The 71361-nt window shown below is 35.1% G+C and overlaps 7 protein-coding genes and 1 non-coding gene across 11 annotated transcripts in view; 4 read left to right on the forward strand and 4 right to left on the reverse strand.

Annotated features, from left to right (window-relative positions):
• Positions 1–5893, reverse strand: part of LOC148912528 (uncharacterized) — a 12888-nt gene extending 6995 nt beyond the window's left edge. The window contains exons 1-9 of the mRNA XM_089027793.1: positions 5802–5893; positions 5322–5477; positions 4303–4426; positions 4046–4137; positions 3131–3214; positions 2196–2335; positions 2009–2084; positions 1577–1618; positions 956–1090 (exon numbers count right to left, since the gene is read on the reverse strand). Of these exons, the coding sequence (XP_088883919.1) occupies positions 956–1090; positions 1577–1618; positions 2009–2084; positions 2196–2335; positions 3131–3214; positions 4046–4137; positions 4303–4426; positions 5322–5477; positions 5802–5856 (904 nt within the window). The 5' untranslated portion in view covers positions 5857–5893. The remainder of the gene's footprint in view (positions 1–955; positions 1091–1576; positions 1619–2008; positions 2085–2195; positions 2336–3130; positions 3215–4045; positions 4138–4302; positions 4427–5321; positions 5478–5801) is intronic.
• A 13923-nt stretch (positions 5894–19816) lies between these two features.
• On the forward strand, positions 19817–27438 carry LOC116298796 (uncharacterized). Of its 2 annotated transcripts, XM_089027816.1 has the most exons (12): positions 19817–19936; positions 20250–20383; positions 21243–21353; positions 21761–21871; positions 22284–22391; positions 22807–22914; positions 23320–23427; positions 23833–23958; positions 24569–24676; positions 25082–25207; positions 25817–25927; positions 26926–27438. In XM_089027816.1, exons 2-12 carry the CDS (start codon positions 20278–20280, stop codon positions 26961–26963), a joined length of 1161 nt encoding a protein of 386 aa, XP_088883942.1. In that variant the 5' UTR covers positions 19817–19936; positions 20250–20277; the 3' UTR covers positions 26964–27438. The 2 variants fall into 2 exon arrangements, with proteins under 2 accessions (XP_088883942.1, XP_088883943.1); XM_089027817.1 differs by lacking the exon at positions 21243–21353.
• A 2195-nt stretch (positions 27439–29633) lies between these two features.
• LOC148912529 (brevican core protein-like) lies at positions 29634–39548 on the reverse strand. The gene is made up of 6 exons (XM_089027827.1): positions 39507–39548; positions 38671–38732; positions 35713–35771; positions 32298–32675; positions 31486–31893; positions 29634–29765 (listed from the first exon to the last, which is right to left on the reverse strand). Exons 2-6 carry the CDS (start codon positions 38724–38726, stop codon positions 29746–29748), a joined length of 921 nt encoding a protein of 306 aa, XP_088883953.1. The 5' UTR covers positions 38727–38732; positions 39507–39548; the 3' UTR covers positions 29634–29745.
• A 2050-nt stretch (positions 39549–41598) lies between these two features.
• LOC116298774 (C-type mannose receptor 2) lies at positions 41599–50689 on the reverse strand. Of its 3 annotated transcripts, none has more exons than XM_089027824.1 (8): positions 50555–50689; positions 50387–50438; positions 49131–49160; positions 48217–48319; positions 47406–47491; positions 46205–46477; positions 43320–43739; positions 41599–41739 (listed from the first exon to the last, which is right to left on the reverse strand). In XM_089027824.1, exons 4-8 carry the CDS (start codon positions 48267–48269, stop codon positions 41720–41722), a joined length of 852 nt encoding a protein of 283 aa, XP_088883950.1. In that variant the 5' UTR covers positions 48270–48319; positions 49131–49160; positions 50387–50438; positions 50555–50689; the 3' UTR covers positions 41599–41719. The 3 variants fall into 3 exon arrangements, with proteins under 3 accessions (XP_088883950.1, XP_031563187.1, XP_088883949.1); XM_031707327.2 differs by having other exon boundaries at positions 46205–46600; positions 50555–50688; XM_089027823.1 differs by lacking the exon at positions 49131–49160 and having other exon boundaries at positions 46205–46600.
• A 375-nt stretch (positions 50690–51064) lies between these two features.
• On the forward strand, positions 51065–53194 carry LOC116298782 (octopamine receptor beta-1R-like). Its single transcript, XM_031707336.2, has one exon. The coding sequence runs from the start codon at positions 51554–51556 to the stop codon at positions 52475–52477; it is 924 nt and encodes a 307-aa protein (XP_031563196.1). The 5' UTR covers positions 51065–51553; the 3' UTR covers positions 52478–53194.
• A 2199-nt stretch (positions 53195–55393) lies between these two features.
• On the forward strand, positions 55394–63235 carry LOC116298803 (uncharacterized). Its single transcript, XM_089027837.1, has 6 exons — positions 55394–55586; positions 57203–57277; positions 57978–58142; positions 58599–58757; positions 59538–59696; positions 62978–63235. Exons 2-6 carry the CDS (start codon positions 57223–57225, stop codon positions 62992–62994), a joined length of 555 nt encoding a protein of 184 aa, XP_088883963.1. The 5' UTR covers positions 55394–55586; positions 57203–57222; the 3' UTR covers positions 62995–63235.
• Positions 63236–68662: 5427 nt separating this feature from the next.
• LOC116298752 (trefoil factor 3-like) overlaps positions 68663–71361 on the forward strand; it is a 4632-nt gene continuing 1933 nt past the window's right edge. Inside the window, exons 1-2 of the mRNA XM_089027839.1 lie at positions 68663–68873; positions 70617–70688. Of these exons, the coding sequence (XP_088883965.1) occupies positions 70634–70688 (55 nt within the window). The 5' untranslated portion in view covers positions 68663–68873; positions 70617–70633. The remainder of the gene's footprint in view (positions 68874–70616; positions 70689–71361) is intronic.
• Positions 69988–70062, reverse strand: Trnac-aca (transfer RNA cysteine (anticodon ACA)). Its single transcript has one exon. It is a non-coding gene; the product is annotated as a tRNA-Cys (tRNA).

Here is a 71361-nt window from a genome sequence, read left to right on the forward strand (position 1 = left end):
ATTAAGCTGACAGGAGAATACAATATTGTGAAACCCACTGTTAGAAAGTAAGCCCGATACTGCAAACGCGAGTAAAAACGTTGCGGATACACTATTAAATATTTAATTATACAGTTTCTCATTAATCCCATATAGGTAACTGTTCAATTATTTTCTTAATTGGACAGGTCTTGTTGATATGGGATTAATTAGGCAGCTATATAATTAATAGGTAATGGGATTTCATGCTCCCGGCCAATCATGAAATAATTAGAATCGAAAAATTCCTCTGACTGCCAAATAGAACTCGGCCTACGAACTCATCCAATTTTGTCAGTCCTCGGAATTTTCCTCGTCCAATTATTTCTCAATTGGACAGCATGGATTCCTTTTACATATACTAAGTTACTGCATATGTTAATTAAATTTAAAAACATCCGAGTGTGACGTGGTTGACATCGTTACGACCGAGTTATTTAAAAAAAAAATACGTTGGAGTCATTTTCAAAAAGACACCTACCAAATGCAAATATTCAAACACACTGTTTTCTAAGATAAAAGATTGGTTAAAAAAAGCGTATATAACATTACCTGAATTTAATTTAAAAAACGTAATATTAGGAGGAAGTATAAATGTAATGGAGGAATTTCTTTTTCTATTATATAAATATGTATTATATAATGCTAGAATTAGAGGCTCTAGGCCAAATATTATTATATTTCAAATGAAACTTTTAGAATATGAAAAAATAGAAAAAACAATTTCCAGAAAAAAAGGCAAGTTACACTCTCATGTAAATAAATATCAAAATCTTCAAGAACTATTATCTGAATTAAGACAAGTAAGCCCGTAGCACCGTCTGTAACCACTATTTGTAATTATTTGTATTGTTTGTTATGTGTAATCATGGTTTATGTTTGTTTATAAATAAGATAATATTTAAAAGAAATTAATTAATTTTTTTAAAAAACCTACCATTTCCGGTGGTGTGGTCTCCACTCGGTCCAGTCCCACTTGACGGAGTGGATCCCCTGCGCCTCGTCCAATCAAACTTGTCACTGGTGCTCTGAGTAAATCCACAGGTATCCCGTTCAAAATCACAGACGAAACCTGAATATTAAAAAAAATGTAAAATAAGTATTGCTGGGTTGAATCAGTTGGACCAAAAGGAACAATGGCTAGAAATCCCAGAAGGGATTAATTAATATCTTTGAATTATTTGTTCATGCTTAATGACATGCTTACTATGATGCCGAGCATTAACCAATCATATGTATTTCTTCAAGGCTCTATTCTACGCGAAATGAATACAAAGGTCGTTATGAATCGTATTCAGTCAAAGACGTTCCCAAATTATGAAAAGAAAAAAAAAAAATTCATGTAAAGTCATGTCAAGTTACCTCCGAAATGTAATCGCGGAAAAAAAAGTTGATAGCAGATCTAGAGTCTATTTTTTTTACATAATCAAATATGCAGTTCACCTTATGTGATTTCAACCTTTACTCCCTTTCGGTCTAGTCGCGTAAGCTTAAGGCTGGTCGTTCAACAACAACGTTCAACGTTTTTTGACATTGATTGTATTTTACACATACTAACCTCCTGATGGGGCTGACGTGACTGGTGGAGGTGGCGTGACAACTGCAAGTATAAATTATTTTCAATATTTTAATGAAGTGTTTTCTTGGTAATATACGCACACACTTGATTGCAGAAAGGTTGTAGTATACATTTATACAGATACCTAATGAGATGCAAGATATCAAATGAGATGCAGAACTTAAAACATGCATAAATACATTGCTTAGCCACTACCTTTTGTGGAAAATACTTTTTTAACTTGACTTTGTGGAAATATACTTGTCTCTGATACAACTCTGTTACAGCTCAAGCTGTATTATGGGCATGGGCACGTGATGGTGCACAACGGCAGGGATCGAACCCGAACCCGGGTCACATTGGTGGTTGCGGAGTAGCAGCCCACGCTAACCGTGCATTTATCCATTCACCAAGCTCGCCCCATATACTCACCATTTCCGCATTTGTACAATCTGTTCAGTTGGATGGTGTCAATAGAACTTAAACCAATTCTTTGTCCAAGAGTTACCTTTTACAATTAAAACAAACATATGAGTTCAGTTTTGCAATGATAATTGGGTACCACTGAATAACTGGTTATAAATCTCTAATAATTAATAATAATGATCTTCGTACATACCCCTGTTTTCTTGGATACTATTGTAGGCTTTCCATTCTTGGAGAAAGCTCTTGACCCATAATGCATCACGCTACCATAATCGTATGTTGTGCCCTGGGAGTTAATACCTGAAGAGTGCTTCTTGAAGTTTCCTTCTCTGCCTTCAGTATGCAAAAAGAAAATAAATATATGTATGTACTGATAAGTAAATTTTAGTTTATACTAGCTACATCGTTTTAAAGTGCACATGAACCCTTTGACAATACATTCAGTACTGATTCTGCATAAAGTAAATAGTTGATTGGTAAAATATTTCTTGATTTGAGTGATGCGTCTCTAACTTATGAAAGTTTATACTTCCAATATGTTAATGATGATGACGTCAGGTAAGGTATTTGAGTGTTTTTGTTGTAACTAGTAATACTAAATTCTGGCCATTTTGAAAATAAAAAAATTAAATAGCTTTCTTGTAAACCATGAGTAAAATAATGATGCTTTTTAAATACTGTATCTATGAACCAGTTCGATTTTGTATATTTAAGTAAGCCTTAATAGACGTCACACTCATTAGCATATTGGAAGTATAAACCTTCATAACTTAGAAACGCATCACTCAAATCAAGAAATATTTTACCATTCAACTATTTACTTCATGTAGAATCAGTACTGAAAGTATTGTCCAAGGGTTCATTTGCACTTTAACGTAGGCGCTTATCACTAATATGGCAACAAGAGATCGATTTGCTGTTAAAACAACTTAGCAAAAACTATTGTGAAAATGATTGGCAAAAGAATAACACCTCGCTATGCTAAGTTTGTAAATATCAAATAGCGTACTATAATGTTGGCTCTTAGTAGCATACCAATGAGGTAGCTGCTTCTGGTAGATATAGAGTCTTTGCACCATCACGTGATGGTAGTCATGACAGGAGGCACAACAAAAGAATAGGTCTTACCTGCTCGGATGTTTTCAAATTTGATTTCCACGTAGTTATCTCGATCTGGACGAGACTGTTCATGGAAGAAACCAAGAGCATGACCTGCGCAAAAATGATGGAGAAAAAAAATTAACAAATAAACCAAGTCAGTAATTCGACACTAGAGAAAACTAGTCTTTAATATGTGTGTGCATCAACTCTTTTAGAAACGAACTGAAAATAGGTTTGTTTCGCAAAGACGCCTGGGATGGTTACGCTTTTCCATCGCTTCATACGAAAGGAAATAATCCAAGACTATCGCTCAAACAAATTAAACGGATCGAAGAATTAGTGTAATATATATATGTTTATACAGATGTATATATATATATATATAGAGAGAGAGAGAGAGATAGATATAGATATAGATTCCACCACGCATAGCCTCAAATTCAAACGCTTGAGAATTAATTTATGCTGGGGAAGCAAAGGTTTTTATTCTATTGAGAATAAACATGGCCGCCGTGTGATATATGCCCATCTAAATTTATGATCTGCCAACAGTCTTGTCGACTAACCCATGGAACTACACACCTTGATATTACAACGGATATATACACACTGTGGTTTGCAAAAAAATTCGCAAAACTCATTTGTATCGATATATCGATATAAAAGCTATTTTGCATATTGCTAATATGTATATATATATATACATTGTTTTTATTATTGCAAATAAATAAAATAAATTATTTGAGTCATGAGTCATGGCTGCAAGCTAAGAATAGACCTTCATAATTCATGTGTATGATTTTGGTAAATATTGTACTAAAAATCCATAAATGCGCGCAAGGCTAAACTTGCAAAAACAAGTTTCAATTACAGCATTGCTACCACCTGACCTAAAAAAAGTATCTTATGAAGAAAAATTTACTCCAAAAACAAGATACTTGCCAAATTCGTGTATTACAATTCCTTTGTACCAACATCCACTAGCCAGAGATAACTGCTGCATTCTTCCAGTGCGCCCGACATATGACCAGCATCTGTTGGCAGTCAAAGCAGAGGTAAATGCTATAATCACTGACTCTGACTATATAACCAATGACTGCAGTATTTAGTATGGATCGATTTAGAGAGAAATGAGAAAACTCTGGCAAGGTCATGGAACATTCGTTGCGTTGCATCAAGTCCAATATTTAATTCCTTACCCGCTTCCTTTGAACACGGAGACGTATGCTGTCTCTGTTGTTCTCTTCTTGAAGCGAATGCATGTCTTCTGGTGGTACTCAGCAATGGCTTCGTTCAGCCTGGCCATAGCTCGAGGCTCGCTAGCTGCGAAAAGGTAAAAAGAAAACGTTTGATAAAATAAGCTAGGAAACCCTGAAACAACCTCTGGGCTGATCTAAGTCAGGGCATTGCTAACTCTGAACCCTGAAGCAACCTCTGGGCTGATCTAAGTCAGGGTAGGGCTAACTCACAGATCAAACCCTGAAACAGCCTCTGGGCTGATCTAAGTTACATGGTGTGGCTAACTCACAGATTGAACCCTGAAACAAGCTCTGGGCTGATCTAAGTCAGGGAATGGCTAACTCACAGATCAAACCCTGAAACAACCTCTGGGCTGATCTAAGTTACATGGTGTGGCTAACTCACAGATTGAACCCTCAAACAATCTCTAGACTAATCTAAGTCAGGGCATGGCTAACTCACAGATTGAACCCTGAAACAAGCTCTGGGTTGATCAAAGTCAGGAAATGGCTTAATCACAGATCGAATTGGAATTTATGAGAGATGAGGCGGTATGCCGTGTGGGATGGGCTCGGAAATCATATAACAACATGCGTAATAGGTAAATTACGAGCCTTGTATGAAACAACTGAAGAAAAGGGCGAATGGGCCTTTCACAACTTCAATTCGCATAAAATAAGCCAGTTCAACTAGAAACCGTGGACAGCAGTTTCGGCCTGTATTGGGCCTCGTCAGCACGGTCTATCTAGTGAGCTGGTAGAATCCCATAAATTGGAATTTAGTTTATTAAGTTTCCGGATGGAGAAAAACTGCTGAACACGGAGTGAAACCCTTGGAATCAAGGGAGAGACCTAACAAACTCTCCTTTCATGTGATACCGAGTGCAGGATATCAAACCCAAACCCCAGAGCAAATCCAATTCTCTTTATAGTTCGATAGCATTAATTGTAATAATTATTTACGATCCAGTACAACTCACAAATAGAGGCTTCAACATCGTAGACAATCTCTGCATTAGGCCATAGTCTGTAGTTGATGGATGCTCTTTCTCCTCTCGTCTCCAGTTCTGCTCTTTGTCCTTCCGTTAGTTTGATGTCTCCCTCAAACAGGTCCGGATCTTCGATTTCTCGATTTACTATTGTAGATATTAATTTCGATCGTAAATATGTTAAATCATCCAAAAAAAGAGCAAGTTAGTAAAATAATAAATAATATTCTATTTATGAAATGTGATTTTGTCACTCGGTAAAGATCTATTAATATGTTAAGTGTATGCTACATCGAGTGTATAAGCAGATTAAAAAATCTGCCTCAGTTGGGTTCTATTTATTTTATTCTGTTCAATACTCAGCAGTTGATTTTTTCGAAGGAAAAAAAATTAAAACCCATGAAAATAAAAAATAATAATTAAAAATATATACAAGATAAAAAACGATGCACAAAAGACGGAGATTGTTACCTTCAAATCCAGCAAGGGCTGAAGCCACGAGGAGAGCTAACACAGCTATCTTCATGGTGTCCGAAAAGAATGTACCTAGAACCGTGAGATATGATCCTTTTTATATTCAATATCATCCTCATATCAGGGGGGTGGTTGTTTAATGTTTGGCTTATCACCAGAGTATCGACAGGGTCTCGTAATTGGAATCTGTTTTTCAAAAATTAGGTGTAAGTTTAAAACAATGGTTTAAAGTAGGGACTTGATTTTATTGATTTAGGTGTGGAGTGCTGGTAAATACGCTCTACCTCTCAAGCCCCGTTTACACTAGCGATTTTTGCTGCGATTTTTGCTGCGATTTTTGCTGCGATTTTTGCTGCGATTTTTGCTGCGATTTTTGCTGCGATTTTTGCTGCGATTTTTGCTGCGATTTTTGCTGCGATTTTTGCTGCGATTTTTGTGGCAATTTTAGGAAATATGGAATCTTTTGTCTCATCCTTCAAGAGACATTCGTCTAGGAAAATCTTGGTATCCTGAAAAAAACTTTACAAGTAAATTCTTTACCATTATTTATTATGGACCAAATTGTAAAAAAAAATCGCAGCAAAAATCGCAGCAAAAATCGCTAGTGTAAACGGGGCTTCAGAGGCTCCGACCTGAAATACTCAAATGCATGGTGTATCATCTGTAGTGGCTATTACTATTCACCAATACGTGTTTAGAATACATATAAAAAATATAGTTTTGGAAATATTGTAGGACACGAGTAAAAGCTAATTCAGTCGTTTTTGAAGATATTTGGAAAATTATTTTTGATTAAGGAATGGATGAAGTGACGTTGTTTGAATAAGAGGAGTTTAATTAACCTTAGTGTATTTGAAAACAGAAATGTGTACACCTTATTGCAGAAACATCATTTCTAATAACAAAACTAGCAAATAAGATTAGTTAATTGCTTTTTTTTTTCATGAGGCCTCTTTGATTGATGAGAATGACTGTTTTTGCATATTTCATTAAAGATATAGCGAAAAATGCTGATGTCTGCAAAACAATGAAAAAAATATTCCTGTTTTGTTTAAATTTTGTCTAAATTTTTAATCAGTTTCCCGCTATTTCGTTATTTTGGTTATTTTTTATTTTACATGTCAGAACGTTCCAGCAATTATGTGTATGAACTTAATACCCCGTTTTACTGATACGGTGGAAATCTTGAATCATAATATGCAGTGGAGAAAAATAATAAAATTTATTAAACATAGAATAGCGGGAGTAGGTTTTCAAATAAATTGGAGTCTTGGTGTATGACATATTGTTTCAACTACCAGCAAGTTCCATTGCTTTTTAGATGTGTTTCTTATTGAAAAGCGTAAATTTATATCAAAAGATACCCCGAAAGCTGTGCTTATAAGATTAATCTCCAATAATTGCCCTATCGCCATCTCATAATGTATTTATTAAAACAATATAATTCAAGATGGCCGACGTTCCGATAAAAACTTCGATTGCAAAATCATTGTCAGGTCCAAAACTTATAACCTAGAAAGTGGGACCGAAAGGTATTCTGGGCAATGACATAATTATCATCTGTTGTATTTGAGATACATAGTCGATAAAAAAAACATGTGATGAACGCCTCTATGCTTTATTTAAGGTATTTCTTATGTACCATTTCGGTATCATCTTTTTTTTTTTTTTTTTTTTCTTTTAATTTTTTGTAACACGAAAATGATTTTGCAGTTGATTGTAATTGTTTAAATTGAACACCAGCTTGTCCCCCCCTTTCACTGTTTCTTTATCTTCAATCAAGTGTTACAATAGTCAATCAATCTCATGTACTTCTGAAATCTGATCAAACAAAGAATATAAAAGACACAACCATATTTGTTCATTCTTTATAGTCACTATAAATGAGTGCCATGTTGTCAATCAGAACTGTTGACGCTTGTGTAGCTTTGTGTAACTTGCTTCAAAAAGGTGGGCTTTTGCATAAGTGGAAGAATAACAGTACTTTACACAGAGTCAAGTACAAAATCTCTTGACGATGAAAGCCCCAACTGTAAACATGGGTTATTTAACCAGCTGACAAGACTGGTCATTTAGCAATTGAGCCAAAGACTAAAAATTGCAAAAAGCCTGCTTTCGACGTTTAAAAAGTGTGATAAAATTATATGTAAGTCTATTTCAAGGTAAGAGTATAGAAACGCAATTATACGAAAATTTCACATTAGGATATTTCTCAGTGCACCTATTGGCCATCATTGGATTTTGATCAGTGTTTGATCAGTTATCAAAACTCGACCCATTCATCTGACCAAATACAATGTTTTTATCAATCGCTAAGCTTATTGATTATTAATGAGTTTGAGAAAGTTTAATGACTGCAAATTGTAAATACAGCTGAAATGTTGAACTAGTTTTACAACCTCATCAAGAAAAGAATATTTGATGACAAGCAAATTAATCTGTCTTTCGTAATGCTTTTTTTCAATCTCTCCTTGTTTTTAACAAACTTGCAATCTTTATTTCGTGATCATATCTAAATTTACAGAATATATCAATAAACTCTTGAAAATCAAAAAAAAAGCTCCTACATGAAAGCTTGATAAATAATATCAAGAATTTATAGTGTGTACACTAGCTCGTACCGAATAGTCCCCCCCCCCCCCCCCCCCCCCCCTGAGCTAATCGATTGGAAATGAGATGTTAGTTTTGATCGCTCGGTGTATTTGAATTCATTAGTTCATTTTATAGGGTTTAAAACTGTAGAAAGCTCAAAAAATAATAACCTGGGACAAACTAAAGGTGTCCACGAATGTTTTTAACCGCAACCCGATTAGCTCAGTTGGTAAGAGCGTCGGTCTGTTATGCGGGAGGTCGTGGTTCAAGCCAAGACCGGACCAACACTCAGGATATTAAAATAGGAGGAGAAGCTGCTGCCTTTGTAACTGCCTTTGCAAATGGTTAGACCTTCAAGTCTTCTCGGACAAGGACTTAAAACCGTAGGCCCCGTCTGTCTTTACTATATAACCCTGTATAAGGTGGACGTAAAAGATCCACTGAAGACGCTGGTGACGACCATCTTCAGTGCCCGTGCTAAAAACTCTACAGTTCCACTGTGATAAGTATAAAAGCTGTTGTGGTGTCCCTGCCCTAATGGGGAAAAGATAATAAATAATAAATAAATAAATGTAGCTATATCTCATTAGTTGTATTAATGAAAAACTATGGTAATCATTCTTGTTTTTTACTAATTAAAAAAATATCTGACAAACCAAAAATCACTTTCTACATAGTGGGATACAAATTCAGTTTGTGTAAATTGGTTTCTAAATTGTCCCACTGTAACTCACACACCCTACCACTACATTATATATTCTATATATTCGACTCTCGATTCTCGTGCTGCTTTTTAAGGAAAAGCAGAGCACGTCGGGCTAGAAGGGCTAAAAAACGTCTCATTTTGACTATCATATAGTTACTATTTTTAGAAACAAAATGGCGGCTTAGGAATATTCAAAAAAACATATCTTCTGGTTCCCATATCAGAAAGGAACAAGTTTTGCATTTTTGAACTACTCATGCGCAGTTCTTTCAAATGCGCTAGTTAGAATTTTCCATTGAGGTGTGTTTCAATTTTCAGCAAAAATTGATGACGCCATTTTCCCGCCAAAAATGCCAAATTGTTAATGATTATGTATTTCCTCTTATTCCTCGTTTGTTTACAGTTTTACGATTACATCAAAAACGGGTGTATGAAGAGCAATATTACATTAATTATTTGTGATCGCTGTCTTCACCCAGTTAAGAAGGAACTTGATCTTAGCATTGACACCAAATTCACCAGGATCCGCGCACCCAGCTGGTAGCCCCATGAAGATGAACCAATACCACCCTGGTCAATACCAGCACAAATAATAGAATCGTGGATCCTATTTGGGTAAGCTTTGTCACAACGAGCACGGCTAGCAATTGGGACAGAAACTTGATGAAGGTAATCTGGTGATGCCCCCGCTCCTGATGAAAGACGTCCCCATCCTGTGATCCAGCAGTGTTTGCCATCAGTAGGAGCCGAGTCAGTAGAAAAAAAAGAATACCAGTAGTGAATAACGGATTTCGAAAACAAAAACAAAAAACAAAAAAACATCAACCATTAGGACATTTTAATAGTCTACTTTTCACACACAAAGGTTTTAGTACGAGGCTATGTGCTTAAGTAATTTTCTTTTCTTTTTACCTTTCATAAATAGCTTTGCATTATGCAAGAAGCCTCGCATGGAAACCTTTGTGCGTGAAAACGGCAAAGCATATTTCGGAAGTGGGCTATTTCAACTGGATATGATTTACTTTTCTAGAAAAATTGCACATTTTGGTCCGATGTCAGAACTTCTTCAGTATAAAGACGTTAGGGTTGCACTGCACACATTTTGCAGTTGAAACTAATTTTAGCTCGCGCCTTTCTAGAATTCACAGGCGTTCAAAATGTACGTCTAAATTGAATGTTTTTACGCTGAAAAAGTTTGACATTTGACCGCACAGTATGTGCGATTTGTCAAATAATCGAATTTAAATTAACATGAATTCTGGTTGCAACATTTTAAACAATAAGGAAACAAATGTGTAGTATCGACGTGTGAAGTTGCCACGCAATACTATTTTATTAACACGATGGGCGCACCTCTGAAAGCATGTGAGTGATGCTAACTATAACAAGAAGGGAAAAAAAAAAAAAAAAAGGAGAAAAAATGAAATCGCTCTAGCTTATTCTCGATTGGGCGCATATGCTGAACTTTTTCAGACTCCGGCCATTTAGGGATTTGTGGGTTTTTTGTCCTTACACGGAGATCGGAGATGAACGGTATTTTCCCTATAACTGAAACACCTTTGCGTTCTGAAGTAAGAATCTGAGTTAGATCCCGAGTTAGTTTTTAGACAAAGTTAATAAAGTTAATGTATTTTACCAATGAATCATTTCTTTATAAGATATTAACTTATAAGCCGCATGCATGAATTTTTCTTCATTCGCGGTGTCTTCAAGCGACGAGGAGACACTCCTTGTCGTAATTGAACTGATTCCTAATCACAAGTACTTGTTTAAGCTCATATTTCATGTTATCACAACACCGAGAGAGCATAAATAAGAGAGGGAATTGTTTTAGTAATATCGCGCGCGCCATGTGATATTCCCGATTGGCGGCTATTTTTAGTAACCGATGCAGTTTAATTTCCGTTTCACCCTACTCCTGCGAGTCAAAAATGTTGTGCTTCATCCGAATTAGTGAAAGTATGCAACGGGAAATCATAAATTTCACCTAATGCTTTTGATTTCTATATTCAGTAGTTTTTTGGTGTTCCACAGTCGGTACTGTCTAATCCCATCCTGATCTCTTTGCTTTGTATAATAAATTTTGTCTAAAAAAAAAAACAATAAAGATCGACGAAAAGTCTGGCTTTTGAGAACGCGTGCGCGCGCGCTCAAACACACAGACGCGGTCCACGCCATCAAAATATCCAAATTCATTTCAAACGACTGCTTTCGCTGCATGATTTTTATTTCACGAAACATTAAGCTTTTCTTTTACTTTTGACAGTCCTTTCTCTCACCTTTATATTCTATAAATTGATGCCAATTTCAATAAAATGTCTAGCTAAGACTTGGCATCTTTGATTTTAACGAATGTTTGATCCGTTTTGGCGCACGGGAGAAGGGTGAGACGATAGTTAAACGGCGTCAGGTTACTGAAAAAATAGCCTTATTGGGAATCCACATGCAGCGCGATATTAAGAAGTTTACCTCTCTTATTTATGCTCTCTTGACAATACACAATATCCACTGAAAATAATATATACTTAATATTTTGCTTGACATGAATACTGCATTATTCCTGACGCAGAATTAGCCGATTCCGATCCAGGAGTACGTCCTCGTCGCTTGGAGACTTATAAGTTAATATTTTATAAAGAAATGATGTATTATCAAAATGCATTAAAATTATTAACTTTATCAAAAAACTAACTCGGATTTTAACTCTAACTCGGGCTTGGATGAACGTAGTGCAGCCCAATTTTGAATTCCTTGCAATTGACTACCAAAACTTTGGCTTAAAATATCCATGATGGATTACTCTCCAATTAGAAAATTTAAAAAATTTGACCTTCATTAGCTAGTCGACCAATTTGATGAAATTGGAGAAATAAGGGCTTTTCGAATTTTGCTAATGTTATTTCTCTACCTCGTATTCGGGGTAGAGATTAAGATTTTCTCTGTGTATATTCACTCAGGCATTCGGGGAATCACCGAGGTAGTCCCCGAGTTAGATTCCGAGATTTTTGATAAAGTTAATAAAGTTAATGCATTTTAAATAGGAATCATTTCTTTATAAAATATTAGCAGACTAAAAATTCACAAAGCAATAGTTCCCGGGAGGGGTGGGGGGACTCTCTTGAAAAGTGGGTAGGGGGCTCGACGGACGCTTTTGAAAATGACCCTAAAACGTACGCATAAATTAACTGAGATGCTGATTTCAGACCCTAAAAGATACGACCACATTTAAAATGACAACGTTTACAACAATCATATTCTTGTATGACGTCTGATATTTTTCAAAACGAACAAATCTGACCCTAAGAGGTACGGAGTCAGCCGGAGACCCTAAAAGGTATATGAGGTCTCATTTTCCACCCTAAAAGGCTCGTCGAGTCCCCCTACTCACATTTCAAGTGAGTCCTCCCCCCCACCCCCAATCCGGGCAATAGTTATGTACAAGACACTAAACGCGTCAGCACCTCAATCTTTGAGAGAGCTCTTTGGGTTTCAGAAAACTACATATTATTTACGAGGCAGGGATAAGTGCTTAAAGTTGGCAAAACCTAGCACTGACTTCCTAAAAAGAGGTCTTAGTTATGATGGTGCAAAAGTGTGGAACTCCCTTCCTTTCGATATCGGACTATCCAATAGTTTAAACACTTGAGAATCTTCCGTCTGTTGGACCCTAATCATTTTTATTTGGTATTTATTTCATTAGAAGGTATATATAAACATTTAAACATTTAAACAGAAACTGAAAACACACCTATTTAATTACTGAACATCGTTCATTACATCATTATATTTTTTTGTTTCCGTAAAGCGCTTCGAATCAAGGGAAGCGCTACATAAAAACATATTTATTATTATCTTTATTATTAGAAGGCATGCTGAGATCTTGTTATTATATATTTCTAATGTTTATTATGATTTTAACGTATTAGTATTATATTTTTATTCGGCTTTCATGAAAAACAATTTGTAAATTGATGAAACTGTTTTTTGAGGTTAAATAAAGTATTCACTCACTCACTCACTTATTCTACAAGCTTGAAGCCGAAAGCATGCATTCGTTCTTTTTCGTGATGTCTTTAAGCGACTAGGACGCACTCCCGGTCGTAATTTAACTGAGTTACAATCAAAGCTATGCACTTGTTTAAGCTCTAGGTCATCGTCGGGGTTCGAAGCCCGGGTCCACAGCATGATGCGCCCCCGTCAAAATTCACCAGACTAAAAGATCTGAACCGCAATATACCTATAATTACACTCCACCCGCGATTTTGGATCTGGATTCGCCCTGAGCCGCATGTGGGCCCTTTTCGACCATCTTGTCGCCATGGTGGGAAAAACCGCTGGTTTGAACCCCAGGACCACAGCATGGTGCACCACCGACAAAAATCACCAAACTAAAAGATCCGGACCTCGTAGGCTAGTTAATTAATGCATAGGCCGAGATCGCTCTGCCCTTCGAACGGCTGCCGTTTTCTGATATTTACGGTTTTGAGATGGCAGCCTTTTTGATTCGATTGTGTTTCAGTATAAAATGCTGAAAAATTAATATGCTTATGAAAAAAAAAATCAAACTACTTATATAAAATATTTTTCCGACCTCCGAAAGTAATCTGATTGGCTGAATTGTGCCATTGCTCCTGCGTGTCTGCTTTTCGTATTGACCAATGAGAAAATTCTTTTTATAACTCGTTATCATCATGACACGTGTAAAACAGAAAATGGAAAACAAAATGGATCGCACCTAAATCAGGAAATAGCGATTCGATAATCAAACCGACAACTCTATACCGCGATTTCACTATAATAGTGATGAATCATTTCACTCTTTTAAAATACCTATCACTACCGTACTTACTGTTCTAACTCCGGGACGAATAAATCTTCAAAGTCTGAAATGGGAGATTGATATTTGGTCTACCTTTCCAAAATCATATCAGGCTTTACTCTATATGTTAGTGTCGAAGTTGGAGGAGTAAAAGCTCACTCCATATATGATATGACCAATTCCATATTTGGATTGTAAAGGACAAAAGAAAAGAAAAAAAAGACAAGTAAAAAAAGAAAAACTTTGGAAAATCGAGAAAGTTTTGGAGGAAAGAGAAGGAAAGGTTCTCGTCAAAGTCCTAGTCTTTTTTCGTAAAGAGCGACACAGGGACTCTCAATGTTTGATATGTCTAACTCGAGCTCTGGTTGTAACTCCACAATATGTGATTCCCCGAATGCCTGGGTGAATATACACGGGGGAAATTTTAGTCTCTACTCCGAATACGAAGTAGAGATATCACAATTAAGAAATTCGAAAAACCCTCATTTCCTTCAAATTGGTCGTCTAGTTAAAGAGGGTCAATTTTTTATTTATTTTCTAATTGAAAGTAAACCATTATCGATATTTTAAGCCAAGGTTTTGGTAGTCAAGGAAATCAAAATTGAGCTGCACTATGTTCATCCGAGCCACAGTTAGAGTTAGATTCGAGCATAGTTAATGGGGAGTTCTATGTTTTTGTTTGTCTTTATCCATTGTTATAGGACGTTGACAGTGCACAGTGAAGGAAAAGTTTCTCCATTTGTTCGCAGTATTAGGGGATATAAAAGTTTTTTACCCTTAAAAATCGTTTTAAAATATGTATTATTTGTCAATTAATCCTATCTGATCAATATGAATTGTATTGAAAATGAAATTGCCCTTTTTAATACTTTCTTATTTATCATCTAGTAACTTAGCTGTATCTGCGCGGAAATATTTATTCGCATGGTTTTTGGTCATGGAATGAAAGTTTTTACTTTCAAAGTTTTCATACGTGAAAATAATAAGGAAATGAGCATTTTCAGCCATACTTGCTTTGGTTCATTGTCACACCCTCAGTAACACATGATGGTACGATTCAACATCAAACGCAAAACAATAGCTTTGTTCTATGGAGTTTCCAAACCATTCCACTCCATATTAACTATGATTCGAGTTAGAATCCAAGTTAGTTTTTAGATAAAGTTAGTGCATTTTAATAATAAATATCTTTCTTCTATATTTCATAAATTGATGTCAAATTTTAATAAAACGTCTAAGACTTGACATCTTTGTTTTGAACAAATGTTTGAAACGTTTTGGCGCACGGGAGTAGGGTGAGGCATAAATTAAACTGCATCCGGTTACTAAAAATAGCCCAATCGGGAATATGAACATGGCGCGCGCGATATTACTAAAACGTTAAGAGGCTATGTCTGTAAAAATCAAACATCTAGCGGCCAAGTTGAAAAAATCGATTTTTTTCATATTTGGTCCAAAGATGTAGAATACCATCCCAATAAACGTACTGATGTTCATTTTGAATAATTTCACTTTTATTTTGAGAAAATCGTGAAAATCGATTTTGGAAGTCGGTGCCCTCATTTCAGCCTAAATCCGAGGTGAAAATGGTAGGTCTGAGAAAGGCGCTCGCGTTTAAAAATGAAGCAAACTAGAGAAGATCTGTTTTTGGAATATGGTAAAGAAAAGATTAATGATTATTTTAATCTAAAATATGAATGGGGAAACGCGTTCTAATAAGCGAACAGGAACGTTTTGTAAACTACATTTTTCGGGTTCTCAAATATTTGAATTTCACCCTTAGTTTGCAAAGCGCATTTTCATGTGCACCGGGTGTTCGGATTTATCTGAAATTCCAGCCATAATACCTTCGAATGTTCAGCAAAATCATATGTAAAATTCAGTTTGGGTTATTCAATGAGCGCTTTATACGAAACTCTCGAATTCAGAGAAATTTGCGTTGTTTGAGATCGGCATCCGACGAAACCTTTTCGAGGCAGACATAAATATATCCTTAATATATTTTCTTGGTGTTCAGTTCTGACATTTGTTTTGATATTATTATTTGTCGATTGAATATTGAGCAATAAATTGTATTATGCCAGTTGGATTAAAGGTAAATTACGCATTACTGTCTAAGTATTATACGACGAGCAAAAACTATAGAAGCCGAAATTCAGTACTAGGTATGAACAATAATCAAGCAATTTATCTTTTAGGTAGGATCTCCCGGTGTTTTTTAGTCTAAATGTCCTAAATCTGGACATAAATGTAACTCTTTTTAGAACTCTGAAGTTATATGGGCTTGTTTATAAGTGTCATATAGATCGTGCCGACGCGTGTGTTTACATGCTTGTTTCAAATTATAATTTTTAATAAGTAACAGCATTTTAACTAATGTCGAAAAAGAGCAAAAAAATACAATTTATTGCTCAATTTTTTCAACTTGGCCGCTAGATGTTTGATTTTTACAGACATAGCCTCTTAAGTTTCCTTCTCTTATTTAAGGCTTTCTTGGTGTCGTTGTAACATGAAATATGAGCCTAAACAAGTGCTTACTTTTGATTAGGACTCAGTTCAATTATGACCAGGAGTACATCCTCGTCGCTTGAAGACAACGCGAATGAAGAAGAACGTCAAGGGCGGATCCAGCCAAAATTTTAGGGGGGGGGATAATCGAGTTTAGGGGGGGGGGGGGGGGCTTATTGAGTTTCTTTCGTCAACACAACGGAAAACAATACAAAAAAAGCATCGTTTTTTTCTGCTGAAGGGGGGAGCTTCAGCCCCCCTTTGTCACCCCCCCCCCCCCACCCCCTGGATCCGCCCTTCAATGCGTACGGCTTAAAAGTTAATATCTTATAAAGAAATGATTCATTGGTAACATGCATTAACTTTTTTCAACTTTGTCAAAAAACTAACTCGGGATCTAACTCGGGGTCTAACTCGGATTTTTACTTCATAGCGCGAAGGCAATTCAGTTATAGGATATCGTTCATCTCCGACTTCCGTGTAAGGACAAAAAAAAAAAAAAAAAAAGAGAAAATACACAAATTCTTAAATGGCCGGAGTCGGAAAAGATTCAGGATATGCGCCCCATCGAATCAAAACTACCCCAATTTTATTCCGATGGGCTAGGCGAACCCGATAAACTATGTAGCTTTTATATATTTCCTACTTTCTGTTGATGCTGGACACACATACGACTGAAGGCTGGCGAACTAAAATAAAACTTTGCGTTTTTCGAACTTTTTTGGTTTGCTATTTAGCCACAGCGTTTCAGTTTATCAGTGTATTTCTACCTTAATGCGCAGGGCATGAACAAGGGTTAACGGTGCCTATAATAATAATGTGTCCAATAAATACCAGTTTCTCTTGTCCTTTAATACTGTTATTTGATCTCCAATATTGTGATGAAGTAAAACTCTCAAAGAATTATCGAAAATAGATCGATTTAAATAACCGACGTTTTCCATGCAAATGACCTTGTGAAATTTTGCTTTCGAGAAATAAAAATGATAATTCTGTTCCCACATTGCGTTGATGTTTAGTAAACATTGTTTTCCGATGTTTCCCGACAGTTTAGCCACCTTTGGAGACGTCAACAACTGACAAAACATGTTTTTTCATTTATCCAGGGTTGTACTCGTGGATACACGCTTCGCGGTGAATACGTTTATTTCAAAAGTTAAAATCGAATTTAAGAGATGTGAGATATTCATGTATGCATGTCTGATCACAGCCTTCTTAGTGAGTCACGAAGTCATAAAAAAATCATTATCTTTTCTTTTAGGTTTCTGTTAGCTCAAACGTTTGATAAAAAACCCTGTAATATAGGAGAGAAAAACAGATAAACACAAATACAATATGAAATACATTTTCAAACTCATCGATAATTCATGAGTAAAACACAACAGAAATCACGACCGTGAAGAGTGTTGTCTGATACAAAATTGCGTTCATTTGCATAAACTTTAAGTTGGATTTTCTTGGCCAGATTCACTTTAATTTTAAAAATTTCAGTGAAACACAAAGGAACTAGCCCAGACGTTTGACAAACAATCTACAGTATGAGTGTCCGTGTTGTATCCAAAATACAAACTTTCGGCTACGCCTCATACTGTTTTTATTGCATATAAAATACATTATAAAATACATTGTAAAACACGATATTAAATGCGATATAAAATACAATATATAATACAATATGAAATATAATATAAAATAATATAAAATACAATATAAAATACAATATAAAATACGATATAAAATACAATATAAAATACAATATGAAATACGATATAAAATACAATATGAAATACAATATAAAATACGATATAAAATGCAATATAAAATACAATATAAAATACAATATAAAATACAATATAAAATACAATATAAAATGCAATATAAAATACAATATGAAATACAATATAAAATACGATATAAAATGCAATATAAAATACAATATAAAATACAATATAAAATACAATATAAAATACAATATAAAATACAATATAAAATACAATATAAAATGCAATATAAAATGCAATATAAAATACCATATAAAATACCATATAAAATACAATATAAAATACAATATGAAATACAATATAAAATACGATATAAAATGCAATATAAAATACGATATAAAATGCAATATAAAATACAATATAAAATATAATATAAAATACGATATAAAACACAACAAATACGATAAGCTTTATCCAATTATCTCTAAGGGTTATTCCAGCGAATTAATTTACAATATAAGTAAATATGAAAAAATATATGAATATACTTTAAATGCAAAGATTTATAGTAAAGAAATTTATACTATACAAGAACTAAAGAGTTTGTTCGCTACCTCAGTATAGTGAAAACGAGCGGAAAACATTCAACTATATTTTATCCTATAAATACGTGTTATTCGTCTAATCCGCAAGAAGACGAACAGAAACAATAGGTAAAAGCTATAAAAATACAGTATAGATAATTTGAAAAGATGTTTTCATATTGTAAATTGATTCTGAAGGACCCCCTTGGGATAAATAAATAAAAATAGATATAAATTTAAAAAACTAACTTTTTTTTATATAGTAAATTGATTGGTAAGCCAAGTCGGAGTAGGCATTGACGCAAATCAATTAGTCACTTATTATATTGTTGAAAGTTTTTTTGAGAATAGGAACATTTACCGACGTTTGTATGGCAGTGGATGCGATCTATAGAACCAGCCTGCAAATCTCGGCCAATTAACACCAAACATAATGAATCTTTGTAGAATGAGTAAAGTAAAGATGCTCTTTCTAGTGCTGGTATTGTTCATTTAATTTCAACTCTTTCGAATTTGTGGCTGCCATTTTGACAAAAAATGGATGGCAAAAAGCCGCTAAATCGGAAAACACTATTTTCCTCTGGGCGTTAGTCAGCAAATTGTTTTCATCTACAATTGTATCCATGTAGCTACTCATCTCAAAAAGAAATAAAAACAAAAGAAAGAAAGAAAAGGTGTAGAATGTTAGCATAAGATAAGAGCATAAGATTAGACCATATTAAGCTGGAAATATCAATAATTACTAGACACTCTGACGTCCAAGCATGTTTACATAGGGGGGTAGAATCCATGACAACAATGGAATTTTCGACTAAATCCTCTTCCTCTTCGAAAGTTTGGCTTCAAATTGTCTAGTTTCCATATATTTTGTGTGTCGATGTTTATCCTTTGATATGAATGGTATTTTATTTTCATTCCTCCCGTTCTTCTCCGTTTTGAAAATGCAGCTTTATCATGTTTATATTTTCTTTGTGCTGTCATTCTTTCCCCCCTCCCCTCTAGCGACCATGATCCTTGGCGTCAAAACAATAGACTGTTTTGGTGTGACGTGTTATTGTTATTGTTATTGAGGGCAATTATTCATGATATAACACATAAAAGGAGCACGTAACAACATCGTTCTCCATTAACTGGATCTTTGTCAGAGAAGAAGCAGAGAAGTATACCGAGCTGATATTCTGAGGATTTCTCTCGACTAAACCGTAAGTAGAGGCCAAACTTTACCTCTTGCTATTTGCAACTTTTGGAACTCTAAAACGGGGTAAAATCTTTCTACGATGATTAAAGTGCACCTGATCCCTGTTTGGTACCAATTTTAAATAAAAGTATTGATATTTTTAAGACGTGCTGTGAAGAAAAGAAATGTTCCGATAAATTCCTGATTTTTAAAATTGGTACCAAACAGGGGGTTAGTTGCATTTTAAAGTTTATTATATATCATAGGTCTTACCAAGTGAAGATCACTAATGTATGTTCATAATTAAATCGCGTTATTTACTTCTTCTAATTCAATAGATTTGACTGTGAAAACATTCTTTGAACCATGAACCAGAAGAGTGTCTTGGGCCTTTGTCTCGTCTTTGCACTGGTTTGCTTAACCCAATCTAAGCCTGTACTTCCTGTACCTGGGCCTATACCTCCTCATGGTGGTAAGAAAATGATGATTAATGCATTCTATGCTATATTATAGAAATATTTGTTCTCTGATTGACCCAGAAAGAAAGCAGCTGTGTGTCTATACATGCTGCTTTAAAGTGAATATCACCCCTAAAGGATCAAATAAACTATTCTCGTTGTCAGAATTTGATTCTGAACAATTCTTAATTTTTTACATATCTTTAAATATTTTTGGCCCCGCCCTGGCCGGGATTTTTGGGTCTGGGACGAGCTACCGGAAATGACGACAAGATAGGTGCCCTTGACCTGTCAAACACTAAGAACACTGACTTGACGAGAACCAAACACACGCGCAGATCTAGAATATTTGACCTTTTTGAAGTTTCGTTGTTTTTACTGTTCTTATTTATCGCATTACTATCAGTGTTCTGATTCTAAATTGAGTTATGACTGGATGAATGTGAATACAGTTCTATTCCTGGAGTTGTAAAGTTTTCGATAGCTTATTATAGCCGCAAAGAGGATCAGAGTTCTAGAGGACAGAATAATAAGCCTTAAAATGCGCTGACACAGGAAGCCCAAAAGCGCACATTTAAGCCTCAATATCTCGCCGAGAAATTATCCAATCGACCTCGTATGTATATAATTTGAAAGCTGGTGATGTCTAGAAAATGATAAAATTAGTTTGATTTTAGGGGTGATATGCACTTTAAGCTTTCATTGTTAGTCTAGTAAACACTGTGCCTAAGCATCCAATAATGATTTCTTAACATACCACGATCCGAAGATCATTATTTCATTCTTTCACCAATTTAAAATCAAAGGAAATTGTCTTTTTCCTGTAAGAGCACACTATGCGAGTATTAATTGCACCGTTCGTCATATATTTAGATGTTCCTGCTAAAAGATATTATTACCACGGGAAAACTTTCGGAAGTGGAAGTAACAACGGGAATTCGAACTCAGGAAGTCACATCAGTGGCCACAACCAAGGCGTCGGTGGTAAGAAAATGATTATTAATGAATTCTATACTATATTACACTCATAGAAATACTTGTTATCGACTGCTAAACGTAACTTTTTCATATAAGCCTTGCTTACGCTGCATCTGATGAATGTATATAGGCACGAGCTACTCGAAAAAAAGTCTGTCATGTGCAGCGCTCGCGTTAGAAGTGTTGATCACGTTATACATTTGTATCGGATAAACCCAGCTGTGTGTCTATACATGCTGCCTAAGCTTTTATTGCTAGCCTTTAAGCATCCATTAACGATTTTTTAACTTACCACGTTTCGAAGATCAGTATTCATTTGCATTGTTTCGCGATTTTAATATCAAAGGAAATTGCCATTTTTCTGTAATAACACAGTATGCAAGTATTAATTGCACCGTTCGTCATATATTTAGATGCTCCTGCTAAAAGATATTATTACCACGGGAAAACTTTCGGAAGTGGAAGTAACAACGGGAATTCGAACTCAGGAAGTCACATCAGTGGCCACAACCAAGGCGTCGGTGGTAAGAAAATGATTATTAATGAATTCTATACTATATTACACTCATAGAAATACTTGTTATCGACTGCTAAACGTAACTTTTTCATATAAGCCTTGCTTACGCTGCATCTGATGGATGTATATAGGCACGAGCTACTCGAAAAAAAGTCTGTCATGATGCAGCGCTCGTTAGAAGTGTTGATCACGTTATACATTTGTATCGGATAAATCCAGCTGTGTGTCTATACATGCTGCCTAAGCTTTTATTGCTAGACTTTTAGCATCCAATAACGATTTCTTAACTTACCACGTTTCGAAGATCAGTATTCAATTGCATTCTTTCGCCAATTTAATATCAAAGGAAATTGTCTTTTTTTTTTTTCTATAATAACACAGTATGCGAGTATTAATTGCACCGTTCCTTATATATTTAGATGCTCCTGCTAAAAGATATTACCACTGGAAAACTTTCGGAAGTGGAAGTAACAACGGGAATTCGAACTCAGGAAGTCACATCAGTGGCCACAACCAAGGCGTCGGTGGTAAGAAAATGATTATTAATGAATTCTATACTATATTACACTCTTAGAAATACTTGTTATCGACTGCTAAACGTAACTTTTTCATATAAGCCTTGCTTACGCTGCATCTGATGGATGTATATAGGCACGAGCTACTCGAAAAAAAGTCTGTCATGATGCAGCGCTCGTTAGAAGTGTTGATCACGTTATACATTTGTATCGGATAAATCCAGCTGTGTGTCTATACATGCTGCCTAAGCTTTTATTGCTAGACTTTTAGCATCCAATAACGATTTCTTAACTTACCACGTTTCGAAGATCAGTATTCAATTGCATTCTTTCGCCAATTTAATATCAAAGGAAATTGTCTTTTTTTTTTTTTTTCTATAATAACACAGTATGCGAGTATTAATTGCACCGTTCCTTATATATTTAGATGCTCCTGCTAAAAGATATTACCACTGGAAAACTTTCGGAAGTGGAAGTAACAACGGGAATTCGAACTCAGGAAGTCACATCAGTGGCCACAACCAAGGCGTCGGTGGTAAGAAAATGATTATTAATGAATTCTATACTATATTACACTCATAGAAATACTTGTTATCGACTGCTAAACGTAACTTTTTCATATAAGTCTTGCTTACGCTGCATCTGATGGATGTATATAGGCACGAGCTACTCAAAAAAAGTCTGTCATGATGCAGCGCTCGTTAGAAGTGTTGATCACGTTATACATTTGTATCGGATAAATCCAGCTGTGTGACTATACATGCTACTTAAGCTTTTATTGCTAGCCTTTAAGCATCCAATAACGATTTCTTAACTTACCACGTTTCGAAGATCAGTATTCAATTGCATTCTTTCGCGAATTTAATATCAAAGGATGTTGCCATTTTTCTGTAATAACACAGTATGCGAGTTATAATTGCACCGTTCGTCATATATTTAGATGCTCCTGCTAAAAGATATTACAACTGGAAAACTTTCGGAAGTGGAAGTAACAACGGGAATTCGAACTCAGGAAGTCACATCAGTGGCCACAACCAAGGCGTCGGTGGTAAGAAAATGATTATTAATGAATTCCACACTATTTTACACTCAGAGAAATATTTGTTATCGACTGCTAAACGTAACTTTTTCATATAAGCCTTGCTTACGCTGCATCTGATGGATGCATATAGTCACCAGCTACTCGAAAAAAGTCTGTCATGATGCAGCGCTTGTTAGAAGTGTTGATCACTTTATACATTTGTATCGGATAAATCCAGCTGTGTGTCTATACATGCTGCCTAAGCTTTTATTGCTAGACTTTTAGCATCCAATAACGATTTCTTAACTTACCACGTTTCGAAGATCAGTATTCAATTGCATTATTTCGCGAATTTAATATCAAAGGATGTTGCCATTTTTCTGTAATAACACAGTATGCGAGTACTAATTGCACCGTTCGTCATATATTTAGATGCTCCTGCTAAAAGACATTATTATCACTACGGAAGAAGATACGGAAATAGCTTCGGAAGTGGAAGTAACAACGGGAATTCGAACTCAGGAAGTCACATCAGTGGCCACAACCAAGGCGTCGGTGGTAAGAAAATGATTATTGATGCATTCTATACTGTATTACACTCCAATGAATATTTGTTCTCTAATTGACCCAGAACAATGTATAAATGGAGAATAAAGCACTAACTGCTAAGTTACAGAATTCTCTCTCTGGGCCTCGAGGGGACAAGGTTCGTTTTCTGTCATAAGTGTTGTCCATTTGGATATAAGTCGACGAGCGATGATGGTTCATCGTCTTAATTCTTCTGTGTCTTATTGATTATACAATATTGACTACTAAACGTAAATATTTTTGAAATACTCCTTGCTTATGCTGCACCTGATGGATGAATAAGTACGAGCTACACGAGTAGAGTCCCTACGCGATGCCTCGCTGATTAGAATTTCTTGTACTTTGTATACCTATATCTTATAAATGCAGCTATGTGTGGCTATAAATGCTGCTTAAGCTTGTGTTACTAGGCTAGTGAACACTGGGATTCAAGCATCCAATAACGTTTTCTCAACTTACCACGTTTCGAAAACCATTATTCATTTCCGTTCTTTCGCCAATTTAAAATCAAAGGAAATTGTCATCTTTCTGTAAGTGCACAGTATGCGAGTATTAATTGCACCGTTCCTTATATATTTAGATGCTCCTGCTAAAAGATATTACCACTGGAAAACTTTCGGAAGTGGAAGTAACAACGGGAATTCGAACTCAGGAAGTCACATCAGTGGCCACAACCAAGGCGTCGGTGGTAAGAAAATGATTATTAATGAATTCTATACTATATTACACTCATAGAAATACTTGTTATCGACTGCTAAACGTAACTTTTTCATATAAGCCTTGCTTACGCTGCATCTGATGGATGTATATAGGCACGAGCTACTCGAAAAAAGTCTGTCATGATGCAGCGCTCGTTAGAAGTGTTGATCACGTTATACATTTGTATCGGATAAATCCAGCTGTGTGTCTATACATGCTGCCTAAGCTTTTATTGCTAGCCTTTAAGCATCCATTAACGATTTCTTAACTTACCACGTTTCGAAGATCAGTATTCAATTGCATTCTTTCGCGAATTTAATATCAAAGGATGTTGTCATTTTTCTGTAATAACACAGTATGCGAGTACTAATTGCACCGTTCGTCATATATTTAGATGCTCCTGCTAAAAGACATTATTATCACTACGGAAGAAGATACGGAAATAGCTTCGGAAGTGGAAGTAACAACGGGAATTCGAACTCAGGAAGTCACATCAGTGGCCACAACCAAGGCGTCGGTGGTAAGAAAATGATTATTGATGCATTCTATACTGTATTACACTCCAATGAATATTTGTTCTCTAATTGACCCAGAACAATGTATAAATGGAGAATAAAGCACTAACTGCTAAGTTACAGAATTCTCTCTCTGGGCCTCGAGGGGACAAGGTTCGTTTGCTGTCATAAGCGGGTCCATTTTATTATAAGTCGACGAGCGATGATGGTTCATCGTCTTAATTCTTCTGTGTCTTATTGATTATACAATATTGACTACTAAACGTAAATATTTTTGAAATACGCCTTGCTTATGCTGCACCTGATGGATGAATAAGTACGAGCTACACGAGTAGAGTCCCTACGCGATGCCTCGCTGATTAGAATTTCTTGTACTTTGTATACCTATATCTTATAAATGCAGCTATGTGTGGCTATAAATGCTGCTTAAGCTTGTGTTACTAGGCTAGTGAACACTGGGATTCAAGCATCCAATAACGTTTTCTCAACTTACCACGTTTCGAAAACCATTATTCATTTCCGTTCTTTCGCCAATTTAAAATCAAAGGAAATTGTCATCTTTCTGTAAGAGCACACTATGCGAGTACTAATTACGCCGTTCATCATATATTTAGATGCTCCTGCTAAAAGATATTATTACCACCGGAAAACTTTCGGAAGTGGAAGTAACAACGGGAATTCGAACTCAGGAAGTCACATCAGTGGCCACAACCAAGGCGTCGGTGGTAAGAAAATGATTATTAATGCATTCTATACTCTATTACAATTAGAGAAATATTAGTTCTCTGACTGACCCAGAACAATGTATCAATGTGGAAAAGAGCGCTAGTTGTTAAGTTACAGCATTCTCTCACAAGAATATCATAGTTTTGCAAATTTTTGCATTGTTTTCGATGCCAAATTGCACAGCTTTGTTTATAGCTAATTCAAATACCATTTGCTTAAAGGTTATTGCCTGTACTTTTACATCGAAAGGGATCACGGATTTCAAATCATGTACCGCATCGTTGATTATCATCCAAGAGACGTCGTTCAAGACTTTCTAAGACTGAATAATAAATATGTTCAAGTCGTAAACTCTCCAAGCGTACTGATATTGAATTGGTCTTTGTATACACTTTCGATAAACTTTGATAGCTTAAGTGATAGCTGAATTTTGATTGCTTTCAAACTTGCGATTTCATTCAATTCCAAGCAATTTGACTTCGATTATTTGTTTTATATACTCCAGAGAAAAGATGCTACTGCAGGAATAACAATAACAATCAAAACTTACGACCCTATACACTTATTCAAAAAAATTAAACGTTGTCGGTCGGAGATCCGAAATCTGAGACCGAAAGGAATCAGGGGTTGAAAGGTGTAAATTGTTTTTGGTTTTAATAAGTAGTTCGCAAAAAGTTAATAACTTGATATACTAACTTTGAACGATGACCTTCACTGGCAAACTGTCTGAGTAAGTGAATATTATTTTTTTTAACGAGAAAACACTCAGTTCCCCAAAATTTCAATCGGTCTGAGATTTCTGATTTCGGATATCCAACCGACAACGTTTTTTAAATAGATGTATTCCCGGCGTAGTTAATCGGTTGTTCGGCAATCGAACTCAATCTTCCAGCTAAAAGATGCTACTCCCCTCAATATCAATAACGTGACTTGTGCAATTCTTAAAATTCAATCTTCATTGACTTTAACTTTTTCTTTATTTTGTTCACTTTTTTAGATACTCCTGCTAAAAGGCACTCCTCGAAGTCGTTTTGATGCACTTTCAGAGAATGGTGCTTTGCAAGCCCTGTCATTAATTTGACATAAATAACAAGAATAACGATAATTCGCTGTAGAAACCGTTATGGGATTATATCTTTGAAACAGAGATACTATTTGAGAGTCCCAATGAAGTTTTTCTTGCATGTTGGGCCGCACTGAAGGTCATCCAGTCCCGTCTGTTCTGAGCGAGCCTGAACTATGGTTAAACTAACCTGCTAAGGTATAATGCTAAGTATAGGATGCTTGAGCACCCATAGTTAACATCACGACGAATGAAGGGCTTGTAGGACAAGCAGTTAACAAATCCTGGACTCTTAACTGGTATCTCTATGTTAAACATGGATAACATTTACAAAAAGATGTGAAATCTTCAGCTTAAATAACGAGTTTAATGGTTTTCATTTTTGTGCTAGTTCATTTAATTTAGATTTCAGAACAATTTGTTTTAAAATAAAGGCTTGCAATATAAGTTTGATGTTGTTTTCTAATTAGCAGGAGCTAAGGATTGATTATATTTAGAGCTTTCTTCAGTAGAGGGGGATGGTCGGGAATTAATAATGGAATTTTTAAAACATTAGAAATCAACCTGCAATAAAAATTGGTACGCTTTGTCGTGATGTTTTTTTCCAGGGGTTAAAAAGGGGCTTCAGTCCATCACAGTTCTATTTCTCGTTTTTTAAATCAGTTACTAGTTAAGTTTTAGACCTTTCAAAGTTATCAAGAAATTAAAATCACGCTTTTATCAGCTTTCAGTTGATGCCCTGTTACACCTTTGAAACGTTATAAGCTGAAACTTGCATGTGCCGGTGCAACTGCATTGCGAGACAAGTTTTATGGGGGTGTTACAAAACGTAATTCAATTCCGTACTGAAACTTTTTCGCGGCACAAGTTCCGGTTGTAGAAGTAGAAAGCAGTTCTACTTATCGAGAAACTTTCTCGCGACGAAAGTTTCACAAAGCTGGGTTCTTACACGGTGCAATTCCTTCTGAAACTCAAGTGTCACATATAAACAGCCGTACCACGTGTCGCATGTAAAACATTCATATCACGTGTCACATATAAAAGAGTCGTATCACATGACACCTTTTTTGAAAATTTGTTCAATAAGCCTTCGTTCAGGAGCCTTCTTCTGGGTAAAAGTAAATCCGTATTTTAAATCATTGTGCATGTACTGAATGTGTTCAGGAGATGTTAGGGCAAGGGTACATGACTGACGAAAGAGATATTGCCAGGAGATTCTTGAAAACGGTTACATGTAAAATATGTGTTCAGGCTATTCCTGGAACATAATGTGTTCAGGAGATATGTTCAGGGTATCCCAACGGACAAAGGGAAACAAGATACACTTTATCAAAGGCGTGAGGCAATAGTAAATATAGGAGATGATCAAGGAATCCTTAGGAGGTTTCCTGAAAATTCAAATAAAGTTCTTCCGCGTGATATTCAAATTTCCAGTTTAAGAAGTTTCTATTGAATTTAGAATATCCCACGCTAATCTATTTCTATTGCGTTACTTAATTGGTTCTGACCATATATGGAATCTTTTGTTTTCAAAATGTCTACCTTAATCTTTGATAAAGGGACAATGGGGGAGTCATCTACTGACTGGATTGGGGACGATAACTTGAGTGTGAAATGTAAACAGGGATTCTTTTGAAGTAAACATTAGATAATAGCTATATAATAATTATAATTAAATAACAACAGCGAAGAGATAAAAAACACTGGTCCCGCATTCATTTTTCTACTTCCCTAGTTATTGTTGCTAGGTTGCCATAGGAACACGAGGATTCAAAAACCTACACTTTATCTATATGGAGTATGAATATAGGCACATGTAAGGGAAGTCCAGGAGATTCCTTAGGGACATGAAATAGAAAGACACCTTTGTGCGTGTATTATGGACATATGGATATGAAAGTGGAATTTAGAGTGATTTACTATTCGCCTCTCACCGCTGTGGTCGGGGTTCGAGCCCCGGCTCAGACTGGATCATAGAGTTAAGAGTTGAGTTTTTTGACACGAGGGTTTTCTCTTGCTTTTCGCGATCGATTTCCTCCCTTCTTAAAAAAAATATGTGGGTTGAGTGTCGGTATGTTGTAAATATACAGTCCTTTGACTAAACGCTGTCGTTGATCTGATCATCCCTACGCGCCTTGACCGAAAAGGATAACGGGTAAATTACCCAGAACTTGCGTCATCCAAACTGCTCGCCAGTTTAAATCTTCGCCGTATGCTCCAGGCATGGTTTTAGCAAATCAAATAAGATTCGAAAACATCGAGCTAAAGACGTGTTAGATTACATATGCGGCAGCTAGTAACTGTGAATTAATTATCCCCATGATCCTTTTCGGTCTAAGCGCGTAGGGATGAAGCCGATCAAACGACAACGTTTCTTTATAGGACTGTAGAAATAGTGATAGTGCGTGTGGAGCTGGAAACCTCTCGGAAGAGCCCCTCACAGGGAGTGGCGTTTGCAAAATATAATTTTTTTTTATTCCATGCAAGGGATATGTCTATGGAAAGACATTTTGATGGAATATAGACATAGGGACATGTAATGAAGATAATGGACAGAGAAACACGTAAGGCGAGACTAGCGGGCATGAAGAGGTCAAGAGTGAAAAGATAAGTATCAGTATTTGGATGACAATTATATTGAATTCAATTCTTCAGGTATCTTTTATTTTTAATTGATGCCTTTTTATTTAAACAGCCTCAATGATGTACTTTAATTAATCATTCTTGGCAATCTTTGCCTTACGTTTCCTTGACTCACTGGGGTGGCCTGTACACTGTAGATAAATAAAAATTATCTTTCAATTTCATTTTTAGAAGCAAATCAACTGATTAACTTTTAAAATAAAATGGGAATGCATGGTCTGGAATATCCATTTATTAATACATCCATAGCTGTATACCATATATATATCCGTCTGTCCGCCATCCGCCATCCGCCATCCGCCATCCACCGTCCACCGTCCACCGTCCACCGTCCGCCGTCCGTCCGTCCGTAGACCGTCCGTCCGTAGACCGTCCGTCTGTCCGTGCACCCGTCTATTCGTCTTTCTAACCTTCCTTTCATTCATGCATCCACCCAACCCTCATCCAAGGCTCGGTTGCACTATCCCATGTCTAAATACGCATTCAGTGTATTTAAGTTAATGCTCTTATCCACGAAATTTATCCACTCGAATATGTTTATGCATCTAAATTAGAAATATTGGTAGAATTAGGAAGTATCTTGATCAAACGAGCACAGAACGCCTAGTACATGCTTTTGTGACGTCTAAATTAGACTATTGCAATAGCGTCTTGCATGGTTTACCTACAAAGCAATTAAATAAGTTGCAGCGCTTGCAAAATTCAGCTGCCAGACTAATAACTAAAACTAAGCGCAGAGAACATATAACTCCTGTTTTACGCCAATTGCATTGGCCTGCCTATTAAGCAAAGAATAACTTTTAAGGTCTTATTAATTACTTTTAAGATTATCAACGGTTATGCACCAACATATTTAAACAGTTTATTAGAATCTTATACACCTAAGCGCGCTTTACGCTCTGCTTCTAAGAAGCTATTGATAGTTCCTAAATCATTTACATCTACTTATGGCGATAGAGCATTCTCTATCGCTGCGCCTAAGCTCTGGAATAACCTACCAGAAATAATAAAAAATGCTGAGACTGTTAAACAGTTTAAATCTTTAGTTAAAACATATCTTTTCAAAGAAGCTTTTGACTGATCTATTGCGTCCTTATGAAATACAGATTATGCTATCTTATTATGCTATATTAATTTTAACCCTATATTTGTTTTAACCACACTTTTATATTAGCTATATATTAATTAATTTGTTTTAGATTATCATTATTATAACATTTTAGTCTAGTTATCTATATATATATATATATATATATTATAATTATTACGTCTTAATTATAGTTTATTTGTGATACACATTGTAAACGCATTGAGGCGTAGCGAAATGCGTCATAAAAGCTGTAAATTAAATTTAAATTAAATTAAATTAAACATTCTTCGCACAACCGAGCCCAGTTCCCCAACGGTCTATAGGTATGCAGGATCCAAGCTCATTCAAGCTCATATGACAATGTTATAGATAATATTTACGATTTAAAAAAAACTTTTATACTTTGGAATTGGCAGTTAAAAGAAGATTTAATTACAAAAATATCGAAAGTCATCATTAATAATATAACCTACAATAGAAAAAAACCCAAGATCATTGGCTATGGGAACACAGTTATAAACTAGTAGCCGAATGGAATTTTTTTAAACGATTGAGTAACTACATAAAACTATCATTTATGATGTAAAAACCGCCTGAGTCGAGCCCGAGTTGGCACTGCAGTGCATTGTGGGAGAGTTTTAGGGGACATATTTTGTGTATTTTGTCTTCTAAAATAGCCCCCAATGCATTGAAGTAGAAATCGTAGCAAAGAATATTTTTACGTAAGAAAGCAAAAAATAAAAAATAAAAAAAGTGGTTACCTAATTTTCTTTCGCAAATGTATTGCTTTTCATCTGAGACATTGTCTGCATCGCCGAAGATATAGCGCTTTTTAGGGTCTTTGAACCAGGCATCCGTACCGACATCCATGAAGGCGAAATGAGTTCTACCTCTAGGATTTTCTAACTTCCACAAATCGTTCCTTAATGAAAACGATGCATCATTAATCCATTTCCATGATTTGACAGGCTTTCCCTCGAGACCAATGTGCCACTCACGCTCACTCTTAGTTTTGATTATATTACTAATGTGGGACCATTCTCCTTCTGTTTCCAAAGATACTAAATCGCCATATATCTTCCTACATTCGTGTTTGTAAACATCCCAACGTTTTGGTCGCAATTCAAATGTATAACATGATTGCTGGTAGCAAAGTTCTCCATACTTTCCTAATATGAATCAAACACACACACAAAAAAGATACTGTTAGAGAAACAAAGGTGGTCAAGAAGATAAGTATGAATAAGAAAAAGAATAAGTATGTGTAAGAATAAGAGAGCACATCCATTTTTAGCTCGGCACGCAGCACAGCACAAAAAGGAGTTAAAATGTATTTTTAGTTTTGGCGTGCAGCAATGGTCTGCGGCGAAAAACGAGGGCTCTGATATTCTGCGAACTCAGACATTTTAACGGAATATTGGATATTTTTTTCACTGCCGCCAGCCAAGAACATAAAAGCCACTGAATGTTTTTGTTATTGACAGCAGCGAAAAATCAAAATTCAGCGTGCAGCTTGCAACTACTGAGTTCATTGAATGTCGAAAGCCGCAGTACAGTGAATTTCATTTCTTACTTTGTCCAAATTCGCATATTGCAGGCCTTATAGCTCTATATAAAACGTCACTGAACAAAGAAGAGTTTGCAACTATGACAGCTTTATTCTTTTTGCTTGACTCTGGTTTGTCTTTTCCCCAATGATCATAGGTAAGGGGTTTTCCACTGACCCATTGCCACAGTGGTGTTTCTACAGAGAGGCCAATGTACCAATCAGCCCGTGGAAATTTGTGAAACTTGCTTATCCTATTCTGTAGATAATCTACTTCTTCTTCCGTTTCTAGAGAAACCAAATTGCTGCCGATTCTCTCACATTCTGTCTTGCTGTTATTCCATGTTTGTACGTTGGTATGGAAAGTGTAACAAGAGTCTTTGAAGCAATCTTCACCGGGTTCTTCTAAAGTGGAAAAACAATCAAACAAAAAGATATATAAATGTTTTATCGGCCTAAAGTCGGTCCAGATAAGGAAAAAATTGCCCGTATTATATTTAATAAACGTTTCTATCTTTGTTTCTTTTCTTTTCTTTCTTTCTTTTTTTTTTTTTTTTTTTTTTTTTTTTTTTTTTTTTTTTTTTAATAAAAAAACCCCAGAGATTTTACAGTGTTTCTACCGAGAAGTTACAGACTTGAAAATACGAAAAAGGAAAAAGGGGGCTAAAAATACTGTTGCTACTCTACTTTGTTTTTTATTAGTTAGTTTTGTTTTCCCTGGAGTCTCGATGTTTCCCGAAGCGAAGCTAGTTAAATGTGTTATTTACCGGTCCAAAGTCGGTGACCGTAAGTCTTAAATACGGTTATATATGTTATTTACCCACAAAATTCGCTACGGATATATATATATATATACAGCGATATGCAGAAATTCTGATCCTTTTGTACATATATACAAGTATGTCAAAAATATATCAGAAATTATGGGATATCATCCCTGATATTTTTTTCGAGCAGCCTATCACTAGGGCTTTCTGGAAAAAATATCAGAAATGATATCCCATAATTTCTCACATACTTTTGATATGCTTTTATGTATATCCAAAAGGATCAGAATTTCTGCATATCGCTGTATATATATATATATATATATATGTGTGTGTGTGTGTGTGTATATATATATATATATATATATATATACACCGAATCGCTAAAACGTTGACACTTTAAAGATATATATACATATATGTGTAACCCCATTTTTTAAATTGTCAAAGTTTTAGGGATTCGATATATATATATATATATACAGCGATATGCAGAAATTCTGATCCCACCAAGTATATAGTACATAACTATATCGGGTGAATTATGGGTAATGGACTCGCGGGATTCAAAGCGGGATTCAAGGCGGGATTAAAAGTACCAAAGCGTTTGCTGGCGTTTTCCTTACAGATAAGTTACCTTTCAAAACAAACTCCGCTTGTTCCAACCAGAAAAAGAATTTTCACCTTGCCTACAACTCGACAGTTATTTTCACAGACACATGTGATCTTTATATAAAGACCACTCGAATACTATGAGGATTACTCATAGATCGTGTTTTATCAGGTATAAAAGCACTCGGCTACGCCTCGTGCTTTTATACCTGATAAAACAATCCTACTCGTTTTTTAAACACTACATATATATAATATATATATAATATATAACAAAGTATGTAATGTGGTCTATACTGTTGAAAAACAAAAACAAAACAAACAGCGACACTCTTTTAAACAAGCGATCCGAATTGATCTCCAAATGCCGACATGAAAACAAGTTCTATCTGATGAACAATAGAAATCCAGGCCTAGCTAATTAACTCCTTTCCGAACAATACTTCTTTTGTAAATAATCATTACACCTCTTGTATATAAATATTACAGTAATAGGAATATGTTTCATTAAAGTCTGTCTGATGAGTGCGTAAGCACGAAACTCGGAGTTACAGTGAACATGTCTCGTCTTTAATCCAATCTTTACTATATATATATATAATATATATATAGTATATATGCTGGAGGAGAGGCAGTTGTTGTTTAGAGGGCATTGATCTTTTTTACGGCAGTTGCATGTTTTCTCAGAGGTGGTGGCGGGATCGGTATCGGTGTTGAAGATTTTCTTGTTGTGTTTGGTAATGGTGTTTTTCATGTTTTGCATGCAGCTGTAGCTCACTTTGATATTATTCTTATTGAAGATCCGGTGAAATCTGTGGTGCTTGGGAAAGTGTTTGTGTATGAGCTTCAGGAAGATGCTTCCGACGTTGGTTTGTACATTCTTGCTGTATGGAGGGTTGTACCAGATGATGTTCCGTTGTCTGTTTCTTTTTGAATGTGTAGATGGTTTATGGTTGTTGTATAATATACACCGAATCGCTAAAACTTTGACTCTTTAACGATATATATACATATATGTGTATCCCCCTTTTTTCTATTGTCTTACCTGGATTTTCAAGGAAAGACAATAGGAAAAAGGGGATACATATATATATGTATATATATCACTAAATTGTCAAAGTTTTAGCGATTTGGTGTATATTATATATAATATATATAATATATAATATATATATATATTATATATATATATGTATGTGTGTATATATATATACACTCGATTGCAGAAAAGTTGTAGTATACATTTATACAAATACCTAATTTATTCAGTATATTTAATGACATGCAAAACAGAAAACTAGCTTTATTTATTATTTGTTTCATTCAATGAAAGTCAAAATATTTTATTCTTATGTTTTACATCCTACAGATTATAAATCAATTGGTTTTGAGGGTTAAAAAAGTAAAATTGCAATATGCATCTCATTAGGTATTTGTATAAATGCATAAATGTATACTACAACGTTTTTGCAACGTTTTTTCAATTTCACTTTTCAATTGTTCAAATTATTTTGCAATTTAATTTGTTATTTAAAGTGCTACTATGACGAAAATCGCTCAAACTTGGATTCAGCTGAAACTTCCTAAGAATACTCTTTAAAGGTCCAATAATCACTGTATGAAGTGTTTTCTCGATATTCAGGACGAAAGTATGATATTTTTACGATTATTTTTTGGAGTCTGTGACGTCATACACTCAACATCGAACATCGCTCCATACATTTCTTTGTAGTTCATGATCAAAATATCAGTAGTAAAGGAAGAAAGAAATACCCAAACACCCCAAAATATAAATTATAGTCACAAGTAATGTGAAATAAGCACATTAGCCACCCTTTGGGCTTCATAGGAATAAAATAAATTAAGGATTTATATACAAAGAAATATATGTAGCTTAGATGAGGCCGGTGCCTAACGTCAGGATACAGGACTACCACCGAATGACTTGCTGACATAATATATTTAGAAGTATTTTCTCCTGTTGAACCTCTTTAGGCCAACCAGGAAGCGAGAAAATTCACAAAATTGTGGTAAAATATTTGGTGTACTGTCAAATTGCATACCTCCACATTTGGTGATGTCATTCAGCTTTTCCGCATTCAATTCCTTTACTGCTCGCACCCTGAAAATTACATATAATAATGATATTAAATGCTCTCGATCTAAGTCTGCGTTCACAAGGTACCTGCTTGCGCTCCATAAGCCTCTGGTTTGGGTCTCATCAATGATGGTATACGTATTTTTCTTTTTATTGTTGAATAAAGTTTCTATCACTACTACTATATACCTAATATACTAATATACTACTACTATGATAATTTTTAACCATTCATAATTAAATTGACCAGTATTTACCATTCACACGGAACCGCCTCTTTAATTGCATAATTGAAAAAATACGTTTTGTTTACACGGAACCGTATCAATATTATAATGTTAGTGTTTCGGTCTGATCATGCGCAAAGCATATTGTTTACGGTTTGCCGTACTAAAAGTTATTGACACATATTTTTTACACATTATCGATCAATTTTTCAATCCAAATCAATTGAGGGGCGTAAGAGGCCTTTTGCAAAATATTAACACGTGCCTTTGTGCCTTGTTTGCTTGATTACTAATGTCGTATCCAAAACCTTTTCAAAAAAGAAAAAAATTCCCTTATAAAATATCTTTATTTTGGCGGAGCGAGCGACCGCAAGGGCCGAAGGCCGAGCACCATGCTTAAAAGAAATGGTAACCCACACTCGAGTTGATTTTTCATGCCTTTGCTGACGTCACTTCCGTCCAGTTCATACATATATACGTACATACATACATAGTACACACGTACATACTTCCGCGTACACAACACAGGGATCCCGCTTGATATCAAAGCAAAACTACTCGCAAATATGTCTCTCCAATGCACAGAAAACACCGTAAAGGGCAATATATAAACCTACAATAAATAAATTAAAAAAAAAAGGTGCTTGCAGTCAAAGATGGATCAAGAAGTGTTCTTCAAGAATTCAGGTGTGTGTTTTTTTAGCAAACAATTGTATATTATTACTTTTTTTATAACAAGCATTTCTTTTCGACAATCGACAAACCCTTCTCTCAACATTTTTAATATTTCTATAGATAAGCTTAATTTATTTTATTGCTGGATGAAATATAACACGAAGAGCATATTGCAACAACAATTATTCGTCCTTTTTTTAGCTTTGTAAATCTTTAACGAACTCTCGAATTTGTTTTTCGTCGTAGAAAAGATGCAGATTCGTTCGCCTCCTGTCATCACTGGTTCCCATCGGCAAGCCAAAGAAGACTTCCATGCAATAATTGTATATTTTCCTACAGATAGTTTATTTCAATATTGAATAAGATATAAAATTCCACCAAATATTCAGCTGTTTATTGAGCTTGTCGAGCTAGTATGATTATACAAATTAGCTTAAATTTGATGTTGTTGAGAGATATGTTATTGTATAAAGAGCGGTGCCTTGTCTTTCACTTTAAAAAGCTAAAAAATATTCAAAAAATATTCAAAAAATATTGTTAATTTGTATTTTGCATTGCATTTTGTATTATTTTCTATTCTGTCTCAGTCGTTCTTGTCAAGTTGTAAAGGGACCTTGCGCTGAATTGATTCGTTATCAAAGTCATATATCAGCACGTGACGGCTTGTTGCAAAAGGCCTATTGGATTTGATGGGCAAAAAAAAACCTTTTCATTGTCTAAATCAAACCAAAGGAATCAAATGTTGTGGTGCTCAAGTGAGCAGCCGTTAATGGAAAGGCGCGTGAGGATCTGGGACCGAAACTAATAACGGCTGTGGAGGAGACTATTTTTGAGGTCTCAGATTTTTTTTTATCCGGACAGCAAGGTTCTGTCTACAAACGTACAACTTTTTGGCCGATTTCAAATTCGTCTGGTGTCGTGTTAACGCAGTTTAAGCGTGTAATTGGGCCTCCAATACTGGCAAATTTTGTATTTGCATTAATGTCTTCTGAATTGCTTGGCCTAAACACAACGAATCGTTTAAAAGCCATTCTTCTTTTTTTTCTTTTTTTTTTTTTTTTTTTTGGACGATGCTCTAGAATACGTCTTTCTTGACAAATTTTTCTACAGTTAAACATGTCCTCTTCTTCAAAATTTCAAAAAACTATATTCAAGAGATATCCCAAATGTACATGTTTTGTTGGAAGATCCGAGGGTTAGAAAACTTAGTATATTATCCTGTAACCACAATCAAAATTCCATATATGGTATCAAAAGGATGGCAATTCTCTACTTTCACATCCCAATAATCCTTTGAGTATTTGGGAGGTAACCAGAGGGTAAAACCCACTTATTTTGCTGAAGGCTGATCAGGCCATGCTGAAAATACCTTGTTGGGTATACAAAAATAAAATGAAGAAGTAAAAATCAGAAAAAGATGGATTTAAAAAAATTTTCGTAAGTCAATACATTTTCTGTAAGACCAAAACTCTTGATGATCTGTACACGCAAAAAAAACTTGGAATAAACTGATAATCAGTATTGTACAGATAAAAGCGGGTATAGTATAAATTCAATTAAGAAACCTTTCAATTTGGGACAGTTTTTTGATGGGTACCCCCCAAAGATTCAAGGCATTATAGGGATGTGAAAGTAGAGAATAGCGTCAAAAGTTCCAACTCCCTTATGAGTTTCCGAACACACATGAAAACTGCAGTGGTACAGAAGAAGTAACACAAAAAAATAGTGCAGTTTTTGCATGCTTGTGAAAAGCTCAGTGCAATAAGCGTGCCGTGCCGTGACCGTGATGTTTTCTAGAATTTTAATAGGCTGTTTGTTGTTGTTTTTTTTTTCTCGTTCAATGTGATTGATCTGGCAGAATCGCGACATTTACTTGGCCGCGTCCTCCCCGTTTTTATGCTGTGACCAGGGTATTTGATTGGATGGAATGTTACCTCGCAATAAATGTGATAGGTCTGGCTTTTCACAGTCATACGAAAACTGTTTTACATGTCACTTACAAGGATACATGTTTTACTTACCAGAAGAGAAAAATGAAGAAAGAAAAAAGGAAAAAATATATCTTTCTTAAAGCCATTTAGATCTGAAAAAAAAAAAAAAAAAAAAAAAAAAATCAGAGTTCTTGATTATCTCTAGCCTGAAAAGCAATATATTATAAAAATAGTTTGATTACTTGTTTAAATTCTGATCAAATGATAAAGATCATCGCTACGGAGATTGGTTGGTCAGACTTCAACAACGAATTATATAATCTAGGTTATACACTTATTGCATTATTAACATCCACTGATGATGGCGGTATGTGCGCTGAAACATGTTTGTATTAAAGAAACTTGTTCTATCTCTATGTCCAAGGTCGTAAAGACCATCACTGCGGGGAATTGGTTGGTCTGACTTGAACATCGAAAGAGAGAAAAGTGTCTAGGGTCGTAAAGACCATCACTGCGGGGGATTGAACAACGAAAGTTAATATATGATCCAGGGTCTTAAAGATCATCGCTGCTTTAATTCTTAGGTCCGACGATAACTCGCAATATTTTAATGATATTTTACTGATAGACAAATTATCTTTGGGTAGACCACATACTATTTCCATGAATGAGCAAAAAAATTCCTACAAGAAATAATGAAATCGACTTTGTGAGAAATTCTTGGGAATACCTGTTTACTCAGAAAAGAAAAGAAGAAAGTTTGAAATTTTACGAAGTAACAACATTTGTAATGCGTACTTTAAAAATATATAAAGAACAAAATATACGTAAAAGTGAATATGTTCTATAAACATTTATGACTCGGCAACAGATATAGAAAGGAGTTTGCAATATTATGGATTAGTCTTTATAAAAGGCCGACTTACCTCTGTTCCAGCGTTCACCAACTGCAATGTGTGTTCATGAAGAATAAAGGTTTTTACGTGTTTTATGACATAGCACCTGTTGTTATTACCTCACACGTATACTATGAACATTATATCAATGTCGTCTTTTACAGGTGTCAAAATGTTGTTATTGTTAATGTTAAAAATATTGCTTAAAATCGTAATAAATAACTGTTAATAAAACATTTTTGAAAATCACGTTAACTCTTCATTAACAGAAAATAGTGTTTTACAAATAGCAGAATCTTGAAGTTCCCAGAAATGAATTGATCATCAAATATTTTTTCCTACTATAAGAAAAAGCAGAAGGGGGAAAAAGTTTGTTGCCGGTATACCAGCTGTTGAGAAGCAAATCCATTAACAAGAAAAACAAGAAAAAAAAAAAAAAAAAAAAAAAAGAAAAGAAAGAAAAGAAAAATGTTACCCAAGCGTTGTACTAGTGAAAAGCTATGGTGAAGTACTAATTCTTGGTTACTTCAATATGCAATGGAAAATAATGATAATAATAATAATAATAATAATAATAATGATGATAATAATAATAATAATAATAATAATAATGATAACATTAATAATAATAATAATAATAATAACAATAATGATGATAGCAATAATAATAATAATAATAATAATCATGATAATAATAATAATAATAATAATAATAATAATATTAATAATATTTACCAACGCAGTTACCTAAATATATGGCTTTCTGTAATTAGTTTGTTATTTCGAAATATTTTGATAAAATTTCCTTTACAAACTCGGAATGACCTTGAATTGAAACAAAGAGGGTTTCTCTTAGTCCACGGTTATCTTTTAAAATTTATTTTCCCTAGAAGTAGGAATTTGTAAATTTTGAACAAAAAATTCAAATTCAAAAAAATAAAAATAAAATTTAAAAAATGAACAAATGATATCATTATTTTACGGGCCTCTACGAACACTTCAAGATTATAAAGCTTTGTAAGGGTAGACTGTCTCATGTACGAGATGCTATATATATCAAGCATTTGAAACCATTATAATAAATGTTCAATCCACCTTTGAGGGGATGGAGTGCAATGCTTCGTTTAGTCAAAGAATTGAAGCCATAAGTACTGAATGCTCAAACAGATTCTCAGAAAGCCAAGATGTTTCTCACATTTGATAATTGACTTTATGGAATTGAAACGTCCAAAATCTATCTAAATGTTACGAAATATATAATCAAAAATTTTAGAATCCAATCTTTATATGTTTTCGCCAAACATGTCTGGACAATTTGTTTATTTTTTCAATCAACATTCGCTTAAATAACCGATCTGAAGCTTCAATCATTAGTGGTTTTCTTTGTTTTATCTTAAACAATTATTAATAAGTTTCATGGGAAGAAACTAGGGACACATAAACCTCGATAACCTAAATAACGTCCTCGAGATCCCTAAAGGCAAGATGAGGGAAAGACACCTAGTCAATGTAGTAAGGACAAAGGGACATGTAATGGAGGTTCAGCAGATCCCTAGGTACATGAAGATGGAAAGACACCTAGTCAATGGAGTAAGGACAAAGGGACATGTAATGGATGTTCAGCAGATCCCTAGGGACATGAGAATGAAAAGACACCTAGTCTATGGAGTAAGGACAAAGGGACATGTAATGGATGTTCAGCAGATCCCTAGGGACATGAGAATGAAAAGACACCTAGTCTATGGAGTAAGGACAAAGGGACATTTAAGGGAATTCTATGGGAGATCCCTAGGGGTATAAATGTGGAAAGACACCTAGTCTATGGAGTAAGGACAAAGGGATAAATGTAAAGGAGGTCCAAGAGATGCCTATAGGGAACGAGAAGGTGGAAAGACATCTAATCTATTGACTAAGGACAAGGGGATATGTAAGGGAGTTCTTGAGATCCCTAGGGACAAGAGGATAGAAAAACACCTAGTCTTTTGAGCAAGGACAGAGGGGCATTTAGGAAAGGTCCAGGAAATCCCTAGGGGCACGAGGATAGAAATTCACCAGTCCAGCTATAGAGTAAACACCAGACATCATGGAACAGAGGTCAATTTTAAAGACACTGAGAAATATCTTGATGACAATCAAATTTATTCAACAATTTATTTAACATCTTTAGGTTTAATTTCTTTTATTTTTAATGCATTTTTTCAAATTTCATCATCCTAGATAATGTGATTTTGGTTGTTCTTGAGTTATGTTGGTGGATGGTACTCTAAAAATGAATAAATAAAAAAGCCTGTGAATTTTCAATAATTTCCATCCATCCATCCATCCATCCATCCATCCATCCATCCATCCATCCATCCATCCATCCATCCATCCATCCATCCATCCATCCATCCATCCATCCATCCATCCATCCATCCATCCATCCATCCATCCATCCATCCATCCATCCATCCATCCATCCATCCATCTATCTATGAACATTGATCACAGAGCTTTACCTCTGCACTATCCATCCGTACCAAGCAACGCCGGCGTCGCTTCATTAGCGATTACTTTCTTTACAAAAGTTAATCTAATTTACCTTCAGTACAGTAATATAGAGAGAGCGGTTCTTTCGTGCTCTTATATGCTCAGATAGGCTGTGTTTTCAACAGAAATGTTAACTTGCCTAAAATTCTTGGTGGTGTTTTAATCCGACAGCCACCTTTCAAGAATAACACTGTGATTGGCCGATTTATTTGGTAGGATAACTTAAACCATCTTGCCAGGTAGTTTTTTAGGTACTTTGCCTTACTTCCGGTGTTATATTTAAGCTAGTTTAAATTGTCCTAGTGAAAACACAGCTATAATGTATTTATTTTGGTGGGACATAAGGTACTTTGTTTACACAGCGATGACAGATATGACTTTGACAAACGCAAAACGAAACCCGAACCACGATTCGTTATCCGTAATACGACCTTGAGGTCAAGCTAGCCAAAGATCATTGTGATCGACTGATATGGTACGAATAGTGCAGCATGCAGTTAATAATCACTTCGTACAGCTGATTCAAACCAGAAAGACCGTTGGTCGAAAAGGACGTTTACTTTTAAGATAAGTGAGCCCTATTTAGTATCCATTTAGAAACAAACATACATCATTGAACACTATGTAGCTTCCACGAATACGTGAAACAAACACAGCGATAAATAACCCAATCCTTCTGTCCTAGCGCCCTTGCTTCAACGCGGTACTGTATTCTTCAAGTTTCTATCGTTAACTACAGGCATTACAAAAAGTTTTCGACGCTCTGAGTCTTATTGGGCGAATGTATGTTGCAAACGTTTGGTGTGGGCTTCAAAGTTCAACCAAAAGACATATAACCATGCTGACATGTGGGAATTTGAGTCTTGAAATCTTGCCTGTCTGCCTGTCTGCCTGTCTGCCTGTCTGCCTGTCTGCCTGTCTGCCTGTCTGCCTGTCTGCCTGTCTGCCTGTCTGCCTGTCTGCCTGTCTGCCTGTCTGCCTGTCTGCCTGTCTGCCTGTCTGCCTGTCTGCCTGTCTGCCTGTCTGCCTGTCTGCCTGTCTGCCTGTCTGCCTGTCTGCCTGTCTGCCTGTCTGCCTGTCTGCCTGTCTGCCTGTCTGCCTGTCTGCCTGTCTGCCTGTCTGCCTGTCTGCCTGTCTGCCCATCCATCCGTCCACCCCCTTTCATACTTCCACCTACCTACTCACTACAAAAAGCAAAAAACAAAAAAAACAAAAACAAAAAAAAAACAAAAAAAAAAAAAACAAAAAAAACAAAAACAAACAAAAACAAAACAAAAAAACAAAGTAGTTGCCAACACGAAATATCGTGCTTACCTATTTTTTTCTCGCAAATAAACGGCTTTTCGTCACAGGCGGATAGCGCATCTTTGAAGATTCTCTCGGGATTTTTTGATAAAGCGGCGATCCCCATTGAAACATATGGTGATCTACCCCTGGGATATGTATGCGTCCATATGCGTTTGTCGAAAGAATTAGATGCACTGTTAACCCATTTCCACGACGTAAGAGGTTTCCTTGAAAGACCAATGAACCAATCGTCGTTTGCATGGCTGTGGTTGCCGGTGACTTTTTGTCGCCTGATTTCTTTAGTGATGTAGGCCCATTCACATTCTGTTTCTAGTGAAACTAAATCGCCTCCTAATTTTTTACATTGTTTTCTGTGAACATCATAATACTGTTCTCGATTTAGAAATGTATAACAAGAGGTATCATAGCAATACTTTCCATTGGATACTAGATAAAAAAATAAATAAAATACTGTTAGGGAAACGAAGGAGGCGTATCGTCAGTGCATCAGCAAATCGTTCCTCTCTATGGTATTCAAAGTCGTTGTATGTATAAATACAATCGCCAGACAAGCGCAAAAAATCGAATTTCTTTTTATTTCACCAATCAAAATCCTTTGGTGAAATATTTTCAAAAATAGCAATGAAACTTCCCGCCGAACCGAATTTTACTGTGCGGATACGCCCACTGGGACCACTATGATAAACTAGTATCATTAACCTATCATAATGCGACATTTAATTCAATATTTTGAACCGGCCAATCAGATAGCACATTGATATAATAAGATTATTCAATAGGTCCCGGTTGGTGTGTCTACAGTAATTCTTCAAAATCAAGTCGTCACGCTCGCTCATTAACCCAAAAACACGGACGATGTCAAATCTTAGACACAAGAAACCTTTATATTTCTTCTTTCCAAAACATTAGAAATATCACAGATATTTGGGTTTTTACTATTTGTCTTAGAAAAGTTTGGAAGCGATTACGCGAGAGTGTAAATTTTACCTAGTTTTAACTCCCCCTCCCCCTCCCCCTCCCCCCCCCCCCCCCCCCCCCACTCAATTTTATTCTAAATATAGTGCTTATTTGTATGTGATTGTACAAATTAGCAATATATTTTGGCTAAAATGTGCTTCGCGTTTGCTTTTAGTATTAATGATGAGAAGCTTTGTGTGACATCAATAATAGTTTTCCAGTTAATTTAGCAATGCATAGTTCTTGGGATCCCTCGGTGGGTGACAAGGTAGAATCTATGTGTACCAAGCTGGATTCGATGACTTTCAAAATTGGTAAAATTTACATTCTCGCGTCATTGCTTCTACAGCATCCCGACGGCAAAGTGTTATTTAAAAAAATATCCCAAATATCGGTTTTTCCCGACTGTCTGGCGATTAATTCTCGGTATTTACAAACAACCAGTGCCAGAAATGCTATTAGTGCCAACAGTTTTAAAAGTATTATACGTAAATTAGATTTCGTGCCATTTATATATCGTTACATTTTTTTGTAGTATACATACATGTAATATGTTTTGCGGATTTATACTTTTTATTATCGTATCGTATCTCTTTTTAAAATTAAATTATTATAATGGAATTATTAATTTATCGTTAATAGTATTTTTTCTTAACTTTATGATTATGCATAGGGATTTTATATTTTTATATTCGCAAGTGTGTATTATAAACAAGTGTGTTAATTGATCCTAGGCGTTATAGTAAGTTGAGAAATAACTTAAATTATTATTATTATTATTATTATCATATGTTTATTTCAACTTCAGACATTTTTGCTACATGAACACAGAATATTGCGGCCATGAATAGTCTAAGCAATTATCTGCATGACTGATTTTACAAAGATGTATACAAATTTAACAATTGTACAGTACAGACGTTTCACTATTATTGTTATTAGCAATGTTATTATTATTATCATCATTATTTTTATTATTATCATTATCATTATTATTATCATTATTATTATTATTATTATTATTATCATTATTATTATTATTATTATGTATAATTGATTATTATTGAAATGTACAATCAATGCTTTTAGTATTTTTCATGTACTTATGTGTAAAAGATTCAAGTAGCTAATCGTAGATTGCCTATATATAGCAAGATTTACGATTGAGTTTGGAAAACATAATAAAATTTACATAATAATAATAATAATAATAACTATTATTATTATTATTATTATCATTATTATTATCATTATTATTATCATTATTATTATCATTATTATTATCATTATTATCATTATTATTATCATTATTATTATTATCATTATTTAACAATTATTCGCCTTAGGTGAAGTGATTATCGGGGACTCGCGGGACTCGCGTTTCGGTAAATATTCCCCGATAATCACTGAGCCTGAGGCAAATAATTGTTCTAGTATGAATACCCAGGTGATTCTTTCAAAAAGAAAAAATAAAGATAAGATAAAAGGCATTTTTTCCGGTAACAGCAACAAAGCGGCTGGCCGCCATTTTGAATTTTCTCTGGAGATGATTATCGTGTGATAGTGTGAGTTTCTTGACTAATCAGCCCGCGAGATTTTCTATAATCACCTGCGTATTTTTACTAATATTATTTATTATAATTAAATTTTTCAATAAATTTGCAGATCGTATTTTATCGCGTATTATAAGGCACTCGGCTAAGCCTCTTGGTTTAAACTCGATGAAACACTCCTGCTCATTTATTGAACAGTACATAATGTTGACTCGCTCTCATTCTCTGCTGTCAACCAAAACTTGCCTTAACTTTTTTTTCATTGGCGCCAATATAAACCCAACTGGTAGCTTCGAGTTTGTGAAATATTTTTTAAATGCTGTTAATATCTGGATAATATTGCGATTTTATTTGTTATGCTTTACCAGTCAAATCTCTTACCTCTTTTTGTTTCGCATATTGCACCTCTGGGGTACTTCTTGTAATAGTCGCCAAAGCCACCTGCAGGAGGCTGTCGTGATATGTAAACGATGTCTTCTTTCCAGAAATAATTACTTGGTTCATCATTATACCAATGGTTAATTGTAAGAGGCTTCCCACTGAACCATTCCCATAGTGAGCCTTTAACTGAGAGACCAATGTACCACTCTTTATGATGTTGAAGGTTGAGTTTCTTGATCTTTTCCTGTAAATAGACCAGTTCTTCTTTTGTTTCTATGGAAACCAAGTCACCATTATTACTTTTATTACATTCGTCTCGGGCATCCTTCCATGTTCTTGTTCTGTCTGTGTTAAACGTGTAACACGAGTCTCCTAAGCAATTTTCTCCGGCCGGTACTTAAAGCAGAAAAATCATACAATACTTATAAGTTATTGCAATTTTGCGCCGCTTATACCGGTTTATGCTGGCTGCAATTTGAGAGAAAATATATCCCGTATTGGCCTTATTAGTCACGAATAATTTTTGTCTCGCGATTTTCCTAACGCGATTAGGCCTTTTGCAACAAACAGTCACGCGTCTAATATATGACTTTGATAACGAATAAATCCAGCTCAAGTTCCCTTGGGAAAGGCTCTGCTGGATGGCAAACGAACATTAAATTGCTTCGTATCTTGAAATCGAAAGTAAGTTTATAAGGGGAAAAAAGTATTGTTGAAAAGGTTTTGGATGCGACGTTAGTAATCCAGCGAAAAAATAAAATAAAGGAAGTCCAATTTTTTTGAAAGCCATCCAGTGACAATCATGTGACAATATATTGCAAAAGGCCTATTTCATAGCCCATAATATGAGTTTTTGTCACATACCAACTGTCAAACTTCAATTTATCGTACTCTGACAGATTGATCAATATAGTATCAAGTGAACGTGAACAAGTTTCGATGTTTCCCCGGCGGAGGCCCTCAGCGGGCAACATTATGTTATTGACCGGTAATGACTGCACCGAAAGTGATTTTCACGGAAATGTAAGTTTTATCCAAAATCTTTAATCAAATAATCACATCGTGCACTTTAACGTTTGGAATATAACTAATGACACTTAATGACTGGAACCTTGGCAAAGCAGTATGTTTTGTGGTTCCTCGACGGAGATGTTTCCCTCTGCTTAGTACACCTATTTAAAGCGTTCTAAGCATGACATACCTCCACATATTATAGAAGAAGGAGAATCACAACCAACAGAGGAATCTTGAAGCTCGTTTTCATTTTCTTCCTTTGTAGCACCAGCCCTGCCAAATAAAATAATAATAACAATAGATAATAGATAATAATGAATAATTGGATATTGGGAATTATCAGCGGATTCGGCAGAGTCGCTCTTCCTCCATCGGGATGAAGGAAGAGTATGATGATTTCCAAGAATAGCGAGGGCGGATCCAGGGTTTTTTGAAGGGGAGGGGGGGGGGGGGTATATTTTGTGGGCAAAGGAATCCCAGTCGCATTTTTACCACAGGAAGCCCGTTTGACCTCAGGAATGACAGAGGGGTCGCGACCCCCCCGACCATTCCCCTGGATCCGCCCTTGAATAGATTGATAGGTACATGTTATTTACTGAGAGAAACCGTAATTACAGAAAAAACTATTGTACTCTCATATGAAATTAAATCGTTATAAAGATAAAAACAGTTACATTGCTATGCGCGAAAACTCCTAGGCTAGGAACTATCATTCGTGGTCACTGAATGGAACTGTAAAATGGGGTATTTGCCATCGTAACGAAGTAGGTTTTGGTGGACGTCAATCAATGCGCTTCCATGACATTCCATAGACACGTGCCCTTAAAAGCTTTGTGTTTTCCGTCAATGCTGGGAAACATTTTGATTGGCGTCCACTAAATCTCTATTATGTATCGAAAAAGTTTTTCACAATTTTGCTTGTGTGATTGAAAAGCGCTGTAACATGAAGGCTGAGAATGGTGGAATAACAACAAGTATATACGTCATATTTTACTTGCCAGAAGAGAAAAATGAAAAATGAGCAAAAGAAAAGATAGTTTCTTGAAGCCATTTTTCGCCTGTGAATAACGTGGTTTTCAAAGAGACTTGATTGTTGATAACCTGAAAAACATAGAAAATGTTTGAAAACCAGATTAGAGAAATCTCTTATCTCATCTTAACTTCTTACTTTTGGAACTAGAGTTAACTTAACGTTAGAACTTTATAATTATTATTTGTTGAGTTAAATAGTAGGAAAATCAAAGCATATAAATATCATTTATTTATATAAATATAGATAGATTAATAGATAATTCCAACAAAAGAAACGGAAGAAAGGAAACCTTAAATAGATAATAATAATAAATTAAATTAAATTAAACTAATGGCAATTAAGAGTGGCTGCACAAAATGGAGCTTCTTCCACTGGATTCCAATTGGAATTGAAAAGTCGATTTTAGCATAGAGTGGAAACCTGAAATGTTGGTTTGCCGAATTTAAGAACGAAAGAGGGCGAAGCGTTGTTGGTCGTGAACATCATCGCTGCAGGAGTTCGAGACTGGTTGTTCTGATTTGAACAACGAAAGAGAGAAAAGAGTCTAGGTTCGTAAACATCGTCGCTTCCCGGAATTCCTTTGTCAGGGGATGCACGAGATATTATACTGAGATTGTAGGCCATACATATATTCTCGAAAGAGCAACATATTATGAACCTGAACGGCGAGAAATATACTACAACTACAACAAATAATGAATTTTTGAATTTTTTTTCCCTTGGAATATGTGTATTTTCTTATTGCGTTTCCTTAGAAGAAATATGTAAGATTTACAAATTAACAAAATAAATATTTTCTCTAAACATTTAAGACTAAATAATAGATATAGCAGAGAGTATGCAATGTTAAGAATAATTCTTCATAAACAACCGACCTACCTTTGTTACAGCGTTGACCAACTGTAATGTCTGTTCATGAAGAATAAAGGTTTTTACGTGTTTTATGATATAGCACCTGTTGTTATTACCTCACACGTATACTATGAACATTATATCAATGTCGTCTTTTACAGGTGTCAAAATGTTGTTATTGTTAATGTTAAATATTGCTTAAAATCATAATAACTAATTGTTAATAAAGTATTTTTAAAAGGTACATTAACTCTTCATTAACAGAAAATAGTGTTTCAAATGGAAGATTCTTGAAGATCCCAGAAATGATTTGAAGGAGAAGCAAAAGGGGGAAAAAGTTTTTTTGTCGGTATACCTGTTGAGTAGAAAATGTTTTGGGGAAAAAATGTTACCATTTACTGGTGGACGAACGTCGAACTTCACATGAGCCGAACCTAATTGAAACAAAGGATAGCAAGGCGGTCGTCTTATGTCGATGTTATTAGTATCGGCTCATTCGAAATTCGGTGTCTGAAATTATTCTCATTTACTTCATTAAAATGTTCATATCTATACACACTCTATGGTGATTTTTATAATCCCCACGCATTAACAACAACACAATTGCAGTTTAGGGACTAGTTTCGTCCGTTTATTAGGACCTTTTCAACCTAAAGAGTTGAATATCGCAAAAACTTGTTTTTTCCTGTCTATGAGCAGTCTGTCAGTCCACTCCACTCCACTATGTCCTCGTAATAAAGTGGACTTCTGGGCTAGCTCCCTTAGCTAAATGTTTTATAGTTTTGTCATGACACTTTGCGGGGAGGGGGAGGGGAGGAGGGAATGAGAAAAAACCGCATTTATAGGAGAGTGAAAAATAATACATACCAACGTGAGAACCTAAAAATGTGGCATTCGGTCAAAGGTGTAGAAATATTGTCACCAAATGACCTTTCTGAGCCCGGAATTATGTTGAAACGAATATGGCGTATCTACAGTTGCTCTTCTACATTTGGACTAGGTTTTTGATGTGGGAAATTGCTAAAATTTAATAGAAAAATAATATGTGTCTGAAACTCAGACTTCAAAATTTGCTTTTGGAGGTAAATCAACTCGTCACGAAGTATGAAGTAATTCAAACAGAATCAGATATTTGCCAAATAAGTTTGAAGTCTTAGGTTTTTTAATGTGTTAGATTTTTTCTTATTCACCTGTTGCTTTATTGAATTTTAAGATTCACGACGTGTTATTTGTTAGATATAGCTTTATAGGGTGTTGTTGAAAGTGCGTTAATCTTAACATACCCACGTAAATATCCAGCACAAACTTAATGTACGAGTACACGAACCAATATCACTTGAACAAAAAAAAAAGATAAAATTAAAAAATTAACCCAACCATAAAGCAGACAAACCAGTATTATTTTAACAATCTCTCGTTCACAGGGTTATCTATAGAGCGTTTTTACTCACGTGAGAAGGCAGCCATAAACAATAGAAACTTTCTGCACAGTATTTGCATAAAAATAGAGTTCAATTCCCGGAGGATGGAAAATGTATTGTTTTGGTACCCCATAATGGCCGCTGTGACGTCACGTGAAAACGCTCCTATAGCATCTCAGTTTTTTAGATATCTAGGCTTTGTTGTTTGCCCCTGATTGGTTCAAGTTTGATTCCTTTGTTCTCCTTTTATGTCGTGATCGTGTCTTCAATAGTCCAGTTTCGAGTTCCAAATTACCGCTGTGTTTCTTGATTACCGACGCATTTACTCAGGCTTAGCCTCGACTCAGTGTCTAATTACTCGCAAATACCAACAGTAAATTAAAGAATGCACCACTTCAACAATACAAACACTTTGACGGACCTTCACTGGAACACGTGAATATTCTACACAAAATCGAGGCTAAGCCTGAGTATATGAGTCTAAGATCAATAAACACAGCGGTAATTTGGAAATCGAAAAGCGTCTGTTGGTCCCCGTGAATTTGCACCAATAGTAAAAACGTTGATAAAGAACCTTATCTTTCACGCTTGTAAAAGACTACCTTTACAGAAAAAAAAAAGAAATATTGGTTCCAAGTAATAGGACGTGAAGGCCTTTTACAACTAGCGAAAGCAGATATTTTGTTACAAACAATAACCACATTAGCCTGTTTCCGTCCAGTTAGTGGCAAATTGCTGTGAATTAACGAGAAGATTGATAATTGAAATATTGGTTTCAGGTAATAGAACGCGAAGGCCCTTTATGACCAACTAAAAAAAATACATGTTTTCTTTGTCTTTTTTTAGATAATACCCAAACTTGGCCTTTTTCTGTTAGTTTTTAATTCGCAGCAGTTTGTCACTAACAGGACTGAAACATGCTAATGTAAGTATTGTTTGTAACAAACATCTGCTGCCCTCAGTTTGTTATATAAAAGGCCTTCACGTCGATGGATCGCCGTTAAATACATGTAAGAAAAGCCCCCGAAAATGAACGTAACACTCGAACTCGTAAAAGTAAACTGTCCAGAAATCGCAAAATTACACATCGAAAAGTTAATAGCCATGGTCCATTTGGTAGAGATAACTGCTATTGTCAACCTGTTTCTCAATGCTTTTCTAATGTTGACTGCAACATTGGGCAATGGAATCATTATATTTGCAATCTTGAGATCACCGCAGCTGCAAACGCCTTCTTACTTACTGATAACAAGTTCAGCCTTCACAGATCTTTTGGTTGGCCTGACATTTCATCCTTTACAAATCGTTCTTAACGTTGATTACCTACAAAGCAACATCGAAAGAATGTGTGAAATGGCTAATTTACTAACGTTGGTCATTGTTTATTTTGGTTTTCTTTCGATGTTTATGGTAACAGCTATAAGCATAGACAGATACTTGGCACTGACTCTAAGAAATCGATACTCCATTATTGTCACCAAGAAAAGAGTTCGTGTATTGATTGTAGCCTCTTGGATTTTGCCGAGTCTCTTGTCATTTTTAACGGCAATCAAACAATTTGCTGCAACTTTACTGGTTATTGATACTTCTCTATCCGTGGTCTTCCTCTCAATAACCTTTGTTTTCTACGGCAAATCTTTCAGAGCTCTTCATCTTTACACGGCGCAAGTTCACGCCCAACAACCAAACCCATCGAATGGTAGTTTTAGTGTTGTTAGATACAAAAACATTTTAAGGACAATGTTTTTGGTGTTAGGATGCCTCGTCTTGTGCTCTTTACCGTTAGTGGGCACTCTTATAGCGAGGAGTACTAATGAAAGCACTAACGAAACAGTATTTGCTTACTTTGTATCGCTGACAGTTGTTAGTCTTAATTCCAGTATTAATCCAATCATTTATTTAATAAGGTTTACGGATATCCGTACTAAGTGTATTCAACTAATTTGGAATTGATTCTAGTGCATGTTTGCAGGTTGTTTTCTGTTATTATGGCAATTTTTTTCCTTTGTATTCTTATGTTACGACATAGTTAATAACTATGGTTACAACAATGCGGGCTTCCGCCTGAAATTTTGCTGATTAGCTTTGAATTTTGAATATTATATTATTCTCATTTTATTCTTATAAATATCAATTGCCCGCAAACTTTACCATGCGCAATACGTTCAAATTAAGCTTTATAGTTTCAAAAATGTAATTCACTTCAATTCAATCATTGTCCGCAAGGCTTCTTCTATTAGCAATACCTTTAAAGCAGGGCTTTTCAGTCTACGATTTTACTTCAAATAAATATAGAAACTGCCCGCAAAGCTTTCATGATCAACGCAGGGCTTTTCAATTTCAAAAAATAAAATAAAATCTCTTCAATTCAATCATTGCCAGCAAAGCTCCCATGACCAATACGCTCAAAGCAGGGGTTTTCAATCTACAATTTTACTTCAAATAAATATAGAAAGTGCCCGCAAAGCTTCAGTGAGCTTTTCATTTTCAAAAAATCAATTTATTCTAAGTCAACTAGTACCCGCAAAGCTCCCATGAGCATTCAATACGTTCAAAGCAGGGGTTTTCAATCTAACAAATATCATTCTATATTCTCACTATCACATTATTAAATTCAGTTTTGTACAATTCTGCCAACCATCGCAAATTAGGCTTTTATTTAGGCTCTTTTCGTTCTTTAGATTATGTTTATAATGTTAGTGCTATATAAGTTATTATTTATTATTATAACTATAGAGTACAAACACTAAAAGTGTGCAACACTTTGCATTATTTAGTAGTAAATAGTGCTAATTAAACAATAGAAAACAGTAGGATTAGCATAATTTAGCAGTATTTAGTGGTATTTATGTTACACACTTATAGTCTGTACTCTATTAACATTTCACTTAGATATAGAAACTGCCACAAAGCTAGCCATGAGCAATACGTTCAAAACAGGACATAAGACGACCAGAAAACAAAATTACGTAGCTGTCTGCGAAATTACCAAGCACAACTTCAACATGATTATGAAGCAAGGGATCACGTGTTACACAACAGACCAATCATGTATGCTCAAAAACACTATATTTAGCTTTTTAAACAGTAATAAACATCAATGGCAACACACACGAAACCCATGCCATTCGCCGATACTATTTGGCCGTAGAAGGCTTTTGAGCGCATATGAGCATATGCATAGGAAATATGCGCGTTATAAGTAATAAATAAATTATTATTATTTATGAAAGCTGTTTTTCGTGCACGTGTAACTGCAGCTCATTATTATTAATCGTTTTCGAGCGACGTCATCACCGGCGAGCTGCGGCGTCATCAGAAGCAAACGTCGTTCGACGGTGAGAAGACCGTTTTCTAATCAGTAGTTTTTATTAGAACGAGTAGGCTTCCCAATAAAAGATGGATTTGAATTCATTACACTTTAGGAGACCTGCCTGGGAGCAACGCGATGGATCGTTAGAACGTCTTCTTTTTCGTTTTCATTATTATTTTGGTCTGTGTTCTCATTCTTATTCTTATTCCATTTTATACGAAACTTTTAGACAAAAAAATTATATTCTTTTGACTGTACTTTAACAGTAAAGTTCCTTCTAACTTGCTTGAAGGAGAAAGAGCATGCATGTAAATAGTTCAATAATTTATGGTTTGGTTGGCCAGTTGTAGGATCTGTACTGAACCTGAAATTACTCAAAAAGCATTCCAGTATTTTGTCGAGTATATTTAAATCTCTCGAAGAATTTAGAAATAGATATCGCTCAAGTACAATTTATTTTTCAGTTTAGAAAATATATTAATTTTAGCTGTTTACAATGGAATTTTTTTCTATTCCTCACTCAAATCTATTTTAGGATACTGGTCTGCAGTAATTGCTAGCTAGAGAAGACAAATTTGAATTATGACATATTCTCAATGCTGAAGTGGAACTTGCAGAGTTTCTCCTTTGGCCGTTACTGTGCAAACATAAATAAGATCATTGGTTTGAAAAAATAACGTGAAAATACTTGTGAAAAATATCAGCCTAGACTATGAAAACAACGTCTGTCTTCTTCTCTAAGTAGCTACATTTAAGAGGACGCGTTGGGTAGTTGGGGAGACCCATCGTCCATCTTTTTATACTGAACTATTTTACTTCCAAATATACATTTGAAATAACCTTCAAAAATATTTTTCTTTGTCCTCACTATATATTCAGAGACAAAGCTGTAAATGCGCAAATATTCAACAATAACAAGCAAACTGATGTTACTTCTCGATTGCACGTGCCACTAATTCTCTTGAGAATATTTTTTGTTTGAGCTCGGTGAGTTTTATCCATATTCATGTCAATCCCCTTGAGTGCAATGTCTCTTCTAGATTGCACGTGCCACTAATTCTCTTGAGAATATTTTTTTGTTTGAGCTCGAGTTTTATCCATATTCATGTGCCATTCCCTTGAGAAGGAAAGACTCTTTTTAGACTGTTAAAACAACGTCTGTCTTCATGGCCTATGTAATATTAACTACATTTAAGAGGTTGTGTTGGGTAGTTAGGGCTACCATCGCTATGCTATACATTTGGAATGACCTTTCAAATAGTCTTATTCGTCCTTACTAGATATTCAGTGGCTAGTTGTAAATGCACAATTCGCCCCGGTGTGACAATAACAAGCAAAATGAGTACAAAGGTTTACGACTACACGTGTCATTCCCTTGACAATATGATTATTTGTTTAAGCTCAAGTTTCCATATTCATGTCTCATTTCCTTGGTAATATGATTATATTTTCTTTAATAATAAATATCTTCTCATGTTTTCGTGTTAAATAACATTGGAGATTGAATTGGTAGAAACTCAATCTTTGCAAAAGAAATATCCAAAATATATATTATCTTGATTGTCGTTATTTAGGAGAAAATCTAGTTTTAAAAATAGTTGAATCTAGATATAAGGAGATGGTGTCTGTCACTTAGGGAAATTTAGACACAGACCTACTACTTGTCGTGCATTAGTGGCTATATAACAGAGCACAGATACAGAATATTCAACACATCTGCTTGGACCGGCGGTTGGACAAACTTGAAAGGTTAGTATTATATCTGTTTTAGGAAGACCTCTCTTACTAATATACCTAAACGTTTTTTCCCCCTGTATTTCACGATCAAAATATCCGCTAGACTCATACTCAGTGTAGAAAAAGGGATGAAAATGCAATTCTAATCACAACTATTGCAAGTTAAGTCTGTCTTTCGACATTTGGGCTTTAATTATTTAGTTTTCGTTTTTTGTTTTTGTTTTTGTTTTTTTAATTTTTTACAAATAAATGTATCAAGTGATTTTTAGTGTTGAGTAAATGACGATGTATGTAGAGAGTTCCTATCGGAATATCAAGAAAAAACGTTTACCAGGATTATAGCAAGTGGCACTTAAAGATAATTCCACTAGCTGAAAATTCCAGTTGAATAAAAGTTTGTAAGATTTTTAATTCGTCCAAATAGCACTTAATTAAAGGTAGTAAAAGCAGAAATTAGTTAGAATTGAAGGATGCACAACCGCTAAACAAAGAAATGGTCCTTGCTTGAAAAGACACGTGGCCTGAAATGGGGAAAACATTACATACCTTAATGGAAAAAATGTCGAAACCAAAAGCCAAAATAAATTATGAATAAAGGCCACTATATTTAATGAGGATGACACCTGACAGTAATTCGACAGGCGAACTCGTGGTCCTCTTAAAACATCTCTAGTTGGATAAGGACGGGACTGCCAATAAAGGAGTCATCGGAAGCAATTGAAAGTCTCACCATTTGCAGATTGAATTTTAAAACTAATTTAGCTGTTGTATCACAGCTAAGTATAATCACAACAGAGCTACGCTTTGTTCTCTCTCTCCTTCTCTCTCTCTTTAGTGGCATAAGACGAGTCCGCGATTACATCCCCTTGGAGACAGCTATTACCATATATGAGGCTCTCGTTTTACCTTGGTTTGACTATTGTGACGTGGTATGGGATAATTTACCAGTAACGTCTGCTGAAAGATTGCAAAAAATGCAAAATAGAGCTGCAAGAATAATAACAAAAAGCAGCTACGATGTCAGATCTAGTGATATTTTAACTTCTTTAGGCTGGAAAAGCTTACAAAGAAGAAGAAAGGAGCATAAAGCAATAATGATGTTTAAGACTTTAAATGCACTTGCACCAAAATCTGTAAGGGAACTCTTTTATTTTCAAGAAAATACCTACGATTTTCGTGGTAGAGAGAAGTGCTTAAAGTTACCGAAACCCAGCACTGAGTTTTTAAAAAGAGCTCTCTCTTATGACGGTGCAAAAGTGTGGAACTCGTTACCCCAAAGTGTCAGACTGTCCAATAATTTAAAATCTTTTAAGAGGAATCTTTCGTCTGTTGGTCCTTAACACTTTAATTACTATAATATTTTTGGGGGGTAGATGAGAATTTATTTCATAAATCTGTCTATATATTCTTAACGTTATTATTAATTTTTTATATATATTACCTATGAACTCGGTTTTCATGAAAACCAATTTGTACATTGATGAAATTTCCCGAGATTAAATAAAAGACATCTCTCTCTCTCTCTCTCTCTCTCTCTCTCTCTCTCTCTCTCTCTCTCTCTCTCTCTCTCTCTCTCTCTCTCTCTTCTTTCTTTCTTTCTTTATTATTATTATATATATTTTTTTTAGGAAAACTAAAAAGTTGCAAGATGGCGATCCTCATGACAGGACTTGTTGTCTTGTTTGTCTCAATGCTGCCGCTAGGTCAGTATAGTTATGGTTTCTTTGAATTATTAGTATTTTGCTTAAAAAAAAAAAAAAAAAAAAGAAGAAAACTAAAGAAGAAGAAGGAAAACAAGAACGTTTAGCGGTGATATACGCTCAATAGACCTATCCCGAATTCGCTCGACTGGCCACGAAACAATGGTTTCAAGTCGAGGTTGAACTTGATGAGCAAAATAATCAAGTTCAATCTCGACTTCAAACCATTGTATTGATAAATCATTGTCCGGGTTTAAAACATAGAACGAAGAAGCTGAAACCGAAAGTCATTTTAGAAAAACACACTGCAGTCGGAAATATAATAATGTAATGGAAATAACTGTATTGGAATTCTCATGGGAATCTATTTTACAATAATATTTAAGCAGGATGCTTTTTCACTATAGTTATTTTCAAGAAGGCCCTGTAAAACCAATAGCATGTAACAAAATTGAGTTATGAAACTCTATATACACTTTTCACGATGAATGCATAGAGGATATTACATGGACGCGCGGAGATACGAATTTTATCTTCGAGTGTTCAATTGATATCTCACGAGTGAGGGCAGCGAATATATTCTACTGGGATATCAAGTTTTCGACACTAGAGAAAACCTGATATTTCATCGATATCTATATAATAAAGTAGAATACATACTAAATTCTTCTTCAACTCATGAGAATGTTTTAATACTTCACAGGTGTGCATATGGAGAAAACTTGCTCAAAAGAAGTTATCAAACCACAAGAGCGTCTAGATTGTGGCTGGCTCGGCATATCAAAGGAGTTGTGTGAAAACTCGACTTTCAACAAGGGTCGTTGTTGCTACGACGATAGCGTGCCAGGCGTCCCCGTCTGTTTTCACGGTACGTGTTTATTCTATACCTTATTTTACTATTATTACTTTCAATTTTGTTAAGCCTTCAAACTTATCAAGCCTTGAAAGAACCTCTGGGCAGATCTAAGTCAGGGCATGGCTAACTCACAGATCGAACCATGAAACAACCAGTCATTGCAATGCAGACAATGCAAGCCTATTGTTATGTCCTCCAAATTGAGCTGCACTCCGACGTGCTGCAAAGTGTCTATGAACATGCTGCAACTGAGGCAGATTTTTTAATCTGCTTATACACTCGATGTAGCATACACTTAACATATAGATCTTTACCGAGTGACAAAATCACATTTCATAAATGCTGCATTGTGTTCTAGATCGGGTACAAACATCACCATATAATAAGGCATTATGAACAAAAGATAGTAGTACCCAACCTAGACAACAATGCACTATGTGCACTACCTCATAAATATTCATACTGCAGGTGAAACCGACCAGGCAAAAAACTGTTCTGCAGCTTCAAACGGGCGCCATGACTGTGGATGGTACGGGATAAAGAAAGAGCAATGTTTGGACAATAACTTCAAACTAGGACTTTGCTGCTGGGATGAAAGTGTGCAAAACTCACCTTGGTGTTTCTACGGTACATTAAATAAAAATATCAGAAATCAGGCAGCCGCGATGTGATTACAAAAGAGCCGCGCGCAAAACATGCCGGTTGACTAACTAATATGCTTTGGCAACAAATTAAAACATGTTTTGGTTTCATGTGTTATTACTTAGATGCAAATGACTGTATTGCTTGGCATCCATGAAGTAAATGCATATCTTGAATGTCTTTACAAGGCTATACATTGAAATCTAAATGTTTAATCTGTAAAGGTTGATAGCACATTAGTGGGCAGGGTTCTTCCATCACGTGATGTCAGCCATGACAGGAAGCACACATACAATAGAGTATTTTTGTCCATTAAAACTGAATTCAAGTTAAGACGCAGATTTTTTCTGAGTCTTTCAATAGTCCCCTTCACAGTTCCATGCGCCATCTTGAAAGGTAGCCGTGCCTTTGCATAGAAGCAAGACGAACGGTGAGCTTGCAATGATAAAGACATGTGAATAATTGTCCAAGGTGTTAAAAAAGGTCTCTATCATTGCAAGCTCACCGTTCGTCTTGCTTCGATGCAAAGGCACGGCTACCTTTCAAGATGGCGAAGGGAACTATGAAGGGGTCTTTTTGAAGCTGCATAAGTAGCCTCATATACAGCGAGAATCAGCTCAATTTGATATATGAAACTATACTGTTTCTCATGCAATTACATTTAGACCGAACTCAATTCTTACTACTTCCTGTCCTGGCTGTCATCACGATTTTACTTGATATTTAAATATTGCAACACACTTTTTTGATTCTCGTCTTGTACAGGCGTTAAAAGACAACTTATGTGCTCTAAGGATATTATCAGCCCTAAAGATCGAGCTGATTGTGGATGGGTAGGAATAAATAAGGACCAGTGTGAAAGGAGGCATGGTGGACGATGTTGCTATGACGATAGCGTGAATGGCGTGCCATGGTGCTTCTTTGGTAAGTTATTTTTGTTTTTGTTCATGCATTTTTTAAGTATTTGGTTTGATTTATCTTTTGATCTTTTAATATGAAGTTTACGAGTATGTGGTAGTGGTAGTGGTAGTGGTAGTGGTAGTGGTAGTGGTAGTGGTAGTGGTAGTGGTAGTGGTAGTGGTAGTGGTAGTGGTAGTGGTAGTGGTAGTAGTGGTAGTGGTAGTGGTAGTGGTAGTGGTAGTGGTGGTGGTGGTGGTAGTGGTGGTGGTGGTGGTGGTGGTGGTGGTGGTGGTGGTGGTGGTGGCCATATGCATTCTTGCCTAAGTTCAAAAAGTTTACCTAGTTTGTAGGTAAGTTTTTTGAACATGTTCAAAATTCTTACTTAGACATAGTAAACTTTTTGACATGTTCAAAAAGTTTACCTATTTCTAAGTAATGTATTTGAACATGGTGCTCTTTTTTAACATGTTCAAAAAGTTTACTGTTTTGTTTTTTCCTCATATCTTAGGAAATTATAGATGGTGAGCTTTGCCTTCACAAAATAGTATTTCCCCATTGAATTTCTTTCCTCTTATGTACTTTTTTTAGTCTAATTAACGTATTTATAACTTTTTTACACCACCATGCTAAAGTCCTGGGTTTTAACAGTAGATATACTCCTTTTGATAAAATTTGGTTTTGTCATTTCTTACTTTGTCATGGCTTGCGTTGGTTTCCAACTTGTCAGCTTTTCATTAACTCTTTTCCATTCTGTGCGGACTTTCTCTAAGCACCATTGTCGTCATGCCCTGTCATCCAAATTGGTTTTCAAAACCTTCTAGGATTCTAAATTTTCTTGGCTGTAATCTTCTAAATTTCATGTCCTCTCCAGATGCATTTGTTATAACTTCACTGTTTTCTGCACTCCATTTCATCTGTGAACGTCGTTCTGAAATTGATGACCTTGTTTCAATTGCTGATTTTGGAAACCAGTTCTGATATAAACCAGGCTCTGCAGATCAATACTGAGTACTCCGTGGTACAGTAATTCTGGCTAGCTTTTTTTATAATATATGATACTCTTCTCCTTCTTTCTTCGACATTAAGCATTCCCAAAATCTTTGACTTCTTGTTTCTGTTTTGTATTTTCTTGATACTTTGGTGTAATTTAAAAGAAACACGTCTCAAGCAAATTAAGGCTTTGCTTTCTTCGTCTGCTCTATCGCTGAATTTTGTAGGTCATCATTTGACTTGTTTTTCGCACTGATATAGGTGAGTCTAGGACAAATATTATAGGTATCTGTTCCACATAGGTATCTGTTCCACTTCTACAGCTAGTGATACAGTCTGCTCCTTAGGTTTTGATGGACGTTTCCTTGTTGTTGTGTGACTCAGTTGCTCCTTTAATTTCATATTGCGTTTTACATAGCAGTTTTGGGTGTTTACATGTCCAAGAGCAGATATGATTCCTAGCCTTAAATGGTTCTCTACACTTGCTTCTACCTTGCTATGCAGTTTAAAAATGAATAAATAGTCGAGAGAAATGCATGAGAAGTGACTAATGTTGGTTAATGTTGAAATAAATCGAACTTATTCTGAGATGGAAATTTAGGAAAAAATCAAATGCATATGTATTTCTTTGTGCAGTCAATGGCAAAAGAGTATCTCATTTAACGGATTGTGTTCCAATAGTTGTGCGTGCATTTCTTCTGTCTTGGGTTCTTCTCCTGCCACTACTGGTGAAGATGTTTTTCAAGTACATGTGAGGGTGAATCTTCTTTGGATTTCACTTTCTTTATAAACTCGACAGGTCTTCGCCCTACTGCAGAGGAATCAAACTTCTCTCCTTTACTGCTAAAAACCACAGGCCTGGCGTTGTTTTACTTCTTCAAGAGCATGTACATCTCAGAAGATAGTCTTGGCCGATAAGCTAGATGACCTTTCATCAAAAATCAGAGTAAGGCATGAAGATAGGTCCTAGCTATTAAAAAAGTCTTGAATCCTAAAAAATAATATCTGAGAATTGAGTCTCGATACAACCGGTATCTCAAGTATCTCTAACCCTAACCCTCCCCTCCCCCTTCAAAACGGGGGTTTCGTAAATTTATTTAAAATGTCCAGAATATCTATCAGGAACTTCAAAAAGTATAGGCATACTTTTTGGATGTTTACTCAATACATTATCCCAGCTATAATTCAATTGCATGGTATTTTATTTGATTTTTTCATGAATTTCCACCTGGGGATAAGTTCGTTTTTTTTCAATATTATCCCAAAATTAGCCACTTATAATGCTTTGTCCCGACTATTTGTTCACTTTTAAGCTGTATTGCAAGGTATGGAACATTCGAAACAAATTTTGGAAGATTTATATGCTACCAATTTTTCCCCTAAAGTGTTGAATAAAAAATCAAAATGCGTTTGTTTTGCATAAAAAATCTCATAGGCTGTTAGAGGAAGCTTCTTTTTATCTGATCCATAATTATTGTCGTTTATTTGATATATTTTATAGTCGAAAAGAGACAAAGAACAATTTTGAACATGTTCAAAAAGTTTACCATCAGCTGTATTTTGCGTAAAATTACGAAATTCATGCAGATTCTTTTGCAAAGCTTCTTCTTAACCTTCAAAAACCATGTCTAGCAAGTTTCATAATTTTGCGTCATGTTTTAGGCAATTTTTTTTCAAGTTTCAAAAATTGACATAACTTTGAAACCTAGGGTTCCAAGTAGTCATAGAACTTACACTAGACTTGCAAGCCTCGTAAATTTAACGTGACACCAAAACAAGGTGGAGATCCTAGGTTGAACCAGCATAAGGAGCACTCTAGGGATCTCCAAGATTTTTGGAGAAAAATCGAAAAAAAGTATTTTTTTCGATTTTTGCGGCAAAAGTTTACCTATTTGAACATTGCAGTTGGATTACTAGCTCAAAAATAGATGGTGAGCCTTCAAAATCTTGCTGCCAAAACTTTCGGTCAAATACCAAATAATCATGAAAAAAGTTTTTGAAAACTAGCTGTTTTCTACTTTTAATGAGCAACTGAACATGTCCAGGGTGAGGTTCAAAAAATTTGCTAGGATGCATCTAGTGGTGGTGATGATGCTGATGCTGATGCTGATGATGGTAATGATGATGCTGATGCTAATGATGGTAATGATGATGATGACGATGGTGGTGGTGATGATGATGGTGATGATGGTGGTGATGCTGATGATGGTGGTGGTGGTGGTGGTGGTGGTGGTGGTGGTGGTGGTGGTGGTGGTGGTGGTGGTAGTGGTAGTGGTACTTAATTAACCCTTTATCTTGTTGCGTTGTCTACTTAGGTGTTCCTGGATTTTAAAAGGCGTAAAAGGTCCAATACAAGTGACCATGGAAAGGAAATACATGCAATCTAATGATAAAATAGTATAAAAAAAGATTAAATAAAAAAGTTTTTTAATTGAAAAAATATAACATTGCTTAAATATTAAAAAAAAAAGGAATTTTAAATCCTTAAAAAAAATTAAGTAAATTAGATTTATAAAAAGGATTTATCTAAACTGTAATTTGAAGTCATCAAAATGAATTTATTAACACTTAAATCGTTTACGTATTTTATTTGTCTAACTAAGAGGAGGTTTGTAAGTAATGTAAACTCCCAAGATGATAAATAATATTAATTTCATAATCATCGTCATCACAATCATCATCATCGCTATTATCGCTTATAATCATTATCATCATCATCATCTTCACTACCATCATTAATATCATCGTAGTCATTATCATTCTCATGATCATCACCATCGCTATCGCCATTATCGTTATCATCATTACCATCATCATCATCATCATCGTCATTATCGTTATCATCATTACCATCATCATCATCATCATCGCCATTATCGTTATCATCATTACCATCATCATCATCATCACCACCGATTAAGTATTGCATTAACTACAAGGTCATATTAATGACTTTCAAGGCAATACATGGTCTAGCACCAGTTTTCTTTAGCGTATTGCTTACCATTAAAGCGCCATCAGCGTACAATTTAAGATCATGAAACTATCTGGTTCTTAGTGTGCCTGCTAATAAATTTAGAACTAGGCGCTTGAAGGTAGAGCGTTTATTTTTGCTGCTTCACAGCAAGGGCACTAGGACACCGAATGTGGTTGGATTTCTATAGGTTATTTTTCCTGCTGGGCAGTGGTTCGTACACTAGCGTTGGTGCTGCATCTGTCATCGCTGTGTAAACACACTGCCACCCCACCTTTCAAAATAATTGGATTAAGCGAGCAGACGAGAGAACAATGGCAAGCAGGCTAGTAGCCTACCCCGGGGCTCTATATGGAACTTAAGGTATTAGGATACGAAAAATGACGATTTGCTCGAAAAACTTTTTTTTTTGAAATTTCTTAACTTTAAATTTTTGTCTTTCATATGTTTGTGAAACTTCTTGCAATTTTTGATTGGAAAAGCCAAAATTTTGAGACAAATCAAAATCGTGACTTTATAAAGACCGGAAATGTCCCGTAGCTTGCAATAACGTCGAGTCCAAATGCTCCTTTGTCGTTGTAAAAAGATCCTACATTGCGATCGTCCAGAACAACAGATAATTTGACAAGTGATGACAAAATGGAAGGCTCCAGGTGTTTTGACCAACACCATCGTGGCTCCCTGCAGCTTCCGGCTCCAAACTAAGAAATTCTTTTTTCTCGAATCTTTTTTGCCACTAAAACCTCAACTTCAAAAAACTAAAAGGCCCTTGGCTTTCATTCGATTTTTCTAAAATTTGGAGAGTTTATAAAGTAACTCATGATCCAAAAAGGGGTGTCTCCGATTTTTGAAATTTATTTTATTTCCAAAGTTATGACGCTTTTTACTCTAAACAACACTCCAAAAGCAATCGCCGAACTTTGATCGAAAATAGCGAGAGATATAAAACAGATATCAAAAATCTGGGACACGCTTTTTGAGCTTATTATCTCCTGAGTATATATGTTAAGACATTTTTCGCAAACATAGCTTAAAATGTACGCGCCCGTTAACGTTTTCACTGAGGCATGGTCAAATTTTGCTTCGAGGACAATAATGTGAACAACAATAAAAAAATCGTATTTTGAAGATGTCTTCATAAACTATGTTTACTCAGCTTTCAGAAAATGTATACTTTGTTTGTGTTATACTATAAAGCCAGCGCGTTATTCAAGTTTGCGCGCATAGTGGTCGTAAACGTATCCTAATACCTTAAGGTGAAGTTGATTAATCATATTAACTCTGGACGGTTGAATATTTCTGACGTAAGGAGCATCACGCGGTCGCGTTGTTGTTGGTATAGTACAAACAGAGTCAAGTACGGAACGGCCGTTAAAGAAGTAACGCTCATAGGCTATTCAAACCGTTTAACCTTTGGAATGAAAACGTCTGCATTACAACAGCGAACGAAGGAACACGGACGCAAGATAAGTAAACAAGTATAACGTTGATTTAATTCAAATAATCGAAAGGAAAAAAAAACTATAGAAATCTAACCACATTCGGTGTCCTAGTGCCCTTGTTCACAGTTGTAGAATGTGTTCCCAACTGAACTTGGCGAAATGACATCTAGTATTGAAACTATTAAACTTCATCTGAAGACTTACCTTTTTTAAATTAGCTTATACATGCTAAACCTCTATCGGTCTACTTTTTATTATTTATATATAGTAGTAGTTATATTATCTATGTATTAGCTTTTGTAGTATTTATAGATAAATATGATTATTATTTGATTGGCTGAAATAATGTTAATGATTCATTTGATTATTATATGTAATCTGCGCAACATTCATAAATGAATATTTATTATTTATTATTATGAGGGAATTATTTTAATTCGTATTCAAGCGGTGAGCGCCAAAAACTATTTTCTTGAAGAAAGGCTAGCTGTTGTACAAGGCTAAAATCTTGTTATTCAGAAAGTTTAACTCGTTAGGAAGTGGAGAGGACCGATGAAAGTGGAATCAAAGTGTGAACCCAAAGCAAAAATGTTATTCGAAAATGAGGTTCAGGCCTTCATTTGCTTATTTTCCATATATTTTCTATAAAAAAGCCTGACAAAGCTACATTCTAACACAAATACAACAAAACATCTTTGTACAATTAAAAATAACGCTTTAAGCATTTTATCATAGTACATCAGTTTCTAACAATTTAAAAAAAGTTTTGAGTGTTAACCCAAAACGAAAATTGGGATCAAAACTCATACAAATATACAATATATTACTCACGATTTGCCTTGATTATTCCAAGGGTAGGACCAACGCGAGGGACAGGTACCTGATTCTGTCAGTGGCGGATCTAGGGGTGGGTTTTGGGGGTTGCAACCCCACCCCCACTATGAGAGCCATCGTGATTTATCATTATTATTATTACTATTATTATTATTATTATTTTCATGACATCATCAACAGCATCGCGAGTTTTATTAAAACAGGGGTGCCGAACACATTTCGCTCGCTTTTTTTTCTTCTATACGCCGTGTGTGGGACCTGAAACAACCATGCTCGCCTGCAGCAATAATCGGATATCGTCTCCCTAACCTTTGGTCTGCTATATCTCTCCAGCACCTCAATCAATGCTACAACCCCCCCTATGAAAAAATCCTGGATCCGCCCCTGTGTGTTTAACCAGAATTTGCAACAATGGGGAATAATGTCTTTGGTTTTAAAGAGAAATGAAAATCCAGTCATCTTTGGTAGAAATGTTTTAAATTTAAAAATATAGTAAATACATAGGTATAAGTTAGATATTCACATAAAGGAAATTGTGAAATACGGAAATTAATCATTTAGTTTATCTTCATGTCTTCAATTCATGTGGAAAGAAACCTAAACTATAGTGTAGTATGGTCGAGGATAGAGGTAATGGAAATATTTCCATCTTCGAATCCAGAAGAACCACTTTGGTTATCAACATATTGCTTGCGGTCGTTTAAGTAATTTCTAATCCGATCAAGTACTAAGCACGTAATACCATAATGTTCAAGCTTTATAATAAAAGGGTTTTTAGATTAACAGTGTCAAAAGCTTTAGAGAGATCAAGAAAAACTACAGCACATTATCCTTTGTTGTCAATAGTTTGTGGGGGGCGCGAAGCGCAGTGGTACCACGAACCGTTCGCCCGCCTCTCATCACACTTGTTTGCTTTTGTGTTCATTTATTTTTTTGTTCTCCTTTGTACGTTAAGCGCAATAAAAGCCTCTAAATTAAAAATTAAAAAAAAAAAAAAAAAAAAAAAAAAAGAAAAAAAAAATCACATTACATTATAGGTATCTAATGTTGACTTAGTCAACTAAAATCAAATCAAGTACGATTGTATCGAACCAATAATTACTTAGACTCTCTTCAATGCATGCAAAAGGATACATACCAGCACGAATAATTCTCGACATATGCAAATATTGATATTCATGATTATGTATGTCGATCTGTGAGTTTGTTGATAGATCGTAATTTATGCTTGCGAAATTAACGATGTAGCTCCCAGCGTGCATTGCGCTACGATGTTGCCTCTTGCTTGTCGTTTTACAAAATGGCGGAATAAACACGAAGTTGTTGTTTTACTCCGTTTCTTTTCGTCTTTAAACGCTACTAAACCTACCCAAATCAACAAGTTAACGTGCCCTGATTTAGATTAGCTCAAAGGATGTCTTTCAAGGCTCGATCTGTGAGTAAGCCGAATGGTCTATGGAACTTTTATTCAAAACTTGATTGCATTTATATTTTTGACTAACTAAGAATAGTTCGATTTGACTAAACAATCCTCCGGCCATCAAGGCTCAAGGAGTCATTACAAACTTTTGACAATAACAAGCAACATACGTCAGTGTATGTGGAACAAGGTTATATTTTTTATTATAAAATAATTGGGATACTACGCGCGCTATGATTGGTCGAAAACCATGTTTGATGAGAGTATCAAAACACGCTATCGTCATTTTTAATCTATCGCGCGCGCTCATTGGTCAGTTTGAATAAGACGGCACGTAGGGAGAATTTACTTAGACTTTGCTTTTTTTCGATCTTTTCGCGCGTTTGTTATTTTATAAAACAAATCAAAAACGGAAAACTGTTTTTGATCTGTTAGATATCACATTATGTGTAATAAACTTGATAATGAGACTCTTTTTTTGAGCTGTATCTACACAAATTTAATATTCAATAAATAATTCTCTCTAGCTTTTTACATTTTTCTTTTTCTCTTCTGTCATTTTTGTTTTTGTATTGGTTCTCATACATTCTTATACTTATTCTTAATCTATTTTAGACGACACTTAAAAAGACCAAAAATATAAATTATAATAGTTTGATCATGACTGTCTACAAGTAAAGTTCCTTACACCCTACTAGAAAGTGAATTGTACACATTGAATAGTTCAAGAATTGGTGATACATTAGTTGCTTCTATTCGGTAACTAGGAAAGATATTGTCAAACTGTGACTGGAGTGACACTTGCAGATCTAAAGTTTCTCCTTTAGCCATTATTGTGCACACATAAGATCAATACTTTTGAGGATTAACTTGAAAACATTTGGAAATAATTGAAAATATTGCCTGACGCCTGCAAGGCATCAGTCAGTAACTACATTTAAGAGGACCTGTTGGGTAGTTAGGGAGACCTTCGCCCTTTTTCATGCATACTTAACTCTTTTACTTTGAAAAATATATTTAGGATAACCTTTCAAATAACTTTTCATTTTCCTTACTAAAAATTCAGTTGCAAAGCTGTAAATGCACAAACTTTTGACAACAACAAAGAAAATTAGTATTGTGTTTTCTTGACTCGCCACGTGTCATTAATTGTATAATAATAATAGTATTCCCTCGAGAATTAATAATATATATATATTCTCTCTGCTTTACCGCTAAATACTTGGCTTAATATCACTACTGCAGATTGAATTAGTGTTGTTTTTTTTTTTTTTTTGTTTCTTTTCTCATTTTCTGTCTTAATCTTCTTCTTCTTCTTCTCTTTTTCGTTTTAGTTTCGTTCTCACTTTTAATTATTCAATTTTCTAAGACAGAAATATTCTTCTGCAAAAGCCAAGAAAAATTATGCATGGATATTTGAATCGGAAAGAAAATTACCATGGACACCGAACTTTTCGCTCATTAGCGGCTATATAACAGAGCATAGATACAGAAAAACCAACACTTCTTCTTCGAACGGCGCTTTAGAAAAACTTTCAAAGGTTAGTATGTTATCTATTTTAAGAACTTCTCTTATAACATACCTATACGTTTTTTCTGTACGTATTTCACGATCAAAATATTCGCTAGACTCATAATCAATATTGAAAAAGAAATGAAAAATGCAATTCTAATAACAAGTATTGTACGTTAAGTCAGTAGTCCGACCTTTAATCTTTATAGAAATAAAACAATTTTTTTTTTTTTTTTTTTTTTTTTTACAAAGAAATTTATTGAGTGATAATGCCTAGTCATGAGTAGATGGCGAAACAGACTCCGTTAAAACTGCTCCCTCAAAATACAATACTATCCATCGGAATATAAAGAAAAGGCATTCATCGGTGATTATTAGAACCGAGACAATTCCACTAAAATTCAAGGTAAATAAAATTTCGGAAGTTTTTCAATTCCTTCAAATAGCACTTTAGAGGGAAAAACAGTAAAATAAAAAATTAGTTTTATAGGAAGTATCAAAAAGGTTTATAGAAAGGATGTAGAATCTTGGGTTTGTTTTTTTTGTTTTTTTTGTTTTTTTTGTTTTTTGTTTTTGTTTTTTGTTTTTTGTTTTTGTTTTTGTTTTTTTTTTTTTTTTGTTTTTTTTTGTTTTTGTTTTTTTGTTTGTTTTGTTTTGTTTTTGTTTTTGTTTTTGTTTTTTTAATGCTCATGCTTTCAACAATCCCTATTACTTAAAAAAAAAACTGTTTTGAAAAAGAACGATTAACCATGCATCAGAAACCGGCTCTGAGATCTCAATGCATGCGGTTAGAATACAATGACCAAGCGATAATTGGCTTTTGAGATGATGACAACGATAATATATAAGCGGACTGAATATCCTCAAAATACTCTGTATTTATCCATCCAAAACATCGAAACAGTACCTCTCATAGAACTACGGGTGAGTCACCATGCAATTGTAATGCTTTCGTTCGACGACACCTAAAAGCACACAGTCAACTATCGCTCAATAATCAATTAAACCAAAAGGATGAGAATATGTGGACCGCGTAGCACTTATGAAATACAAGATATAGAAATATAGATAAGTTATAGTGCTTGGGAACAAGGTTATTCCGGGCGAAAGACCCTTAGAAATAAATTCGGAAAAATTAATTTCCGACCTCGCTGGGAATCGAACCCACGACCTTCGGAATTGTACTACCGATGCTCTACCAGCTGAGCTAGAGGTCGGACTGACAAAGCTACAACTTAACACAAATGCAACAAAACGTACATCTTTGTACAATTAAAAATACCGCTTTAAACAGGCATTTTATCATAGTTCATCAATTTCTAACTGTTTAAAAAAGGTTTTGAGTGTTAAGCCAAAACGAAAATTGGAATCAAAACTCATACGAGAGTCTAGTTTTTGGCGCTTTTTGCCAATATTGCTCATTATTGAAAAAAATTTCCTCTTAAATTGAACGATACAACACAAGTTTTTTTTTTTTTTTGTTCGATTCCTTAACTTCCAAAAAAAAAAAAAAAAAAAAAAAAAAAAATTGAATCCATTATGCATGGATCTTTATCACACGGTGGCTATGTTTATTCTCGCGAAAATAAAAACTGTTGCTTCACCCCTATATTTTTTTCTCAAGCACTTGAATACGCCGAGTCTACGCGCGGTGTAATCTATTAATAAAACCGTTTATTTGCATTTTTCACTTTAAAAATTGCTAACCACATTTCTTATAACTTATTTGAGTTTCGTGTTTTTGTTTGTTTGTTGTTGTTGTTTTATTCAGAGCTGAAAAGTTGCAAGATGGCGATCATCATGACAGGACTTGTTGTCTTGTTTGTCTCAATGCTGCCGATAGGTCAGTATAGTCATAGTCTTTTGGAATGAGTATTTTGCTTCAAAACTCTTTGAGCGATTTACACTTAATTGTGAAATCGCTGTCTGGTTCAAAACATAGAACAAGGAAGCTTAGATCGAAAAGTATACTAGTAAATAGAGGATATTACATGGTCGCGCGGAGTTATGAATTTTATCTTCGAGTGTTCAATTGATATCTCACGAGTGAGGGCAGCGAACGAGTGAGATATCTAAATTGAACACGAGAAGATAAAATTCGTATCTCCAAGCGGCAATGTAATGTTCTGTTTATTATATAGATATCGATGAAATTTAAATAAAACAAAAGCTCAAAAATTATTTATTTCTTTATTCTTATTCTTTATTGTCAAGAGCGATATGGTATCTTACATTGGTGAAAGATATCAAGTTTTCGACACTAGAGAAAACCTGGTGTTTCATCGATATTTATATGATAAGAATAAATATGTGTTGAAGTCATCCATACTTTCTGTCAGTTTAGCAATTTATGAACATTTCACGAATTTGTATCTCTACATTCATCTAATTAACAAAACTCCCATGTACCATATCGGTCCCAGCTCAAATGCTCTATGCTTTTGCCTGTCAAGGCTCTAGACCAATCAGAAAGCAAGAAAATTCCCAATAGTGGTAAAAAATAGTTTACAATGTTT

Source organism: Actinia tenebrosa, unplaced genomic scaffold (genome assembly GCF_029948245.1).
Source record: "Actinia tenebrosa isolate PJP-AT-01 unplaced genomic scaffold, QUT_ActTen_1.0 PGA_scaffold11__36_contigs__length_13525064, whole genome shotgun sequence".
Lineage (NCBI taxonomy): Eukaryota > Metazoa > Cnidaria > Anthozoa > Actiniaria > Actiniidae > Actinia > Actinia tenebrosa.

Coding starts and splice junctions, on each gene's coding strand:
- LOC148912529 (XM_089027827.1), bottom strand. CDS start 38,726: ATGGCTTTAAGAAAGATATATTTTTTCCTTTTTTCTTTCTTCATTTTT. Junction 31,894..32,297: donor AATATGCGAATTTGGACAAA/GTAAGAAATGAA, acceptor GATTCATATTAG/GAAAGTATGGAGAACTTTGC. Junction 29,766..31,485: donor CATTTGCGAAAGAAAATTAG/GTAACCACTTTT, acceptor ATTTATCTACAG/TGTACAGGCCACCCCAGTGA.
- LOC116298803 (XM_089027837.1), top strand. CDS start 57,223: ATGGCGATCCTCATGACAGGACTTGTTGTCTTGTTTGTCTCAATGCTG. Junction 58,143..58,598: donor CGTCCCCGTCTGTTTTCACG/GTACGTGTTTAT, acceptor TTCATACTGCAG/GTGAAACCGACCAGGCAAAA. Junction 58,758..59,537: donor CTCACCTTGGTGTTTCTACG/GTACATTAAATA, acceptor CGTCTTGTACAG/GCGTTAAAAGACAACTTATG.
- LOC116298796 (XM_089027816.1), top strand. CDS start 20,278: ATGAACCAGAAGAGTGTCTTGGGCCTTTGTCTCGTCTTTGCACTGGTT. Junction 20,384..21,242: donor GCCTATACCTCCTCATGGTG/GTAAGAAAATGA, acceptor TCATATATTTAG/ATGTTCCTGCTAAAAGATAT. Junction 22,915..23,319: donor CCACAACCAAGGCGTCGGTG/GTAAGAAAATGA, acceptor TCATATATTTAG/ATGCTCCTGCTAAAAGATAT.
- LOC116298774 (XM_089027823.1), bottom strand. CDS start 48,269: ATGGCTTCAAGAAACTATCTTTTCTTTTGCTCATTTTTCATTTTTCTC. Junction 47,492..48,216: donor TTTTTCATTTTTCTCTTCTG/GCAAGTAAAATA, acceptor TTTATTTGGCAG/GGCTGGTGCTACAAAGGAAG. Junction 41,740..43,319: donor TATTTGCGAGAAAAAAATAG/GTAAGCACGATA, acceptor ATTCATTTTTAG/AGTACCATCCACCAACATAA.
- LOC116298782 (XM_031707336.2), top strand. CDS start 51,554: ATGAACGTAACACTCGAACTCGTAAAAGTAAACTGTCCAGAAATCGCA.